The sequence below is a fragment of the Salmo salar genome, chromosome 01 (genome assembly GCF_965601325.2).
Source record: "Salmo salar chromosome 01, fSalSal1, whole genome shotgun sequence".
Classification (NCBI taxonomy): domain Eukaryota; kingdom Metazoa; phylum Chordata; class Actinopteri; order Salmoniformes; family Salmonidae; genus Salmo; species Salmo salar.
Window position 1 is genome coordinate 136,143,404 of NC_138291.1, and position 71,889 is coordinate 136,215,292.

Below are 71,889 nucleotides of genomic sequence, written 5' to 3' on the forward strand. Positions count from 1 at the left end.
TAAAAAAGACAAAGCTCACATAAGACATGAAGCCAAGCAGCTTAATCCATCATTTTATTGCGTTGTGTTCTGTTCTGTATTGAATGATATAGGTAGTCTGTCAGACGGCTAACCCAGACAGTGATCTGTGCTGTGTGTTTGTGTTGTGTGTTAGGATGTGTTAGGATGTATTCTTCCTTATGACCTCTAATCTCCTTCAGTTTGCTTTCAGGAACTCAGTTTCTCCTGTAACACAAATACACAGTCATAAGATAAAATATATTGGCATATTTTAATGTTTACCTGTATATTTATTTTAAAATCTTTTATTTAATCTTTATTTAACAAGGCAAGTCAGTTAAGAACAAATTCTTATTTACAATGACGGCCTACCAAAAGGCAAAAGGCCTCCTGCGGGGATGGGGGCTGGGATTAAAAATACAAATGTATTAAATAAAAATGTAGGACAAAACACACATCACGACAAGAGGGACAACACAACACCACATAAAGAGAGACCTAAGACAACAACACAGCATGGCAGCAACACATGACAGCACAGCATGGTAGCAACAAAACATGACAACAACATGGTAGCAGCACAACATGGTATCAGCACAAAACAGGGTACAAACATTATTGGGCACAGACAACAGCACAAAGGGCAAGAAGGTAGAGACAATAATACATCATGCAAAGCAGCCCCAACTGTTAGTACGAGCGTCCATGAATAAGTCTTTGAATGAAGAGATTGAGATAAAACTGTCCAGTTTGAGTGTTTGTTGCTGCTCGTTCCAGTCGCTAGCTGATGTATGTATGCGTGTGAGCATGTATATAGATCTCTCTTACCATCCTTCATCACCCCACAGTACTCCTCACACTCCCCCTTGGAGTAGAACTTGTTACTGTTGCCCTGGCAGTAGTCCTTTTTATATTCCAGACAGAGTCCAGAGTTGGGATCGAAGGCCCATATCTTGGGCTGCCCAGTGCAGGGTTGAGCGTCCATGGGCATTCTGCAGGCAGCTGTAGAGAGACACACCTCACCAGACAGGAGGATAACACATGAGAGACCATCTAGTCTTACATATAGCCTATGGGATACTGTCACGAGCATCATAATGTATCTCAAAGTGGGTTGAGCATTGCCACATTACCAACTAGGTTATCAAATCAAACTTTTTTTGCCACATGCGCCGAATACAACAAGTGTAGACTTTACCGTGAAATGCTTACTTACAAGCTCTGAACCAACAGTGCAGTTCAAGAAGAAGAAAATATTCACCAAGTAGGCTAAAATAAAAAAGTAATACTAAAAAGTAACAGAATAAGAATAACAATAACGAGGCTATATACAGGGGGCACCGGTACCGAGTCAGTGTGCAGGGATACAGGCTAGTTGAGGTAATCTGTACATGTAGGTGGGGGCGAAGTGACTATGCATAGGTAACAAACAAACAGCGAGTAGTAAATTGTAAATTGTCCGGTGGAAGTCAAGCCTGCGTCTCCTACGCACCACAAGACTGTTTTAGCCCACAGAGCTAAAGTCAAGGCATTAGCTCTGGGGAGCTAACGGAAGTCTTGAAGTCTTACACAAGATTACCCATCACACGAGTGTGGTTCACCTACAGAATAGCCACCTATGTTACACTCTATTCCCTCACCCTCAGTGCGACAGCTCTGCAGACACTCCCTCTCAGTTACAAAGTTGTTCTGGTTGCCCATACAGCCTCCATAGGTGAACAGCTGACAGCCCATACTGGTGGAGTTGTAGAAGTAGCGCTGCACCATCCCAAAACAGGGACCTGCGTCTGGCTCCACCTTACAGGACTCTGAGGAGAGATGTACAGTAGCAGTGTGGCACTGTTAGTCAGACAGTCTGGTAAGTGCAATGCATTGTTGGTGCTAACCATAGACACAGGAATGGACTGGGACAAGAAATCTGGAATTTCTAAAACACCGGATCATTTTCCCCCCTGAGGACCCTGTTATCAGCCAAATAATTATAATTTGCCAGAATTGCCCTATGGCCAGTCCATCCCTGCATAGACATACGTTATGTAAGTCACTGTATGCAATATACTGCATATGTAATATACATAATTGGTTCTATCAGCTTCCAGGGATTCACTGACTAGACACACACAAAGCGTAGGCTAAACCTTAAATTTAGAGGTCAATGGCATAGCTAGCAGGCCCATCATGCACTCTCACCTGCACTCCGGAAGATCATGGTGTCATCACCCATACCAGAGCCCTCCACAGGGGCAGGATCAGGGAGGACTATGTTCCTCTTAGCTCTCTGGAGACAGACAGGTGAGTAGTTAGCAGGGTTGGGGTCAATTCCCTTTCAATTCCAGTCAATTCAGGAAGTTTCCTGAAATTCCAAATCCAATTCAAATTATCGTCAATGCTTTTCAATGAAGAAAATGTGGAATTGGAATTTGATTAACTTTCTTCAATGCCTTTAACCAAATCCACTTTTTAATGAAATCTCCGTCTCTGATGCGGGGTACAACCTCAACATTGAAACTTGAATTATTGAATACAGAAAGTACCGGTGCCGTAATCTCAGACTGAGACTCTGCTGCTACAGGCTCTGCTCCTGGTATACACTCGCCTGTGGAGAGAGACATCAGGGGTTCAAAGGTCAAAGAATGTTCAGACACATCTTGGATGTCACAGGTGTGTGTGTTTGAGCCTGTGTGCACACATGCCTGTGTGTGTGTACGTGTGTGTTTTGCTCACGTTTGTGTGCCTGTACCTTTGTTCTGTTTGATGATGACTGTGTCGTCAGCCATGCCCTGCTCCCTCACCAGCCTCCTGAAGTCGTCCAAGATAGTGGTCCGCAGTTCCATGGTCCGGCCTGAAGGAGGCAGCATTTTAATTTAGTTCTGCTACAGAATATACAGTACTAACCATACAAATAAAATCTATTTCTACGATAATAACATTATAGCTATGTCATTGTAGCTGTGAATGGCCTGGTCCCAGATCTTTTTGTGGTCCTGCCAACTCCTATAGTCACTGTCATATTTCTGTTTGTGCTGCTTCGGGTTTGGACACACCTACTCATTCAAGGGTTTTTCTGTATTTTTACTATTTTCTAAATTGTAGAATAATAGCTAATACATATTATTTCTGGGGATTTGGGGGGACCCCTGGAGGTCGGGGGCCCCCGAGATAGCATATGAACACGTCATAAGCAATGGCAAAATCTGTAGAATTGCAAGAAATTTGCTTTAATGGTCGATTTTGGGCACAAAAAAAGCCATTCCTCTTTCTCAATTTTCTAATAGAAATGGGGTGTGCCTTTGGTGCTTCATTGATGTGTCTGTCTGGTCATGTGTCTTTCTGTAGCTACCCAGTAGCTCCTCCAATATTTGTTGACCTCATTTCACAGGATTTGTTTTTGTACGGAAGCTGTAGAGATCCATAAGAAATGTCACTTCTGTATCCATATATCTTATTCATCACATGTTTTTTTTAAGCACTAAGTTAGCTGGTATGATGGTGCATTAACAGTTATACCGTTTAAAGCCGTTATTTATGTGTTTTTGCCCAAAGTTGACCTGTATAGTAACTGTCCAGTGGTTCTAGATCTCTATGAAATATGACCTATAGTTAATTACAATACGAGTAAAAAAGTTTTCCATCCAAAAAATTATAATTAAGTATGTTAAAAAGCAACTTTTCCTGTTTTGGAATGGTGTGGGCATACCCTAACAACCGATTGGTGTGGGCTTATACCAGTCATTCAAAATATTTATGCAAGTAGACCACTGATTGTCCAGCTCATCCTCCTCAGCTGGATGACATCAACCTCTATGAGGAAATACAAGCATTTTTTAAACGGTCTGCTTGAGGTGTTTTTTTTTAAGTGTTTTTATTTCTCCAGTGTATGCTTTGGCCAGAAATATGAGTTTAGGATGAGTCAACAACATTATTTGGGTTTGAGTTAACAGAATATGAACTTTTAAAAGTTATATTATTACTGGACATTGACAACATTTTCTCTCATCCTCATGGCAAAATGTGAAGAATAGCATGAGATGAGCTATAAAACAGCACATTTTCTCTCTGCCCCGTGGCAAAATGTGAAGAATTGCAGGAAAGTTGCGGTTTTCTCTCAGAATCATGACAAAATGTGTAGAATAGCATTAAAAAACAGACCACTTTTCTCTCTGCCCCAAGGCAAAATGTGTTGTAATGCAGGAGTTGAAATATAAGAAGTTAGCTGCTCCCCCTCCCCCTCAAAATCTATTTTTTTGGGGTGGGGGGCCTTCCACTTATACTTCCACTTTGTTTTCAAAATACCCCCATAATAAGGCATAATAAGTCATGCCAAACTGTGTAGAATTGCAGAAAAGGCATTTTAAAATGTCAGAAAAAAACCTGGACCCACCGTCTACTGTTAGATTCATCCAATATCTACAACACAATTTCGCCCTTGCGCAAAACATGACAACGACCACCATAGCTGGAACCAGGCTAATAAAAGGGTTTGATTAATCTCACCCAGGCGCACGTGTAGGCGTGTCGGCTGAAAGTTGATTGCATTAAATTTTGAACCAGGCTACCTCCCAGGTGTGAGCCAGGTGCCCTGTTCAAAGGTCACGTTGAAGTTGGCTCAAAACAAAAGTATTGTAATTAACCATGTGTAGTAATTAGTAGGATTCTGTGATTTCACATGCAAAAGTGACTGCTTTTGATAAAAACACTATCTGCCTTCCCAATGAAAAATGCTAACATTTACATAGGGAAAAGAGATGTTACATATGTTTCTGGACGATGCCTTGTTGAAAAAAATGACATCGCAGCGCAGATGATGGTTTGATTTGAGAAGGGAGCACCTCCCTCCCCGCTGCTGGATGACGTGACAGGCCTTTGCCCGGGGCCCTGCGGCTCAGCATAATCAAATCCGCCCATTGTCTCAGTGGTGTTGTGTTATACAGGTGCATTAGTAAAATCATTTCTAAATAAAGGTTTTGTCAGAAACACCGGATAGATGCAGTTAATTGTGTCGTTTCACAGGGTCAACCATAGTAGCCCGTCACCCCTGGAGCAAGTTAGGGTTAGGTCAAGGGAACATCGACAGATTTGTACGGATATTTGTACCAGCAACCTTTCGGCTACTGGCCCAACACTAACCGCTAGGCTATCTGCTCCATATTAGTAGTGACACTCACTGTATAGCTTGGCGGACTTGGTCTTCTCGCCACCTGTCTTCTGTTTACTCATCATGACGATGGCATACTCGTCGTAGTTAGTGTGAACGACATAGGCGTCGACATCAGCCCCCCACTCTGCATGGAGGAGAACACAAACATACAGTACATACTGTCAATGACCTGCCATCTTTGACTTCATAAATATGGTAGGTGAGACAGTGGCATACATTTGTTTTAACCCTGGCCCTTACCTCCCATTCTGAGAGTATTAGAACAGTGTAAGCCATATGGCTGCAATTCTATCTGGCCTATCAGAGGGGACACATTTTTTAAAGATCTACAAGTGCCCAGGAGGTAAGGGATATGACTTGATTTGGGATTCAGGGTATGAACAGACATTAAAGACTCACTGGCAACGTGGTAGGTGAATCTTCCAGGTGTGTCTGTTAGCTCATAATCACCAGAGATCTGCTTACATGTCCCGTGCCTACACACACACACGCACGCGCACACATACACGTACGTACATAATATATTTAGTTAAGCTATGGTGAATCCAGTAGCAATATTAGAGGCAGTTCAGAGACACACGCATATGTGTGTGTGTGTGTGTGTGTAACCTCACTTTTTCATGCTGCGTTTCATGCTGACTTTGCCTTCAGTGTCCCCGGCCTGCAGCTCCAGTATGCCGATAGCTGCGTCTCCTCTGTGGCGCTGTATCCAGGGACAGGTGGACGCTACCGCAATATCATGCCACTTCCCCATGAACTGACCCATGAAGAGAGAGAGAGAGAGAGAGAGAGAGAGAGAGAGAGAGAGAGAGAGAGAGAGAGAGAGAGAGAGAGAGAGAGAGAGAGAGAGAGAGAGAGAGAGAGAGAGAGAGAGAGAGAGAGAGAGAGAGAGAGAGAGAGAGAGAGAGAGAGAGTATTAAGACAGACAGAGAATATGTATGCACTACTAGTCTCTCATGACTAGGCTCACATGACCTGGATTTGAACCTTTATTTAAAGCTTTTTCATCAAACTGTCCCCATTTCTTGTTATCCTCAGACAAATTATTGCTTTCATTTGTGGTCTAATTCTCCTTTCTGGAAAAGGCTTAAAATAAAGGTTCAAATCCAGGTCATGTGGCATGATTAACCAAAACATAATTTGGTTCTGGGTTCCAAGATGGAGTTTTTTTTACAGACCAACAATGCAGTATTTACAGATGTTAACGTGCTTCTTTCACATGCATTGCTTGCTGTTTGGGGTTTTAGGCTGGGTTTCTGTACAGCACTTTGAGATATCAGCTGATGTACGAAGGGCTATATAAATAAATTTGATTTGATTTGATTTTGATTTGAACAGGCACCCATAGAAACACTTTAGACCGTACAAGCTGATCAAAACACATTTTGACCTCTCAGCTGAATCAGACTATTACCCATCCAGTACACACCATTTTTAAACCCGCAACTGGTCATGGCTATGCAATTGAAGAATATTTGAGAGAAAGCAAGAGAGACAGAGCAAACTCCTTGGGAAGGCTACGAGAAAGGGAGAAAGAGCAACCTCGATGACTAAGAGACTAACTCTTACCTTGCTCAGGTCAAAGTTCTCCTGTGTGGGGAAGAGAGGTTCGGCAAGCACTGGCACCCCATGGAGGGGGTCCACCAGGACCAAAAGGACCACAAGTATGACACTCAGCTGCATTCTGTCTGTGTGTCTCTGATACGAACCTCCAACTGAGTTTCCTCTGAGCTCCTGGATCTGCTGGGAGAGCACACCCACCCCTCCAACCCTCCACCTCTAATCCCTCCATCCCTCCACTGGACTATTCTAGCAAACCAGAGAGCATTGACCCATATGTATTTACCCCTTTCTGTACCCCCTCAAACTCCAGCAGAAAACAAACAGCAAATAGAGCAAAGTTCTCCTTATCTGACTGTTTGTCCCTTTTTCTGAAACATTGGACATCAAAGTGGAATTTAACAGAGGGAAAAAATCATTACCTTTCAGCACCACAGAGTTGTAGCATGTATAGCGAAATCAATTATTGCTCAAGGACTGAACCCTGTGGGACCCCGTAGTTACCTTAGTGTTCTGAAAGTTCTTCATCACAAAAACATGTCACCTGTTATGTATGTGGTATGAACATGAGTTGCTCAGATAAACATATGGAACTAAACCCACATAAAACCCACCTACACACGCACTACCATACCAACACACACACACACACACACACACACACCACACACACACACACACACACACACACACACACACACACACACACACACACACACACACACACACACACACACACACACACACACACACACACACACACACACACACACACACTCTCCATGGGTAACAATATTGATGATTGGGTTCTGGATCCTGATTGGCCTACTCTGATTGATCGATGTCCCAAGCAGCAGTAGAGCATGACAGAAATTTAAGTCAGGGTCTACTCTGTGTTGAACAATGCTCTAAATATATGTCGCCCAAACTTGAAAGAGACCGACGTTTCTTCTGTATTCCGTCTCTATCTCACATTCTCTCCAATTATCTCTCTCTCTCTCAGTATCTCCTTTTCAATCAGTGTCGCTCTCCCCAATTTGATATTTGTCTGTCTCTCCAATTCTATCTCTCTCTCTCTCTCTTTAATCGCTCTAACACTCGTATGCGCTGAGGGCTGCGATCCAACAGGCAGGGAACAAGACAAAGAGGTCACAGACACCACGTAGCACCAGAGGAACACTAGCATTTATTCAGCCATAGCAGTGTTATACAAGACAATGACGTCCCTTGTTTTATCGGATTCAGAAAGGAAAAAAAGAATTCAACAGTCCGTTGTACTGAGGGGACAAGAGACAGACAGACATCAGAGAGGATGTTGGTAATAAAACAAGACGGGCTGTCTAAAAGTGCATCTGTCATTAGCAGTTATACTATTTCACCCTTGTGAGGTAAAGCGTGTTGAGGTTCTGTTGTTGCCCAGTGAAACGTGTGGTGTAAAGGTGAAACCAATCCTGATGCTGTGCTCCAATGGAGAGACAAATGTCTAATAAGTGCTGGGAAACTGGTGCGGCGAAGCAAATCAATGAGTAATCATGATGTTGCTCTGATCTGAAGGAGGAGCACAAAAACAAAACCTGCAGTTTATTCAAATATCAAGTGTTCCAGTAGTCAGTCGACAACAACATAGACTGTCTGTAGAAAGAATGTCCAGTGACTCACCTAGCGTCCAGAGGGAGGGCAGTTCTCTGCAAACAACGAAGAGCACGACAATGTTGTGTTACACACTGTCTGCTTTCAGTCGTACAGCTTAGAGACGAGAAATGTAGGGACTGTGTGTGTCTGTGTGTGTGTCCATACTTAGGCTACTACCTGCAGGTGGTGGGGTCAGAATGGCATCCTTGGGAAATCCATGAGATGTGGCAAAGTCTCTAAATTTCTGAATCACTTCGGGCTTTACCTTCTGAGAACGACCTGCAGGCATACAGATGAATGGCAACGTTTAATGCAAGCTAATATGCATTTCAACAACTACAATGTACAGTCTCACTCCAGAATTAGACATTTATCCATGTTTTTCCAAATGTCAAATTTCAAAGTTGCTACAAACGTTACATCTCCATGTGTTTTTGACACTGAATTTACTCCTCGTGCTCAGCATTGTTTCATTTCTCCAAATGTCAATTTTTTAAATTGCTCCAAATTTTGAGGTATAGGGTTAAGGTTAAGGGTTAAGGTTTTGGATAGGGTTAAAACAATATGTTTAGGCACTCATTCAGAATGATTAAGGTAAGGGTTAAGGTTTGGAATAGGAAACGTTTTGTAATAAATACGAGAGTCCACTACTGGAATTGAACACCTGACCTTCTGATCTGGAGCCATGAGATTACATCTATCTGAAGTTATGGGATTACGCTTGTCCACCACCCTGGTCCACAATGCCCTAGAAAAACCCAAGCCTACTTGATGGTAATAGCACTCACTGTTGCCAAAAGTGTCCGGTTTTAAAGGCATTTTCCTCAGGACATGACTAGACGTCCAATTTCAAATGTGCCTGATTTATGAGCATATTGCCCCATTCTAAGCCTATGTAACAGAGATGGTTAGGTGAACCTTGCCCTCCAGTCTTTGCGATAAGCTAACAATAAGCTAACTTAAATTATCTTCAAACTTCACATAGAGACATACAAAAGAGTTCTTCTGACACTGGGTAAGTAGAAATAAATTGTATTTTGGCGCATGAGAGACCCTGGTTTAAACCTGGTCAGTCACACCTCTACCTGAAGAGCAGACTTACCATAGAGGGCCACCTGTGTGTACTCTCTGTCCATCTTCTTGTGCTTCAGGACCAGTGCATACTCATTATAGTTGGTCTCCACTACTGTGATGTCCTTTACTTTGTTATGGCCTTGAAAAACACAAATATATTTTCTCATTATTTTCAACAACAAAAAAAGAAGACTTTACAATACCAACGCAAAGACCACCGACTCTGTACAGCAGGGCTCCCCAACTACATTCAGCCATGGGACGATTTTGTCTGGAGCGGATGGTCGGGGGGGGGGGGGGGGGGGACGACGACATAATTACTGGTTTGTTATTGAGATGCACAACATTAGTGCTGGCAGGCAGACGACTCACGGGTGCTGAAATAGGTGAAGGCGCCAGGTATCGCTGTCTTCTCATACGTGTAAAGCTTACTGCGGCAACCTGATGATCTTCACACAAGCAAAAAAGAACATATGATATGAATGGGCATGCCCCTTTTTAGTACATCTTCAATGCCCTGACCAGGATGTCAGTCCTGTAGTTATTTTTGCCAGAATGCCAATGTCCATTCTAGTGGTGTATTTAATGATGTGTTCCTGCCCACCTCTGGGTCCACATGGTGAGGTTGACGTTGCCGTTGGTCTGTGGATTCAGGATGCCCATGGACACTCTCAGCTTGTCTCTGTATAGGGCAGTAAACCCTGGGGAGTCATACGCCAGGCCCACACGGTACCACTTCCCTGCAAACTGAATACACAGAGAGAGAGAGAGAGAGTAGAAACCATAGAGAAACCTAGATATAGAGATAATACAGACTGACAGAGAAGGTAGAACGGTTACTATATATGTAGGAAGTGAAGTGGTACTGCCCACACAGTACCACTTCCCTGCAAACTGAACACATAGACAGAGTCAAACCCACAAGTCAGCCTATCAGAGTGGCTGTACCAGAGCCCTACCTAAGCCTGGGGAGTCATACGCCAGGCCCACACAGTACCACTTCCCTGCAAACCGAACACATAGACAGAGTCAAACCCACAAGTCAGCCTATCAGAGTGGCTGTACCAGAGCCCTACCTAAGCCTGGGGAGTCATACGCCAGGCCCACACAGTACCACTTCCCTGCAAACCGAACACATAGACAGAGTCAAACCCACAAGTCAGCCTATCAGAGTGGCTGTACCAGAGCCCTACCTAAGCCTGGGGAGTCATACGCCAGGCCCACACAGTACCACTTCCCTGCAAACCGAACACATAGACAGAGTCAAACCCACAAGTCAGCCTATCAGAGTGGCTGTACCAGAGCCCTACCTAAGCCTGGGGAGTCATACACCAGGCCAACGCGCAGACAGTACTGTTTGTATTGTTTGCTGATTTTGTGATCAAGGGCTCCCTTACAAAAGAGACATGGGTCTCAATGGGACTTCCCTGCCTAAATACAGGTTCAATAGATAAAAAACACACAGAGGGAGTCAAACCCACTGGAGTTGCTCTATCAGAGCTACTCTATAAGAGTAACCCTACCCAGTCATACGGCATTTAGTGCAAACTGAACATAACATACAGACAGTAGGCTACACATAGGGAGTCAAACCTGTCTGAAGAATACATGGATGGAATAGTATATGTACAGCAGTAGTTGAATAGGATGGCCTTGACTAGAATACAGTATATAAATACAAAATGGGTAAAACAATATGTAAACATTCTTAAAGTGACCAGTATCGCATTATTAAAGTGACCAGTGTTCCATGTCTATGTATATAGGCCAGCAGCAATTTTACCTACTCTGCGTCTCACAAGACCATCGGACAGATCTCTACCGGTCTAATGTTTTAAAGTAATGATGGACTGTTGTTTCACTTTGTTTATTTGAGCTGTTCTTGCCATAATATTGACTTGGTCTTTTACCAAATAGGGCTATCTCGGGTATACCACCCCTACCTTGTCACAACACAACTGATTGGCTGAAATGCATTAAGAAGGAAAGAAATTCCACAAATTAACTTTTAACAAGGCACACCTGTTAATTGAAATGCATTCCAGGTGACTACCTCATGAAGCTGGTTGAGGGAATGCCAAGAGTGTGCAAAGCTGTCATCGAGGAAAAGGGTGGCTACTTTGAAGAATCTCAGATATAAAATCTATTTTGAGTTGTTAAACACTTTTTTGGTTACTACATTATTCCATATGTGTTAATATTTTAGTTTTGATGTCTTCACTATTATTCTACAATGTAGAAAATAGTAAAAATAAAGAAAACCCCTTCAATGAGTAGGTGAGTCCAAACGTTTGACTAGTACTGTAGATAATTATCTAATAAGGAAGTTAGTTCTATATCTGTGTCTGTCCATGGGCCATGGGCCGAGGGAACTTAGCGTGCATTGCTAGTCATTCTATCTATTTTGCAACCCTGCTGTCTGCCTGACCTTTGACCCTGGCACTGTTTGCTTTGGGTTCAGCCTCAGCCTCTGTCCTAATGCGGTCCCGTCCCGACCACACAGATATAACGTTCCGTTCCCTATCAGACAGCCAATGAGTACTGAACATGTGGGGTCGGGGAACATATCTATGACTTATTTAAATAACACACTCATGGACTAGAGGTCGAGGTTAAAGAGAAACTGCCCCTAAAAAACAACTTCTCATTTAGAAAACAGCCTATGTGGCATTGATATGAGTCAAACATTTATTCCACTGTCAAAATTGAGTATAACGTGTAAATAGGATAATTTTGGTCATAAATTCAGTGTTGTCAAAAACAGTTTTGTGAGATTTGTGGTCGGGGTTGAATCACAACATAAATGAAGGTTGGGTTTGTTTCAATCCTGCCCACAAGCCCACAGCTGGCAGCACACAAGTAATCATCAATTCGGAGTGCAGCTGCACACAACCAGACTGTAATGCCTGTGGAACAATATGTAAATAATCCAATAGCTCCAAATTTCAATGACTTAAAACCTCAAACCAATTATAAATTGTAGAAATTAATATACACATTTTGAAAGCATTTAATGAGAAAACTCAAAGCTGTGCATCATGAAAATATTGACACATTTATATTTTGTAATTTATTGACGGCACCTAACAAGCCCCGTATATAGGCTATCCAAAGTCAAACCAATTTTGCCACGCTCGCACACCAGCCGGCTGAAGCTAATTGGCTAAATAATTTGGAAAACTCTTCCCACCTGCGAACACACACGAGACACCACATCAAACCACACCCTGAAAGCAACTCATGTTTTAATTCAGTCATGACCGCTAGCATTTCTTAATTAACCAAATCTAAAACAATGCCAAATCAGGAAGTGCAGTTGCCCTTTAAAGTTATGCGTCACCTTATGAAAAACCAATACAACAGTATACCTAGACGGTTTACTATTGCCCTCTAAAAATGTGCTTAATTATTTCCCACAAAGATTAGATTACCCAGCTAGTGTGATGTGAAATGTCTTGTGGAAGCAGAGCAGGCCCTTCACTGATGCACCCTGGGTAATTAAAGCAAGCAGTTGAAAGAAGGAAGCAGCATGGACTCTGACATTGCTCCTTCTGATATTGCTCCTTCTGATATTTCTTGTTTCTTTTTGTTGTTGTTGATTATTTGTGTATTAGTATTGTACTGTTAGTTATTTACTGCTCTGCTGGAGATAGAAACACCGGTGTTTCCCTGCACCTGCTTTAACATTGTGCTCTGTGTATGCAATAAATAAACTTTGATTTGATTTGAGTCTGGTCTCACCCTCTGCAGGTCAAAGTCTCTCTGAGGCTGCACGTCTCCATGGACACCCATCAAACACACCATCGCCGTGGCCATTGTCACAAAGGTGATCCTCATGGTTGGTTGCAGAGGAAGAGAAGGAAAGAGAGAGAGGAGGAGAGAAAGACAAGTACCCTGTTCTGGAACCAAACTGAACTGTAAATGTGTGAAAAGCTGGACTGGAGCTGGACTACAGTGGCAATGCCAATTTTTTTTCCTTAAGTCCGCCCATTATTTGCCCAGCCAATCATTGATCAGAAGCTGAAGACACTGCTCAGCTGCAGCAGGCAGAGAGGGAATGATGCCGCGTTCACGTGCTAGTCGGAACTAGAAAACTCAGACATTTCAGACTTGCTAACCGGTTGTAGTTATAAACGTGTCGCATTCAACCAGTTAGCAAGTTGGACATTTATGAGTTTCCTAGTTCCGACAAGCACGTGAACGCGGAATGACAGACAAGTTGGCTCCTGAATCCTTGGTGAGCATTCCTGAAGGCCATTGAATTCCTGAATTCCTGGCAGGACAGAGGAGTGCCTCAAATACCATCCTTCAAATACATCAGTTAAAGTATTCAGACAAGGGGCATTTGTGCTTTTTTAAACAATTATTCAATTCACTGTCTGTCCTTTTACCAACCAAGAAGCCTTTGTTTTTAACTCATACATTGAGTCATACATTGGGAAACACTCAGAAGAGCAAAATGTAATTTTATAATATTAAAGAAAAACAAAAAAGACAACAATTTAAAGGTCCAAAGCAACCATTTTGTATCTCAATATCAAATAATTTCTGGGTGACAATTAAGTACTTTACTGTGATTGTTTTCAAATAAAATGGTCACAAAGAAACAAAAGTAGCTTCTTAGCAAAGAGACATTTCTCAAGCTAGGACGGTCTGTGGGTGTTCTGAGGGGGGATGGAAAAACTGAAAACTAGCTGCTATTGGCAGAGAGGTTTGGAACTCTCTTTTTTATTTGTCTATTAACTCATTTACCACCTGGTAATATCACCAGGCAGGCCAAAACTCCATCTCACCAAAACAGGCAGAAATTTCAGGCGTTCTTTTCAAACAGCTCTTACACTATCAGGGCATTATCAGAATTTTCACAATTTCACTGTATTATTCCAACCTCATAGTGTAGATATATACAGTATATAACACACAGGACAATCACTTTTTTGACTGCACTGGGCCTTTAAATAATTTGTATTATTATTGATTCACCATTGACAATGTCTTTGTTTGCATGCTTCACAGCCAGACAGTACTACATACAGTGGCAAGAAAAGTATGTGAACCCTTTGGAATTACCTGGATTTCTGCATTAATTGGTTATCAAATTTGATCCAATCTTCATCTAAGTCACAACAATAGACAAACACAGTCTGCTTAAACTAATAACACACAAACAATTATACCTTTTCATGTCTGTATTGAACACACCGTGTAAACATTTACAGTGTAGGGTGGAAAAGTATGTGAACCCTTGGATTCAATAACTGGTTGACCCTCCTCTGGCAGCAATACACTCAACCAAACGTTTTCTGTAGTTGCGGATCAGACCTGCATAACGGTCAGGAGGAATTTTGGACCATTCATCTTTACAAAACTGTTTCAGTTAAGCAATATTCTTAGGATGTCTGGTGTGAACCGCTCCCGAGGTCATGCCACAGCATCTCAATCGGGTTGAGGTCAGGACTCTGACTGGGCCACTCTAGAAGGCATATTTTCTTTTGTTGAAGCCATTCTGTTGTTAATTTACTTCTGTGTTTTGGGTCGTTGTCTTGTTGCATCACCCAACTTCTGTTGAGCTTCAATTGGCGGACATTCTCCAGCAAAATGTCTTGATAAACTTGGGAATTTTTCATTTTTCTGTCGATGACAGCAAGCTGTCCAGGCCCTGAGGCAGCAAAGCAGCCTCAAACCATGATGCTCCCTCCACCATACTTTACAGTTGGGATGAGGTTTTGATATTGGTGTGCTGTGCTTTTTTTCTCCACACATAGTTCCTTCCAAACAACTTTTATCTGTCCACAGAATATTTTGCCAGAAGTTCTGTGGAACATCCAGGCGCTCTTTTGCGAACTTCAAACGTTTAGCAATGTTTTTTTTAAATGTTTTTTCTTCTTCCGTGGTGTCCTCCCATGAACACCATTATTGTTTAGTGCTTTACGTATCGTAGACTCGTCAACAGAGATGTTAGCATGTTCCAGAGATTTCTGTAAGTCTTTATCTGACACTTTAGGATTCCTCTTAAACTCCTTGAGCATTCTGCTCTTGCAGTCATCTTTGCAGGATGGCCATTCCTAGGTAGAGTAGCAACAGTGTTGAACTTTCTCTATTTATAGACAATTTGTCTTACTGTGGACTGATGAACATCAAGGCTTTTAGAGATATTTTGTAACCCTTTCCAGCATTGTAGAATAATAGTGAATACATCAGAACTATGAAATAACCCACAAGAAACCATGTAGTAACCAAAAAAGTGTTAAACAAATCAAAATATATTTTATATTTGAGATTCTTCAAAGTAGCCACCCTTTCCCTTGGTGACAGTTTTGCACATTCTTGGCATTCTCTCAACTAGCTTCACCTGGAATGCTTTTCCAACAGTCTTGAAGGAGTTCCCACATACAGAACCAGTCAAAAGACTGGACACACCTACTCATTCCAGGGTTTTTCTTTATTCTTACTATTTTCTACATTCTAGAATAATAGTGAAGACATCAAAACTATGAAATAGCAAATATGGAATCATGTAGTAATACAAAAAATATATTTGGGATTTGAGGTTCTTCAAAGTTGCCACCTATTGCCAGCTTTGCACACTCTTGGCAATCTCTCAACCAGCTTCATGAGGTAGTCACCTGGAATGCATTACAATTAACAGGTGTGCCTTGTTAAAAATGTAATTGTGGAATTTCTTTTCTTCTTAATGCATTTGAGACAATCAGTTGTGTTGTGACAAGGTAGGGTTAGTATACAGAAGATAGCTCTATTTGGTAAAAGACCAAGTCAATATTATGGCAAGAACAGCTCAAATACGCAAAGAGAAACGACAGTGGAAAATGGCAAGAACATTGAAAGTTCCTTCAAGTGCAGTCACAAAAACCATCAAGTACTATGATGAAACTGGCTCTCATGAGGACCGCCACAGGACCCAGGGTTACCTCTGCGGCAGAGGATAAGTTCATTAGAGTTACCAGCCTCAGAAATTGCACCCCAAATAAATGCTTCACAGAGTTCAAGTAACAGACACATTTCAACATCAACTGTTCAGAGGAGACTGTTTGAATCAGGCCTTCATGGTTAAATTACTGCAAAGAAACCACTACTAAAGGACACCAATAATAAGAAGAGACTTGCTTGGGCCAAGAAACACGAGCAATGGACATTAGACCGGTGGAAATCTGTCCTTTGGTCTGAAGAGTCCAAATTTGAGATTGTTGGTTCCAACCACAGTGTGTGTTTGTGAGACGCAGAGTAGGTGAACGGATGATCTCCGCATGTGTGGTTCCCACCGTGAAGCATGGAGGAGGAGGTGTGATGGTGTGGGGGTGCTTTGCTTGTGACACTGCTTTGCTGGTGACACTTAACCAGCATGGCTATCACAGGATTCTGCAACGATACACCATCACATATCGTTTGAGTTTAGTAAGACTATCATCTGTTTTTCAACAGGACAATGACTCAACACACATCCAGGCTGTGTAAGGGCTTTTTGACCAAGAAGGAGAGTGACGTAGTGCTGCATCAGATGACCTGGCCTCCACAATCACCCGACCTCAACCCAATTGAGATGGTTTGGGATGAGTTGGACCGCAGAGCGAAGGAAAAGCAGCCAACATTGTCCTGTTGAAAAACAAGTCTCAAACAAGTGTTTAACACTTTTTTGGTTACTACATGATTCCATATGTGTTATTTCCTAGTTTTGATGTCTTTACTATTATTCTACAATGTAGAAAATAGAAAAATAAAGAAAAACCCTTGAATTAGTAGGTTTGTCCAATCTTTTGACTGGTGCTGTATGTGTGGGTGTGTGGGTAGAGTCCAGTGTGTGTAAATAGAGTCAGTGCAAAAAAGGGTCAATGCAGGTACTCTGGGTAGCCATTTGACTAGCTATTTAACGGTCTTGTTTAGCAGTCTTGTGGCTTGTTCAGGGTCCTGTTGGTTCCAGACCTGGTGCACTGGTACCCTTGCCGTGTGGTAGCAGAGAGAACAGTCAATGGCTTGGGTGGCTGCAGTCTTTGACAATCTTTTGTGCTTTCCTCTGACCCCTGGCATAGAGAGAGGTCCTGGATAGCAGGGAGCTCGACCCCAGTGATGTACTGGGCCGTACTCACCACCCTCTGTAGCGCCTTGCAATCGAGTGGTTTCAGTTTTCGTACCAAGCGATGATGCGAACAGTCAAGATGCGCTCAATGGTGCAGCTGTATAACTTTTTGAAGATCTGAAGGCCCATGCCAAATCTTTTCAGCCCCCTGAGGGGGAAGAGGAGCTACTGTGCCCTCTTCACAACTGTGTGGGTGTGTGTGGTGGACCATGTTAATTCCTTGGTGATGTGGACACAGAGGAACTTGAAGCTCTCGACCTGCTACACTACAGCCCCATCGATGTGGATGGGGGCGTGCTCGCCCCTCCATTTCCTGTAGCCCACGACCAGCTCCTTTGTCTTGCTGACGTTGAGGAAGAGGTTGTTGTCCTGGCAACACACTGCCAGGTCTCTGAACTCCTCCCTGTAGGCTACCTCATCGTCGTTGGTAATCAGTCCTAACACCGTTGTGTCGTCAGCTAACTTGATAATGATAAATAAAAAGTGCATCATGTGGCTAGGTCGGTGAGAAGAAGGGGTTACTATTATTACTTATACAATGGCATTGTTGAATACTCGTTTCTGATTGGCTTGAAGGGAATTCTAGAGCATGCATTATTTCCCTATAACGCACAGTATATTTGCACAGTAGAATTCAGTGGCTATAGTTCTTGCATGTTCTATGTTTGAGCTGCATTTGAAAGCAAAAGTCAAATTGAAAACATTATTGGCATTGTTGAATTTGATTTTCATAATAGCATGCTAGGACTGATGGTTTGGTTAGCTTAACTAGCAAGTCTGTTTGTTTGGTTACTGTCACTATGTAGCAAGCTTGTTAGCTACTTCAGTGGATGTTTAACACATTTCTACCTGCAAATGAACACATTTCTAGCTGTAAATTAGTTAAATTATAGCCATGGTATAAAAGGGACAATCAGCTCGGGGCTCTATGTGTTCCTTGGAAAATAAAGCAACTCCGTGGAAGGGCAATTCCACTCCGAAAGTTGTGTCGTGGAACACACCTTCCACGTGGTTCATTATTTTCCAGAGAACGCATAGCCCCTCGTTGATTATCCCTTCCTAAACTGGAGTGATCCTTTCTGAGACTAGAGAGATACAGAATTATGCCCCAATCAATCATCAGATTGGAGAGAGGTGTTTTGCTCTCCACACACAATACACATTACCCCATAATAGGTTTAAATGCCTGACGCATTTCTCTTGACAGATCAATGGCTAGAGTACATTGAGAAAACAAGGAGACATAGAGAGAAACTCAATTGCATACTCCTAGCATCCGCTCTCCTCGCCTCCTTCTCAAAACCCATTGGATGAGAAAGCCAGAGGTTCCGCCCCTCTGACCTTCTCCTCCAATGGGTTTTGAGAATGAGGCAAGTAGAGAGGATGCGAGGAGTATGCAATTGAGATTCTCCCAGAAATCACACAGCATATTCATTGCAGGTTTCTAGTTCTACATTCTACTTCCTTTTCTCGGTAGCATCGGGGTTTCATGATTGGCTCATGCATACCATATAACATGGTATAGACCATTATTTACTGGCTATTTGAGACTCTTCACTTCATTGAGCATACGCTGAGGACAGTGCTCAGCTGCAGCAGGTAGAGAGGGAACGATAGACAAGTTGGTTCCTGAATCCTTGTGGAGCATTCCTGAAGGACATGGAGTTCCTGAAAATTCTTTATTACAATTCTGAGAGGAGAGCAAAGAAGACCAAACTTCAAATACATCAGTCGTAGGATTCAGACCGATAAAGGGACATTTGTGCTTTTTTAAACAATTATTCAATTCACTGTTTGTCCTTTTACCAACCAAGAAGCCTTTGTTTTTGACTGAGTCATACACTGGGCAACACTGTCAGAAGAGCAAAATGTAATTTTACAATATTAAAGAAAAACAAAAGACAATTTAAATCCTATTTATTAATATTGATTCACCATTGCCAATATGTTTGTATGCATGATTTATAGCCAGCTAGTCTTTTATAGGCAAGAGGACATCAGCATCCTCACTACCCCATGATAGGTTTAGGTGTCTGATGCAGTTTTCTTGACAGATCAAGGGCTAGTGCATTGAGAAAACAAGAAAAATCTAAATATGGTTAACTGCATACTTGGAGTGTGTCTGAAAGTGGACATTGCAAAATAAGTGGATGGATCAATAGAGATGGGTGTAACATCAGTGGATGGATCAATAGAGATGGGTGTAACATCAGTGGATGGATCAATAGCGATGGGTGTAACATCAGTGGATGGATCAATAGAGATGGGTGTAACATCAGTGGATGGATCAATAGAGATGGGTGTAACATCAGTGGATGGATCAATAGCGATGGGTGTAACATCAGCACTCCATTATTGGTTCGACCAGCCATAGCCAGGTGTACCGCGGGTCAGCTTACATTGCAGGTTAAGAGAATTAACGTAGCAGGTTAGGATAATGAGGTTAAGGTTAGGAAAAGGGTTAGGGTTAGCTAAAATGCATAGCAGGTTAGGATAATTAACGTGACAGGTTCGGAGAATTAACGTGTCAGATTAGGAGAATGAGGTTAAGGTTAAGAAACGGATTAGGCTTAGCTAAAATGCTACAGTTGTCAACAATCGAGTCGTTGTGAGGCCAAATCAGCCCCGCAAAACAGTATTGAGTGGTAACAAACCTGCCCAATTAGCTGATTCACTTTCCATATACCCACTTCTGTTGATCCTCCCACTTCTGTTGATCCTCCCACTTCTGTTGATCCTCCCACTTCTGTTGATCCTCCCACTTCTGTTGATCCTCCCACTTCTGTTGATCCTCCCACTTCTGTTGATCCTCCCACTTCTGTTGATCCTCCCACTTCTGTTTACACGCCCATTTTCAGACACACTCCGTCTATGCAGTTACCCATGACTCCAAAAATCACCTAACATATTCAATGCAGGCTTCTAGTTCTACATCCTACTTCCTGTTTGTCAGTATCATCGGGTCTCATGATTGGCTCAAGCATACCATACAACTGATATGAACCAATCATAAAAAAGCAAGGTATAGAGCATTATTTATTTACCATTTGAGACTCTTCACTTCAACACAATATACAACCATGGTAAACAAAGTAAGTTTCCATTCATCAATCTGTTTTATTCATTATCCATCATCCCAGTACTATAGAAGAGCAATGCATTGATATTTCAACAATATATTTTATAAATAAATGAGACATTCTTTGATACAGTTTGTTAGTAGGACATAATAATAATGTTTACTCCTATGGAATGAGGGTTCACTGGTATGGTAGGCGGCAGCCAGGATGATTTTTCTGGGAAACAGCGCCTCCCTCTGGTTAAAGACCTGACCAACAACCCTGTCCCTCACACATTACAATACCTCCCATTGGTTTGTGACACATTTGCCCTGTCCAGAAACAACTCCTAGCCTCTTACCCCTCAGTGTGTAAGTTCTACACAACTTCCTAGGAGCTAGGAAGTTGTTGCTGGATATCACCAAACAGAGTAAACTGATAACCTCTGAGGTTATCAGGTTATCAGTATGTCTCTCTATTCAGTGTCACAGGAATAAGACAGCAGTACTAAAGATAACACTGAAATTGGGATGTGTGGGTACTAGGTAGGCCTGTTCTCTGTGCATGCCTGCCCACAAGGCTTTAGAAACAGCGGCATCAAAGTTACAGTGCAAAGCAACAGTATTGATGTAATGGCTTATAAAGTAAGCACGTGGCCATTATTCATACTAATCTCAAGTTTCCACATATTTTATTCTGCTGGGAACAGAGTAGTCTCGCTCACCAGACTCAGGGAACTCTGCACAGTTGTGAGATGAGACTGCTTGCTGTTTGGGGTTTTAGGCTGGGTTTCTCTACATCACTTTGTGACATCTGCTGATGTAAAAAGGGCTTTATAAATACATTTGATTGATTGATTGATTGATTGATTGATTGATTGACTGGGGACAGATTGACAAGAGACATATTGGAATGGAATGTAGTTCTAGTGGAATGTAGGACTAAACCTGTATCTTAAGCGGTTGTACCGTAGCTATCCAAACAATGCACTCTGATATTTCCATACTCTCCTTCGACTTTCATCTGTGTGTGTGTGTCACATTGTGACCAATGCAGGACAGGTATGAAAACAGAGAGGGCCTCCGCACAGCAGACTGTATAGAAGGGCTGGAGTTTGGCGCCCTCTAGTGGTCAGGGGCTGTCATAGGCGTGGGTGCTGGTCAACGGTCTAACAGGCAGGCAGACAAACTCGCAGAGCCTATTCACTCACTTCCAGAATACTGATACATTAAAGCTTTGATTTCACACACAGAAAATAACAGACATACAAACGCAACGCATAGCTCTGACACAGTCAATGCACATTCAAATAAGGAATAATTCATACTTAAAAAATGTAAATTTAAATTCCCCAAAAAAGGAAGTGGGAAACACATGTGGGGCAGACAGGAGGTGCATCTCAATAGTCTAAAATGGATCCCGCTCCTTGTCTCCTCTCCTTTAACACAACAACACAACAGGTTAGGTGAAAGCAATATGGCTATGGCTGTTTTTCACTTGTCTCCACTCCTTTCATATCAGTGCAGATGAAGGAAAGAAGACAAGGGAGGAAACCACTTAAGACTATTGCCCAATGCACATCCAGATTCCTCTGGGGCTGCCCAGTCATGCGCCACCTTGTGGTCATACTATCCTATGACACCCCAGGATCAAAAACATCAAAGCAGCATTCTCATATATAACCCCCAAAATGTATATATTCCTCTTTACAATATAATTGTTGGTCTAATTGTTTTCTTCTTCAAACATGTTTCCTCTTTAAACATTGTGAGCAACAAAACGATCATCAATAATAATAAATACACAAAATGATGGATAGAGCTGGAGAGCAAGGTCATCACTTCCTCTTCCTCATCATCCAAGGTGTGCACGTGTAAGACGACAGAGACACGCCAGACAGGAGACAAAGGGGAGGAACCTGGGATAGATAGCAAACTACGCTACCCATGATCCTCAGCTTTGTAGGAGAATCATTCTCCCCCGGTCTCCACCATCGATTTCACACAGACAGGATATTTGGCTTGCCAAACTGGCTCATGATTTGTTTGCTTGTTTTGAGAGGACATAGAGACAGAGCGTACACTGACACTCGGAGTGGAGACAGTAGTAGTGCATTATGTGCGCTGAGAAAATAACAGCATGACAGAAAATGTCTAGCCATAAGAGAAGCAAGGATCAAAACAGAAGTGTCTGGGTGGGGTGAGAGTGTGAGGTACTTGGTGGGAGACATGCCTTACGGGAGTGAGGGGGTGGGAATAACATGATGGAGAGTTGAATGAATAAGTAAGGATAGAGATTGAGGGAATAGGGTGCTACGGGACAGTAGGGAGAGAGGGAAGAGACTGAGGGGAGAGACTATGGGACAGAAGGGAGTAAGGGGTGAAGGAGTAGGGTGTTATGGGACAGGGCCTGTGAATCTGAGTTGGTAAACTCACAGTGAAGGCACAGTGCTCTGTTTGTGTTGATCATTCATGCTGCTAAGAAGATGAAACAAGAAAGAAGATGAACAAGCAACGATGATGACGAGAATGATCTTGACGATGATGACGAGAATGATCTTGACGATGATGACGAGAATGATCTTGACCTTTTCCTCTCAACTCTTTTCGATCGTTTGGTTTGCTGCACCAGAGTCTGAGAGAGCACCAGAATATTACTCTGCTCACATTAAATCCTCAACAACACCTCAACAGAGACAGACAGAAGTTGGTGCTTTTCAATTCAGCTCTCTCTTTGTCCGGCTTTAAAATATCCACTATGCCATAGCATTTAGGCCCAACCTGCACAATACTGACAGAAACCCTCCCCGTCTAATCAGAACATTCAGAAACAGAATCTTCTACACCAGATTTCGAACTTTCAGAATCCTGTTTGAAACTGTGAGAGTTATGTGTTCTAGTGGCTGGTGGTTGGTTGAAGAAGGGGAGGAGAACCCCGTAAGGAAGTGGGGGGAGGTCAGGAGAAAGCCGAGCGCAGTCGTGGACATAGCATAACATGATTAGCATTTTGATCCGCATTTTATTAGGAACTTGATGTTAAACATCATCGTTTCTTTTTAAATATGTTTAGACTACTCTACAAATTAAATATATTTGGTGTAATGCAGACATATTTCAATATTATAGACAGCTTCTTCTCAGATCACCTTATGGCTGGCTGATTATTGATCTGCCAATGCCGGATCCCAGTTTCAACCACATGTGAATCTCCCTCAAATGACATACAGCCTCTAGGCTTGCTGTACCGTATGTCTAACATGGATGGGTAGACCCCGCTCCACTAAAACCAATCTGTCATTTTGTGTCACAACAGAAGCCACTGGTCACTGACTGGGCATTGTGCAGGCTGGGCCTCAGATGGAGTGACCTCATCAACATTAGACAGACAAACTGACAGACCAATAGGAGTGCTTCCTTTGTTCAATTCACGTTCCTTCATTGTGCCATGTTCATGTTCCTCTAACTAGGTCTTTTTTTAAAGATTTGGAGTAAGTTATTATGTTTTTGCATTCTGGAGACATGCCACATGCCCCTCTCAGCGAACAAGTTGTGTCCTTCCAGCGAGCGCTCCTCTTGGTCCAGGTCAGGTGAAGCTCTGGGGTGGGGGGGGTGAAGGGTCGGGGGAAGTGCCTCAGGGGTCAAAGGGAAAAGATCGCTCTAGGTGTATCATGGGATATGGTGTCAGATTGGCTTGTCATGTGTTCCAGATGAGACCCAGCTGCCTCTTTCTGGTTGCTGAGGTAACGACGGGCGTGGGCTTAGAGAGAGCAGAGAGGGGGGTTGTGGGAGTTAGAGTTTTTCTGGGGGGGAGGGAGAGTGACTTCAGGTATAGGGGTGTTTCTGTGTGTGTGTGTGTGGGGGGGGGGGGGTTAGGGATATTAGCTGGGGGGGGAGGCAAAGAGTGACCAGATCTCACATTTACAGTTTCTGCTTCCCTGAGATGATGCTGCTGTAGAGCTCCTGGTGCAGCTCCACATAGCGCCCCCTGCTGGGGTCAAGGAAGTACAGTTTGTTTGACGTCATGCTTGGGTCAAAACCCTCCCGCCGCATCTCTGTCTTCTGGAACTTATAGGTGCCTGGAGGAGAAGAGTGAGGGTGAAGAGGAGAGATGGTAGTGCGGTAGAGAGGTGAATTAGAGACCAGGGGATGCTGCAGAAAGGAGGACGGCTCATCTCCCGAAGTGTGCACTCGTTCACTACTTCCCACAAATCTAAAAGCATTGGATTGCTGGAGGCATGGGCTAGTGGGAGTTTCCACCACATTTCTTATACCAGTAATTTCATTTCAAAGTGAACAAATGCACACTTTGGGAGGAAGGAGAGATCATTGGGACACAGCTCCAGACTGAACCCACCTGTCTTGTTGACCTCGTTGAGGAAGCGTAGGAAGACGGGTCGTGCGTATGGCGGCAGGGCTTTCTCCAGATCCTTCCCAAACTTTTCCAGGTCTGTAGACCTCTCTGGATCTGCTACGGCAGCCATCCCAGCCTTCCCCTCAGCTCCTGAGACAATGTAAAAACCCCAAAAGCTTTTATTGTTTTATGGTACGGTCATTTAATTAACCTTGATTTAACCAGGAAAGACCACTGAGGTCATACAACTCTTTTGAAAGGGCGACCTGTACATACAATTAGTGAAAGATCAAGTCATTCACAGCTGTTGTAACAGCCAAGAGACAGCTGGAATTGCCTTAGAGGAAAACATGCTTTAGTGATGACATCATGGGTCAAGCATTCCAAACCCTGTCTGCTGCTGCTCAGTGCTCACCGCCACCACATTACCGCCAGTAGGCTACACGGTCGGTCGGCGAAACTCACTCAAGCAGACAGACGTGACTAACAACATCCTTGAAAGCGCAAAGCAAAGCACACACCCTTGACCCGCCATTGGCAGTCACAGCACTGTAGTTCTTCCTCTTCTCCCGTCACCAGAACTGGGGAGAGTTTCACATAAGCTTTGAAGCTAACGCGGTACTTTATTTCACATGACGACTCAGTCCGACGCCACTCGTGGAACAGCAAAGTGTTTAATTTGACACATTTTGTTTGGCCACATACAGAAGAAACATCGACTGGCTGTGTGGCTGGGTTGTCCACAGAAAGCAAAAAAGTGCCAGGGTAGCTAACCTTTCTGTGGGGTAACCTTTCTGTGGGGAAACTATAATGCTGAAGAGGTGGGGGGAGGGTATGGGTTTTATGCAGTTGTTTGATGGGTTTTGATAACATGGATTAAAAAAAGAGCTGTGTTGACCTAGGGTGGTCTAGCATCCTTAGGTCATATATAGTAGCAGGCTCAAGGGGGTGGGGTTTCCACGTCACCCAGTTCAATAGCCAAACACGTACACAAAGCACAACTAGAATACAAAATGGGGAATTTATTAGGGAGATTTGCATACTGTGGGAAAGTGGGGGAATTCAGCGACCAGTTCAGAGTCCACAATCCGTTCCATTCTCCAGGGGTAATCCTAAATCTCGGGTCCTCAGCCAAACCGGTTCAGTACACAGTGGGGGGTAATCAGACAGTCCAGGTCACAACGGTAATATAGATCGCTCGCACACACACACACACCTCTCCCTGTTTGTGCAGCCCGCTTCCTCTTTTATCCGCAAGCACTCCACGGCTTAATGATCCACAGGCTATACATTCCCCTCTCTCCCTGCCGCCTGCCACAGTATATATACGGTTTGGTTCTGAAAATATGAAATATACTTATTCATTTCACTGAGGGATTTAGATGAGATTTTAGTCATTTAGCAGACACTCTTATCCAGGGCGACTTACAGTAGTAAATACATACATTTCATTTCATTCATACATTTTTTGTACTGGCCCCCCGTGGGAATCGAACCCACAACCCTGCCGTTGCACACACCATGCTGGCGTTGCAAACACCATGCTCTACCAACTGAGCCACAGGGAAGACCGGAGGGAAAGAGGGGAATGTATAACGTTTACATTTTGTCCGGATATGTTATTGTTAGCCATAAGGGACCATATGGGAGGAAAAAAGACAGTCTGGTACGAGTCAACATGACAGCCGTGAGTTGGGAGGAGTGAGCACTTTGGGGCAGAGGTCAGGTCAAATGAAGTGAGGAAGAACAGATATCGCTAAGGTTCTGTCTAGCAACAGAGATGCATTGGCTGTTCAGATGTGTAGGAGGAGACTCAGCATAGGAGAAAGGGTTAAATATCAGCGCTTGTGTGAATATGTATTTTGTCTTATGCAGCTGTATCGACCCAATGTGTGAATAAACTTGGTTTGAGCTTTATTAAGCATCCGTGAGTTTTAATAGGTTAATTTAGAACCTAACAATACTGAACAAAAATAGAAACGCAACATGTAAAGTGCTGGTCTCATGTTTCGTGAGCTGAAATAAAAGATCCCAGAAATGTTCCATAAACACAAAAAGCTAATTTCTCTCACAAATTTGTTTACATCCCTGTTAGTGAGCATTTCTCCTTTGTCAAGATAATCCATCGACCTGACAGGTGTGGCATATCAAGAAGCTGGTTAAACAGCGTGATCATTACACAGGTGCACCTGTGTATAATAAAAGGCCACTCTAAAATGTGCCGTTTTGTAACACAACACAATGCCACAGACGTTTCAAGATTTGACGGAGAGTGCAATTGGCATGCTGACTGCAGGAATGTCCACCACAGCCGTTTCCAGATAATGTAATGTTAATTTCTCTACCATAAGCTGACTCCAACGTCATTTTACAGAATTTGGCAGTAGGTCCAACCAGCCTAACAACCGTAGAGCACGTGTAACCACGCTAGCCCAGAACCTCAACATCCGGCTTCTTCATCTGCAGGATCGTCAGAGGGGGGAGGGTGGGTGCTGAGGAGTATTTGTGTCTGTAATAAAGCCCTTTTGTGGGGAACAACTCATTCTGATTGGCTGGGCCTGGCTCTACAGTGGGTGGGTCTGACTCCCAAGTGTGTGGTCCTATGCCCTCCCAGGCCCAACCCATGGCTGTGCCGCTGCCCAGTCATGTGAAATCCATAGATTAGGGCCTAATGAATTTATTTCAATTGACTGATTTCCTTATATGACCTGTAGCTCAGCAAAATCTTACAAATTGTTGCATGTTGTGTTTATATTTTTGTTCAGTATATATATATAAGATCTGTGTTACTGTACCTGGGACCTCGACTCCATAGACCACCACGTCCTTCATGTCCAATAGACGACTCAAGGTCCCCTCCACTTCCGTGGTCGACACGTTCTCTCCCTTCCAGCGGAACGTGTCCCCAGTACGGTCCTTAAAGTACATGTAACCATACTGGTCCATGATGAGGACATCGCCTGGAGGGAGACAGGGGTAATAAGCATAAGAATGTGTGTGTGTGTGTGTGTGTGTGTGTGTGCATGCGTGCGTGCGTTTGTAAAGTACAAGTAACCATACTGGTCCATGATGCCTCAACACCAGAATGTGTGTGTATGTGAGTGTGAGTGTGAGTGTGAGAGAGAGAGAGAGAGAGAGAGGAGAGAGAGAGAGAGAGAGAGAGAGAGAGAGAGAGAGAGAGAGAGAGAGAGAGAGAAATAAAAGAGAGCGAGCGAGTGGGAGAGAGATGTAGGTAAAAAAAGGGGAAAGTGAGAAAGAGGGAGAAAAGGGGACAGAGAGAGAGAGAGAGAGCAAGAGATTGATTGATAGATAGAGACAGGGGGATCTATGATAAAGTTTAGTAGCCTTTTACCTGACAGATAGGCACTATCTCCCTTCTTGAAGACGTTGTTAGCGATCTTCTTGGTGGTGGCGCCTTCGTTCACGTAGCCATCAAACCTTCTCAGGGGATCATTCTGAATTATCCTACCCACCAACTGGCCGGGCTCACCTAGACAGAGAGAGAGAGAGACAGAGAGTCTATTACATAAAGCAACAGGCCTGGCCAACTCAACTACTGCAAACATAACAAATACAACATTTTAGTCACATCGACCTTTTGTGCAACCTTGCTGCTTTTGTTAACAAATGTTTACTTAGTTTACTTACCCAAGTAAACACAGTGTGCGGTTGTCCATTCCACCAGTTTGCTTTGGGTTTTGCTTCTCCTAATATACATTGGTGAACTAAAATGTGACTTTAGGTGGGCAAAACTAAATATTCAACCACTGTAAAACAGGTATAAATATGTATAGAATGGGTATAGGGCGGTGACATACCAGGCTTGCATGGGATGCAGACTCCATCGGGCCCTCTAATGAGCTCCATAGTCTCTTCGTCCACCTTCACCAGTCTGATGGGGTAGATGAAGGGGAGGATCTGGCTGTTGAATCCGCACGCTCCCGTCTGGTGGATAGATAACATTACTACAACATTACCAAACTGTAACATCAACCCAACTAACAACTAGTGGGTATACTACAGGGTTGTGCGGTAGACGAAGGGGAGGATCTGGCTGTTCAACCCGCTACACTACCGTCTGACAATAGAGGCAACATTACCGCAAACAACTACTGGTCAACCCAACTCAACTACTGTTACAGAAAAACAGTGCACTGAAACTCTGTTAACCTTACTGCAAATAGCTACATAGGTCAGACGAGGCAAATTAATGGGAGAATGGAGATACACAGCATGCAGTCCAAATTCAATAAAGAGTGACAACTAATACACGACTTTTACACCTGACGATTAAATATCATATAATAAACTACAAGACTGGTGAGTTCTTTGAGCCCTGTGACAACATAATTAAGACCAGGCAGCGTTACAAAGTGGATGTTGATCCCCATGGACTAGATACTACAGTAAAGACAACATGCCCTGTGAGAGCCAAAAGGTCAAGCTACACCATGTCATTTGAGATATAGGTTTTGCTACAACCAAAATGTCCGCCTAACGCCTCACCATGTTGCCGAAGTTGCCTAGGCTGCAGTTGCACTCTGTGGCTCCATAGAACTCAGCTATCTGTGGCACGTTGAAGCGAGAGGTAAACTCCTCCCAGATGGACTGGCGCAGGCCGTTACCCAGCGCCATGCGGACCCGGTGTTGCCGCTCTATGTCCTTTACTGGCTGGTTCAACAGGTACCGGCAGATCTCCCCGATGTACTGGACAATCTGGGGAACAGAGTCAATAAGTCAGTCAATCCATCAATCAATCACCAGCACAGCGAGACGAGGGGGTATGAGTGAGGAACTACAACACCTGGCCACATACCACTCTTAACACCCTTCCTTTATTATTCCACAAATCTTCTTGAGCTACTCTACCGTTCAAAAGTTTGGGGTCACTTAGAAATGTCCTGGTTTTTGAAAGAAAAGCAACTCTTTTGTCTCTTAAAAGAACATAAAATTGATCAGAAATACAGTGTAGACATTGTTCATGTTGTAAATGACTATTGTAGCTGGAAACGACAGACTTTTTATGGAATATCTACATAGGCGTACAGAGGCCCATTATCAGCAACCATCACTCCTGTGTTCCAATGGCACGTTGTGTTAGCTAACAGCGCAAACTGGCTCTAACCAGAATAGAAAGAGGAATGGGAGGCCCCGGTGCACAACTGAGCAAGGGGACAAGTACATTAGTGTACTAAGTTTGAGCCTATTCCTGGAAACATTGAACCACTGTAGTTTACATCAATTATAATTTCTAAGTGGAAGTTGGAATAGTTATATTTGAGTGTTTCAGCGAATGGTTAGTGAGGGAGGCCCTGCTCTCTCGCTTCTCCAGTTGTTTAGTTCATTTTCTTTCCAATCTCCTTTGCATTAGCGTAGCCTCTCCTGTAGCCTGTCAACTATGTGTCTGTCTATCCTTGTTCTCTCCTCTCTGCACAGGCCACACAAACGCTTCACACCGCATGGCCGCTGCCACTCTAACCTGGTGGTCCCAGCGCGCATGACCCACGTGGAGTTCCAGGTCTCCGGCAGCCTCTGGAACTGCCGGTCTGCGGCCAACAAGGCAAAGTTCATCTCAGCCTATGCTACCCTCCAGTCCCTCGACTTCTTGGCGCTGACCGAAACATGGATTACCACAGATAACACTGCTACTCCTACTGCTCTCTCCTCGTCTGCCCACGTGTTCTCGCACACCCCAAGAGCTTCTGGTCAGCAGGGTGGTGGCACTGGGATCCTCATCTCTCCCAAGTGGACATACTCTCCTTCTCCCCTGACCCATCTGTCTATCTCCTCCTTTGAATTCCATGCAGTCACAATCACTAGCCCATTCAAGCTTAACATCCTTATCATTTATCGCCCTCCAGGTTCCCTTGGAGAGTTCATCAATGAGCTTGACGCCTTGATAAGTTCCTTTCCTGAGGATGGCTCACCCCTCACAATTCTGGGTGACTTTAACCTCCCTACGTCTACCTTTGACTAATTTCTCTCTGCCTCCTTCTTTCCACTCCTCTCCTCTTTTGGCCTCACCCTCTCACCGTCCCCCCCTACTCACAAGGCAGGCAATGCGCTTGACCTCATCTTTACTAGATGCTGTTCTTCTACCAATCTCACTGCAACTCCCCTCCAAGTCTCCGACCACTACCTTGTATCCTTTTCCCTCTCGCTCTCCTCCAACACTACTCACTCTGCCCCAACTCAGATGGTATTGCGCCGTCGCAACCTTCGCTCTCTCTCTCCTGCTACTCTCTCGGCCGGCTCGGTCCTCCCCTCCTGCTCCGTGGCTCGACGACTCATTGCGAGCTCACAGAACAGGGCTCCGGGCAGCCGAGCGGAAATGGAGGAAAACTAGCCTCCCTGCGGACCTGGCATCTTTTCACTCCCTCCTCTCCACATTTTCTTCCTCTGTTTCTGCTGCTAAAGCCACTTTCTACCACTCTAAATTCCAAGCATCTGCCTCTAACCCTAGGAAGCTCTTTGCCACCTTCTCCTCCCTCCTGAATCATCCTCCCCCCTCCTCCCTCTCTGCGGACGCCTTTGTCAACCATTTTGAAAAGAAGGTTGACGACATTCGATCCTCGTTTGTTAAGTCAAACGACACCGCTGGTCCTGCTCACATTGCCCTACCCTATGCTTTGACCTCTTTCTCCCCTCTCTCTCCAGATGAAATCTTGCGACTTGTGACGGCCGGCCGCCCAACAACCTGCCCGCTTGACCCTATCCCCTCCTCTCTTCTCCAGACCATTTCCGGAGACCTTCTCCCTTACCTCACCTCGCTCATCAACTCATCCTTGACCGCTGGCTACGTCCCTTCCGTCTTCAAGAGAGCGAGAGTTGCACCCCTTCTCAAAAAACCTACACTCGATCCCTCCAATGTCAACAACTACAGACCAGTATCCCTTCTTTCTTTCCTCTCCAAAACTCTTGAGCGTGCCGTCCTTGGCCAGCTCTCTTGCTATCTTTCTCAGAATTACCTTCTTGATCTAAATCAGTCAGGTTTCAAGACTGGTCATTCAACTGAGACTGCTCTTCTCTGTGTCACGGAGGCTCTCCGCACTGCTAAAGCTAAGTCTCTCCCCTCTGCTCTCATCCTTCTAGACCTATCTGCTGCCTTTGATACTGTGAACCATCAGATCCTCCTCTCCACCCTCTCCGAGTTGGGCATCTCCGGCGCGGCTCACTCTTGGATTGCGTCCTACCTGACAGGTCGCTCCTACCAGGTGGCATGGCGAGAATCCGTCTCCGCACCACGTGCTCTCACCACTGGTGTCCCCCAGGGCTCAGTTCTAGGCCCTCTCCTATTCTCGCTATACACCAAGTCACTTGGCTCTGTCATATCCTCACATGGTCTCTCCTATCATTGCTACGCAGACGACACACAATTAATCTTCTCCTTTCCCCCTTCTGATAACCAGGTGGCGAATCGCATCTCTGCATGTCTGGCAGACATATCAGTGTGGATGACGGATCACCACCTCAAGCTGAACCTCGGCAAGATGGAGCTGCTCTTCCTCCCGGGGAAGGACTGCCCGTTCCATGATCTCGCCATCACGGTTGACAACTCCATTGTGTCCTCCTCCCAGAGTGCTAAGAGCCTTGGCGTGACACTGGACAACACCCTGTCGTTCTCCGCTAACATCAAGGCGGTGACCGATCCTGTAGGTTCATGCTCTACAACATTCGCAGAGTACGACCCTGCCTCACACAGGAAGCGGCGCAGGTCCTAATCCAGGCACTTGTCATCTCCCGTCTGGATTACTGCAACTCGCTGTTGGCGGGGCTCCCTGCCTGTGCCATCAAACCCCTACAACTCATCCAGAACGCCGCAGCCCGTCTGGTGTTCAACCTTCCCAAGTTCTCTCACGTCACCCCGCTCCTCCGCACACTCCACTGGCTTCCAGTTGAAGCTCACATCTGCTACAAGACCATGGTGCTTGCCTACGGAGCTGTGAGGGGAACGGCACCACTTCAGGCTCTGATCAGTCCCTACACCCAAAGAAGGGCACTGCGTTCATCCACCTCTGGCCTGCTCGCTTCCCTACCTCTGCGGAAGCACAGTTCCCGCTCAGCCCAGTCAAAACTGTTCGCTGCTCTGGCACCCCAATGGTGGAACAAGCTCCCTCACGACGCCAGGAACGCGGAGTCAATCACCACCTTCCGGAGACACCTGAAACCCCACCTCTTTAAGGAATACCTGGGATAGGATTAAGTAATCCTTCTAACCCCCCCCTACCCCCCCCCCCCCCCCCAAAAGATATAGATGTACTATTGTAAAGTGGTTGTTCCACTGGATATCATAAGGTGAATGCACCAATTTGTAAGTCACTCTGGATAAGAGCGTCTGCTAAATGACGTAAATGTAAATGTGTCTAGTTTGAGAAACAGACACCTCACAAGACCTCAACTGGCAGCTTCATTAAATAGTACCCGCAAAACACCAGTCTCAACGGCAACAGTGAAGAGGCAACTCCGGGATGCTGGTCTCCCAGGCAGAGTTGCAAAGAAAAAGCCTTCTGTGAAGGGAGCAGTACACAACGATGTATGTGATATTCAGTTTCTTGGCAATTTCGAGCATGGAATAGCCTTCATTTCTCAGAACAAGAATAGACTGATGAGTTTCAGAAGAAACTGGCAATTTTGAGCCTGTAATCAAACCCACAAATGCTGATGCTCCAGATACTCAACTAGTCTTTAATCAGCACACCAGTTTTCAGCTGTGCAAAAGGGTTTTCTAATGATCAATTAGCCTTTTAAAATTATAAACTTGGATTAGCTAACAACATTGGAACACAGGAGTGATGGTTGCTGATAATGGGCCTCTGTATGATGGGCCTATGTAGATATTCCATAAGAATTATGCAGTTTCCAGCTACTATAGTCATTTACAACAATAACAATGTCTACTGTATTTCTGATCAATTTGATGTTATTTTAATGGACAAAAAGATTGCTTTTCTTTCCAAAGCAAGGGCATTTCTATGTGACCCCGAACTTTTGAACGGTAGTGTATCTTTGGGTACTTCTGTAGAAAAATAGACAACAACCCGCTTTTATAATGCTGTCTACAACCCTTTGCAGAGCCCTTACCCAAAACATTACTGCAGATTTCACTACTTAGACATCCTGAACAGATTTCTCCCAGACCCCTAATCCTAAAACCAAATCTCCCAGAGCTATTGTTGAGCTTTTCTGTAGATAAACATCAGCCCAGTGGAACAATAAACTAACACTACCTTCTAACCCAAACTAACCCAAAACATGTATAGTATCTCCTCTCAGTCTCAACTGATCCCCACTTACCTTTTCTGTACAGATTTATCCTCCAGTCTCTGAGCTACTCTGTACTCATTCGGCTACTGAGTTAGATAGCTCACCATGCGGAGTGTGTGTGTGTGGCTCACCGTGCAGTTGTACTTGGCACAGTCATCCCAGAACCGGGAGGCAGAGAACTTCTTCTTGATAACCACTGTCATGCCATGGATCAGGCACTGCCCCACTCCGACTATGTTACCTGGGCAACATACGTATACGTTCAGCGTTTCAGAGGTAACACACATACACACTGACACCATAGCCACGGAAAGTAGTTTGCGGGGTGGGCGATGTTGAATTTTTTTTTATTTTGCCTGCGCTATTCATAAAAAAAAAAAGAGTTCTGAGTATTTGTTTTTAGTCTGATTTTTCAGGCGGTGCTGCAGCAACCTCAGCACCCCTACTTTCCGCGGCTGTGACTGACACGCACGCACACACACACACAAATTTAGCTTCACCCTCTCAAGCACACACTCGCACCTACGCATGTACGTACACAGACACACACAGGCATGTGCAGACACACACACCACACCACACCCGCAGCCACACACACACACTTGCAGCACTGTTACCTGCAGAGTGGTAGAGTGGAAGGCAATCGTACATCACGTCATCAGACGTCATCCCGAAGCCGTAGTATACCAACGCTGCCATACGGTAGTACCTGTCAAGCACAGGTGGGAGAGAGAGAGGTAAAGTTAGAAGAGAGGGGGAAGGAATGGTGGAGTGAAAGAGAGAGATCCTGTGCCCTCAGAAAGTATTTGCACCTTTTGACTTTTTCCTCATTTTGTTGTGTTACAGTCTGAATTGAAAATGGATTCAATTGAGATTTGTCGTCACTGGCCTACACACAATACCCCATAATGTCAAAGTGGACTTATGTTTTCCCGAAAGTTTTACAAATTAATTAAAAATGAAAAGCTGAAATGTCTTGGGTCAATAAGTATTCAACCCCTTTGTTATCGCAAAACTAAATAAGTTCAGAAGTTAAAATGTGCTTAACAATTCACATAATAAGTTGCATGGACTATGTGTGCAATAACTGTGTTTAACACGATTTTAGAATGACGTCCTCATCTCTGTACCCCACACAGATAATTGTAAGGTCCCTCAGTCGAGCAGTGAATTTCAAACACAGATTCAACCACAAAGACTAGGGAGGTTTTCCAATGACTCGCAAAGAAGAGCTCCTATTGGCAGATGAGTACACATTTAAAAAGCATACATTGAATATCCCTTTGAGCATGGTGAAGTTATTTATTACACTTTGGATGGAGTATCAATACACACAGTCACGACAAAGAAACAGGCGTCCTTCCTAACTCAGTTGCCAGAGAGGAAGGAAACCGCTCAGGGATTTCATCATGAGGCCAGTGGTGACTTTAAAACAGTTACAGAGTTTAATGGCTGTGATAAGAGGAAACTGAGGATGGATCAACAACATTGTAGTTACTCCCCAATACTAACCTAATTGACAGAGTGAAAAGAAGGAAACCTGAAAAATGTTTTAAAAAAGTCCTAAACAAAGCACTAAAGTAATACTGCATGTAATACTTTTTGTCCTGAATACAAATAGTTGTGTATCACTTTCCACATTTTCAAGCAAAGTGGTGGCTGCATCATGTTATGGGTATGCTTGTAATCATTAAGGACTGGGGAGTTTTTCAGGATAAAAAAGAAACGGAATGGAGCTAAGCACAGGCAAAATCCTAGAGGAAAACTGGTTCAGTCTGCTTTCCACCAGACACTGGCAGATTAATTCACCTTTCAGCAGGACAATAACCTAAAACACAAATCTACACTGGAGGCGCTTACCAAGAAGACAGTGAATGTTCCTGAGTGGGCGAGTTATAGTTTTGACTTAAATCTACTTGAAAATCTATAGCAAGACCTGAAAATGTCTGTCTAGCAATGATAAACAACCAATTTGACAGAGCTTGAAGAATTTTGAAAATAATAGGCAAACGTTGCACAATCCAGGTGTGGAAAGCTCTTAGACTTACCCAGAAAGACTCAGCTGTAATCACTGCCAAAGGTGCTTCTACAAAGTATTGACTCAGGGGTGTGAATACTTATGTAAATTATATATTACTGTATTTAATTTTCAATAAATGTGCTAAAATCTATAAAAACATGTTTTCACTTTGTTATTATGGGGTATTGTGTTTAGACGGGTGAGAAAAAAAATCTCTAAAACATTTTTTTAACTCGGGCTGTAACACAACAAAATGTGCAATAAGTCGTAATAGTAGTAATACTTCCTGAAGTCACGATAGATCGATAGAGCGAGAGAGCGAGAGCACCCTCTACAAACACTCCTCTTTGAAAAGGAGCTCCTGAGAGATAGTGTAGAGAAAGACAAGAAAGAGAGTGAGTGAGAGAGTGAGAGAGTGAGTAAGTAGAGGAGCTACTTAGTGCCTACCTGCTGTGAACCACGATGGCAGCTTTGGGCATCCCAGTGGTCCCAGATGTGTAGATGTAGAACAGACGATCTGTAAGACAGAGACAAGAAATCAATAAACACATACAAAAACAAATAAGGGAAAAAAAACTGTCAAAATAACAGAAATACAATAGAAAACAGTGGACAAACCAGTACAACTATGGGCTTGATTGATCTTGCTTGGCTAGCGCAATGGAAGCAATGGAATAGTCCCAAAAGTGAAAACACTGCACTTCAGACAGGTTCAATGAAATTCTCAAAATATTTGTAAGAATAAACTATTTGAGCCCAGGTCTGGCTCCTTATACAGTGTCTGAGTGTGACTGGATGGATTTTTTGAGTGACAGATTGACTGACCTGTGAAGCAGCGGTCTGGGCGGCTGGGCAGGTGGGTGGGGGCAGCGTCCAGAAGAGGCTCCAGGCACTCTGTCCCCACAGGAACATGTTTGGGGTCCCAGTCCCCTGAACATAGCATCTGCACTGTCTTCCCCATGGAACTGTGTATCTCACACATGGCTGGAGGACGGAGGGAGAGGAGGGAGGGATGGGGAGGGACGGAGAGGGACAGAGGGAGGGAGTGGGAGAGAGAAAGACAGAGAGAGAGAGAGAGAGAGAGAGAGAGAGAGAGAGAGAAATGACAAGAGAGAGTGAGTCAAAAGTTAATTTCACAGAAACAGAGACAAATAAAAAACCCTACTCAGTCTGCATTCTCTCGGCAGGAAAATGTGCTGATTGCATTTGGCATGTTTAAACGCAGAGGGATGCAGGGTTTCCAATTACTTAAAGATATAAACCAAAGGATAAAGATAGACTTGATATATACTGTATGCTTTATCATTACTCTGAACAGGACCCCACATCTCTACATAGTCAATAGCCATGTGTCCTTCCTCTTCTTACTATAGAATAAACATCTCTCTCCTTTCTCTGTCATCCCCCATCTGTTGAGGCTCCACGTCAGTGTATTCCAGTTCAAATAAATAAGGCTGGCCTGCAAATTAGAACACTTCCTCCTTGTATTCGTAGTCAGACATGTTGGATGCGTAACATGTTGGAAGCGTAGTAGTTTGAAAGAAAAAATATATTAGCTAGCTAGTGGACACGTTGTTGTGGACTGGCTAGACTGCTTCTGAACCAAATTAAATCAAATTGAATTTGTCACACGCGCCGAATACAAAAGGCTATAGACTTTACCGTGAAATACTTGAAATAATAAGTGGTGGCTGCATCATGTTATGGGTATGCTTGTAATGGTTAAGGACTGGGGAGTTTTCACAGGATAAAAAAATAAACAGAATGGAGCTAAGCACAGGCAAAATCCTAGAGGAAAACATGGTTCAGTCTGCTTTCCACCAGACACTGGGAGATTAATTTACCTTTCAGAAGGACAATAAACTAAAGTGACTAGGTATCAGGATAGATAATAATAAGAGTAAAATAAAGAACAGAGTAACAGCAGCATATAATGACTTTAAAAGTGTGTACAGTGTGTGTGTGTGTGTGTGTAGTGCAGTAGTGAGAGGAACGAGGAAGTACACTCATACAAGGCAATATGCTTGCGCCAGAAATTATAGCTTGAGTTCAACAAAATGGATTATAACGTTGCGGATATAGTAATGTGTGACACAATTTTGTGCATACAACATCTAAAGACCTGCACCACGATATTGAGAGCTTTTCTGTTTGCAAAAGGATGTGTTTGGTTGGTTTATGAGCATTTGTTCATGTTTTTGGATGCCCTGAAACTCCAGAATGAGGCTAAGGTAGTCAACTGCTGGTGAGGTAAGTTTCTCAAAAACAAGTGGAATTGCAACAACAACAACAAAAAACTGTCTGGAGCCTTCTATATTATAACATTCCATTTACATATAAAATACAGATTAGGGTCCTAAAGAATGAAGGTGGAAACTATCACTGCATAATTCAAGAACATTCTGTGCCAGTTTCCCAGACCCAGATCAAGCCTACTCTTAGACTAAAAAGCACTTTCAATGGAGAATATTTATTGAACATGCTTTTTCGTCTAGGGACTAGGCGTAATCAACAGTGCATTCGGAAAGTATTCAGACCCCTTGACTTTTTCAAAATGTTGTTACATTACAGCGTTATTCTAAAATTGATTAAATTGTTGTTTTCCCTCATCAATGTACACACAATACCCCATAATGACAAAGCAAAAACAGGTTTTTAGAAATGTTTTGCTAATTTATGGGGTGTCCCTAAACCGGGAAGGTTTTTGCTAACATGCTAACATCGCTAATGTGACTAGAATGGCGTTGTATACAACAACCAACTTTCCAGGACATAGACATGTCTTATATGGGCAGAAAGCTTAAATTATTGTTAATCTAACTGCAGTGTCCAGTTAACAGTAGCTATTACAGTGAACAAATACCATGCTATTGTTTGAGGAGATTGCACAACAACAAAAAACATGTATCATTTATAACTGGTTTGATACATTCACCTCTGAAGGTAAATACATTTAGTAATCTTGCTCTGATTTGTCATCCTGAGGGTCCCAGAGATAAAATGTAGCATAATCTTGTTTGAGCAAATCAATTTTTACGTTCAAATGTAGGAACTGGGGTCTACAGTTTGACCGCACTGCTGTCTCTGGCTCCACACCCACCCTGCCCGGCCATCTAGATGTGTAAAAGTTAGTGTATAAGCTAATGATCCATAATGCATGACATTCCTGGGTGTGTAAACTTATTTTTTATTTTATTACCATAGTATTTTTGTATGTTTTCTATAGTTTTGTACTTGAAAATGTATAAGTTGACCAATACGGCACATTTGGGCAGACTCCTGGCAGACTTGATACAAAATATTGTGCAGTAATGTAATTCTTCACTGGATCAGTCTGAAACTTTGCACACACACTGCTGCCATCTGGTAGCCAAAATCTAAATTACACCTAGACCTAGCCTTTATCTTGCATTTCAAACACGAAAAAAACATATAACGCATGTTTTTTTGTTTGTCTTATCTTATCAGATCTAATGTGTTATGTTCTCCTACATTAATTTCACATTTCCACAAACAAAAAAAACAAAAAAAAGGGTACGATTCTTAAGAGTTAAATATTTAAAACTAAAATATCACATTTACATAAGTATTCAGACCCTTTTTTACTGTCTTGGTATGAAGCTGCAAGCTTGGCACACCTGTATTTGGGGAGCTTCTCACATTCTTCTCTGCAGATCCTCTCAAGCTCTCAGGTTGGATGGGGAGTGTCACTGCACAACTATTTTCAGGTCTCTCCAGAGATGTTTGAGCGGGTTTAAGTCTGGGCTCTGGCTGGAACACTCAAGGACATTCCGAGATTTGTCCCGAAGCCACTCCTGTGTTGTCTTGGCTGTTTGCTTAGGGTCATTGTTCTGTCAGACCGTTGCCCCAGTCTGAGGTGCTCTGGAGCAGGTTTTCATCAAAGATCTCTCTGTACTTTGCTCCATTCATCTTTCCCTCGATCCTGACTCCCAGTCCCTGCCGCTGAAAAACACCCCCACAGCATAAAGCTGGCACCACCATGCTTCACAGTAGGGATGGTGACAGGTTTTCTCCAGATGTGACGCTTGGCATTCAGGCCAAAGAATTCAATCTTAGTGTTTAGTCTTTAGGTGTCTTTTGGCAAACTCCAAGCGGGCTGTCATGTGCCTTTTACTAAGGAGTGACTTCCGTCTGGCCACTCTACCATAAAGGCCTGATTGGTGGAGTGCTGCAGAGATGGTTGTCCTTGTGGAAGGTTCTCCCATCTCCACAGTGGGTTCTTGGTCCCCTCCCTGATCAAGGCCCTTCTCTCCCGATTGCTCAGTTTGGCCAGGAGGCCAGCTCTAGGAAGAGTCTTGATGGTTCCAAACTTCTTCCATTTAGGAATGATGGAGGACACTGTGTTCTCGGGGACTTTCAATGCTGCAGATTTTTTTTGGTACCCTTCCCCAGATCTGTGCCTTGACACAATCCTGTCCCGGAGCTCTACAGACAATTCCTTCAACCTCATGGCTTGGTTTTTGCTCTGACATGCACTGTCAACTGTGGGACCTTATATAAAAAGGTGTGTGCCTTCCAAATCATGTCCAATCAATTGAATTTACCTCAGGTGGACTCCAATCAAGTTGTAGAAACATCTCAAGGATGATCAATGGAAACAGGATGCCCCTAATATCAATTTTGAGCGTCTGCAGGTTTGCATCATGTAGTCCTGCCCTATGCAACTGTAGGTCTAATAAAATATGAACTCAGAGTTTTTGCTTGTGTCTGTCGGGAGCACAGGCGGCTAGTGGCACCTTAATTGGGGAGAACGGGCTCATAGAAATGTCTGCAACAACCTTAATGGAATGGTTTCCATGTGTTTGATACCATTCCATTCACTCCATTCCAACCATTATTATGAGCCGTCCTCCCTCGCCTGCCTCCTGTGGTCGTGAGTGATGGGTTATCAGGCTTGCTAAATAAATACTGGCGGAAAGTGGAGAGCGCCCCTTGAGCTTTGTGCGTTGTGCCCGGCCCGCGCTACCTGCAACTTCCGTGAATCTGATTGGTCATGGCATGCAAAGAGCCTGCAGCAACACTCCGATGTGAAGGACAGAGAAATTGTGCGTGAGTCGAAGAATCATGAGTCAAATCAGTTTAAAAAAGCCGTACTTTGCCCCTCTTTTATACGCTTTGCGGCGATATATTATATTAAATAAAATAAAAAGTGGAGTGATAAATGCCGCCTTACCACACGTTTTCTGGCGGCCCTGCTTCCAGCAACCTGTCACTCAACCAATCACTCCTTCCGTCCACTCCCACCGTCCACTCATCTATCCCATCCCACCCCCCACCCACTCCTCCATCCATCCACTCCCTCCATCCCCCCACTTCCACACCTAGTCCTCCATCCTCTCCTCCCTCCACCCCCCACCCCCCCCTCTCCTCACCCTCGGTCAGCTCGCTGCCAAACACCACAGCCTTGGCGTTGGAAATGGTGACACAGTGCACCAGGGCCTCCAGCCTCAGGTTGAAGTTGATCAGGGCCGCCTCCACACCAATCTTGGCCATGCCCAGCCAGAGGCCCACGTACTGGGACCGGCTCTCCATGAAGAGAGCCACCACATCCCCTTCCACGAAGCCCCTCTGGAGCAGCAGGTTGGCCACACGGTTGGAGTACTCGTCCAGCTGCCGGAAGGACCACTTCTCGCCGGTGCCTTCAAAGATGAGCGCTGTCTTGTCCCCATGGCGACGCACGGTCTCTGCGAAGATCTTCGGGAGGGTATTTCGTTCCCGCAGGTGACGCTTGACGTTCCATTTCACCTTGATGAGGACGCCCGCTGCACTGTGGGGGAGAAGGAGGTGAAGGATAGGGTGAGAATACGACGACAACAACAACAACAGCTCAAAGGTGCTAAGAGTCTAAAGAGAACAACAATGTTAGTCTGAATGTTGAGACATGGTAGTAAACTGGGCCGTGTTCACAAGGCACCAAACAGAAAGAAACAGTTTGAAACAGGGAGGGACTACCTGAACTTAAGTGCCCTAATGAACACGACCCAGATGTTGTTCTGCATGTTATTTCCTGACTATTTATCAGTGGACGTGATGTACATAGTGATAAAGCAATAACATCTATCTCTGTTTTGCATCTGGTATCAAAGTTCAAATTGAGAAATGTCTATTATTCTATGCTGTATTCTTAATTCACTATCACTTTCACGATCTATTTCCTCAATAATCTCTCTAACATCTCTATAATTCAATTTCGCCTTCGATTTCCCTGATTTTTCTGCCATAACTACGGTAAAAACAATACTAACAAGCGAAAATCCTGTGCGTAAATAACGTGGCTACTCCAGTTGAAATTCAATGGCGAATGGTTGTCTTGTCTTTACGCGTGAGTTTTAGACGTAGGATCATCTCCCTGGTTAGAACCATCCCACATCGCCGTTTACCTCAGCTCATTGGCTATCTACCAAGCTAGATTTCAAGACGATCAGTGGTCATTGGGCCGAAATACAGTCAATCAATGAAGCGATGGCCATATCATTGGTGCGCAATGAGGTCGGAGGTTGGTGTGTTCAAATGAGTACCTATCGGTCAATAGGTCCCGGGAAAGAACAAGCAAGTTTGGCTGTGCTACTAACAAACACAGTATTGCAATGAAGCCAACCATGACTAGATAAACACAACTTTAGACTGAGAATTTACGTCCAAAAGTTGAAGGACACCGAATTCACGACAGAAGCCGTTTACAAAATGTTTCGTGTAAGGCTATAAAAAATAGATTTTATCGAACAAAACAACCATTTATTGTTTCGTCATGACCTTCTGTATTGCCAAAGAAGAAGATTTTCAAAGGTAATTCATGAATTTCAATGGTATTTGTGACTTTTGTGACTAATATACATCGGTAGTAGCTGTACTTAATGTTTTGTATACTGAGCGATAATGCATGGTTTGCTTTCGCAGAAAAGTATTTTTTAAATATGACACTGGGGATAAATTACCAAGAGGTATAGCTTTAATTTGGTGTATTGCACTTGTGATTTTATGAAAGTTAAAATAGTTATAATAATTCATTTTGTGGCTCACGTTCTGTGTTGTTGTCGTGGTGTTCCGCTAGCGGAACGCCTAGATGTAAGAGGCAATGCAGACATTTTTATATCAATATCAAATAATTTATGGGTAACAATTGAGTATGTTACTGTGATTGTTTTCAATTAACTGCTCCCGAGTGGGACAGCCATCTATGGCACTGCATCTCAGTGCTACAGGCGTCACTACAGACCCTGGTTCGATCCCGGGCTGTATCACAACTGACCGAGTCCCATAGGGCGCCGCACAATTGGCCCAGCGTCGTCCGGGTTAGGGGAGGGTTTGGCCGAGGTAATCCGTCATTGTAAAATAAAAATGTGTTCTTAACGGACTTGCCTAGTTAAATAAAAAGTAAACATTCAAACTAAACCAAAGCATGGATTGCTGTCATACCTTGTCGATAGACTGCTTACATGCTAAGGAAAATAATTTGTAATTTTGTAATTTGGGTGAACTATCCCTTTAATGTACAGCTCGAACTCCTTATAGAAAACAACGAAGAGTGTTTTTTATTAGTGAATTTACATTCATGAATATGACATTTTGGCATTAGCAAATTTAAGAGGTACATCTTTTTTCTTTATCCTTATTATAGTTAAGGAAATCCCGAGCAGTACATTCTCCCATAAAAAAACAAAAGTCATCAAGAATATCATCAATTGAGTATCTACAAATATCTTGCCTTAATCTCTTGACATGTAGACCATGAAAAAAATAAATGCAAAACTGTTTCTGGATGCTCATCACAACAAGTACAGTTAACGTTAATATGTCTTTTGTTTGTTTCTTCAGGTAATGATTCGCAGGGTAATACTTAAATATAATTCTGAAAGAGACCTCTTTGATCTTGTTAACAAGCAGGTATTTGTGTGGTAATAACCAAACCTTTTTTCCAACAGATATTATTGACAAATGTATTCCAGTAAGTTGTGACATCATGAATAGATACAACATTCCATTGAAATAAAGCACGTATAGATCTGTTCTTGTTCTGAGGTAGAAAGTATTTTCTATACAAAATATCCTTATTGTTCCAAATGAAATACCTATGCGGGGAAAAAGTATGGTTATATATTAATGACCACGCTAAGAACACTTGTCTATGAAAAGTAGATCATTTTTTGTAGGAATCTCATCAATGTTGTAGTTACAAAGCAAAATAAAATTGAAGTCACCAAAACGGGAGAAGAAATGAGGGATGAAATTCCAAGTTGAAGTTGTATTATTTAAGGAATGTCCAATTTATCTTAAAAGTATTATTCAAGTATTATTTCAAGGATAAATCCCTCTGCAACCAATGGATCAACTTCTTTTAGTTTTTTTGCAATAATAGGCTTGAAGTTTAATGAGCATCTTTCCTGTTGATCCTAAACTTTGGTAATCCCAAGGTATGTTACTTTTCCTTGACTGGAATATCGCAGATAGAAGCTAACAATTCACACTTCAGATTTAGGCAATCTGTAGGCACAAATCTGTGCGTAAACCATGCGTGTGATCATTTCCACACATATCAACAAAGTACTGAGTAAAGGGTCTGAATACTTGTAATAAATGTAAAATTGACGTTTTTAATTTTTTTATATATTTGCCTCTTTTTTTTTTGCTTTGTCATTATGTGGTATTGGCTGTAACGTAAGAAAATGTGGACGAAGTCAAGGGTTCTGAATACTTTCCAGATGCACAGTATATGTTGGTATGTCATGGCTGAGCTGTGCTGATCTGCCGCAGTCTAATGTCAGCTCTTCTCTCTGTACGCTGTTATCTGTTCATATAACCATGTTGTCACACCCTGATCTGTTTCACCTGTCCTTGTGCTTGTCTCCACCCCCCTCCAGGTGTCGCCCATCTTCCACATTATCCACTGTGTATTTATACCTGTGTTTTCTGTCTGTCTGTGCAAGTTCGTCTTGTTTGCCAAGTCAACCAGCTCCTGTTTTTCCCCAGTCTCTCTTTTTCTCGTCATCCTGGTTTTGACCTTTGCCTGCCCTGACACTGAGCCCGCCTGCCTGACCATTCTGCCTGCCCCTGACCTCGAGCCTGCCTGCCGCCCTGTACCCTTTTGGACTCTGCCCTGGCTATGAACCCTTGCCTGTCGACGACCTGCCTTTTGTCTATCCCTTGGACTATAATACATAGAGCTCAAACCATCTGCTTCCTGTGTCTGCATCTGGTTCTCGCCTTGTGTTGTTATACATGTGTGCTTTCCTTTTAGAAATCTCATTCAGGCGAATTCCTGCCTTCCTTATCAATGGTCCGATAGCAGGGTTTCAGTTGATTTTAGGTGTCAGGACCCTTCCGCGTGTAGTCTGCTCGGGAATGAATCTGACCACCTACTCTTCATGGCCTACGAAGAAGCGACCAACGTGCATATCAAAGAGCATCTCTCCTCTCTCATTAGCACAAGTTTGACTTTGCCGTTAAAGCAATGGTGTTGGGTTTACACTGACGCTTTTCCAGAGGCGGTCTGTGTGATGGCTTTTATGGGTTCTTCATTCCGAAGGACACAAAATGTTCCATCCCTTTTAAATCTTGTATGATCTCAAGTTCTGACTGTTTATGACCACTCCCATGTTAATTGTATTCTCATACACTCCAAGAATTTACGACTAGCAATGGAACATCCAGTTGTCATCACTAGAATTAACACTGCCTTTGTCCTCTCTTTCATGTTATGCTAACTGCATGCTGACCACGGGCTGCACCTGGTGAACCTCTGTCGAACAATAATGCTAGCAAAAAATGACAAGATACTGCAACTCATCATGGCTCCGGTTCCTTCGCCAGCATTGCGGGCGAGCTCTGAGCAACAGACAACCCACTCCAGCATGGACGCTGCTACTGCTTCTCAATGGGTCCCAGCTTACCCTCAAGATCATTGGCCTCTGCTGCTTACGAACAGAGATTGTGGAAGCCTAGATGAGTTACTGCAGTAATTGCTAATCGTGTCATTACTCTAAGGGTCAAATAGCTACATCGCTTCTCTTTTGCTGCATTGCAATACTACTATATACAGTACCAGTCAAAAGTTTGGACACATCTACTCATTCCAGGGTTTTTCTTTATTTTTACTATTTTAGTGAAGACATCAAAACCAGGATATAACACATATGGAATCACGTAGCAACCAAAAAAAGTGTTAAACAGATCAAAATACATTCTAGATTGCCTTGACGACAGCTTTGCACACTCTTGGCATTCTCTCAACCAGCATTACTGCTACTGCAATGAAGCAATAAGGCCCGAGGGGGGTGTGGTATATGTCCAACAAGCCGACACGTGGTTTTCTGAGAAGCTATCTCGGTATGGTATGCCTGCTGTAGCTTACACATAGTTTATCCTTCATGTCACACATATGCAGTATCAATCATATTATATAGATTACGTAGGTGATCTTAAAGCCCTTAATGGCGTGCGTCTGCCGTACACAAAGTTCATTGTCTGTTTTGGGGATTGGTATAGCATACCTTGATATCTGCCTGTTATTATTATAACTTACATGATGATCTCACATGTATGCTCTTGCAGTGAGCTGCCCTGAAGGAGCAGAGGTGAGTGCCACTGCTAATGTCGCTGCATGTATTGTCATCTTCTAATAAATGGTTTCCTGTCTGAAATAAAGCGTAAAAGGTTCATACAGGAAACACGAGTGTTGCGTCAGCTAATATTGCACCATTGGATTCATCACCCTTCCTTAATATAGCTGTGAAGACACACACACACACACACACACACACACACACACACACACATACATATACACACAGTCTAACACACACACACACACACTCATTGCAATATTGTAATGATAATGATGGAGCATTGTAAATTTGGATAGTGCACAATGTATTGTGTGATGTTTTGTTGTATTTATGATGTAGATTATTGTTGTGGTGTGTTGTTTCTTGTTTCATTCCTGTTTGGACCCCAGGAAGAGTAGCGCCTTGGCATCAGCTAATGGGGATCCTAATAAAAACTAAATGGTGGTCTATTAGTCAACCAGGTTTACACACACATACTCTGATGGCTGCCGTGCACAAGCTATGCGCTGGTGTTCTCGGTGACATGCTAATGCTGTAACACGGTTACTCGCTATGCATGTCTGTTTTCTGCTTTCCCACCGCCCACCCCAGCCTCCACCTGTTTGGGCTCTGCTTTTGTTTCGATCAGGGGGATTGGTATAGCATACCTTGTTTTCTGCCTGAATTGTTATATCTTACATGACGCATGATCTGGCAGTGAGCTACCCCGAAGGAGCAAAGCCTAACGCCAAGACTAACGTACAGTACTGCATGTATTGTAATCTTCGAATTAATGGCTAAACTAATACGTGACGTTTCCTGTCTGAACCATGGTGGACGCACAACCAGGCTAGAGTAATACAACTCAGCTCGGCCCGTTTTGGCTCAGCAGTGTGACAAAAACGGGTAAAAACGGATTCCCCTTCCCCTTCAATGTTTGCAGATCTGTAAGGTCAACACCACTACACCATTCCAGACCGTTCAGATCTGCAAACATTGAAAGGTTACTTGGGGGCGAGGGGTAGTGGCTGTACCTGTCACCATGGTTTTGTCTGAAACGTTGTTCCCCCTGCTGCTATTGAACCAGGTCTCTCTTGGAAAAGAGATGTTATCTCAATGAGAAAAACCTGTATAAATAAAAGGTACAAAAGAAAAATAAATGGTGAACAGCTTATAACGCAGAGAAACCTCAGCACCTGTCTCTCTCGTTTGTCTGCGCTATGTCTCTGTTCTCTCTGAAATATTCCTCCATACCTGACCTGATTAACTCCTCAACTCTTCGCTCTGTCACACACTTTAGCTTGTCTTACAGGAATATGCTCATTTTCTTGTAGGAGACATTTGTACTCCTAGTCCTAGTCACATTTGTTGTTTTAAAAAAATCTGTTCTGCAAAGCTGTAAACTTGTTTAAGGAGCAATGACTTCCTGATTTCGTTTCGCTCCACTTTTTGCTTTCCCTCCTGTCTTTAAGTTTGGTTTTAATTTTGTTTGCTTGTTCTCGGGCAAATTTAGTGGGCGTTCATGGTGGGTTTCTTTTAGGTCCCAGTTGCTGTTGCTAGTCAGCTTTCAGTGGACACCCAGATGTGTGTCTTTCAGAACCCCTCTTAAATCCCCAACTGTTTAGTTTTGGTTGTTGTCAGTGACTCTTTGTTAGTTCTCCTTACTTTTTGAGCGTCCATTTTTGGTTTTCTTGCTGGGGAACGTAACACACACATACACACACCCCTAACCCCCTACGCACTCCAGGTGTCTGCCAATGGTCTTGTCGAGCTAGCTATGAAATCACAACACAGAGAAACCTCAGGAATCCTCAACACTCCCCCCTGTCACACACTTTAGCTTGTCTTACAGGAATATGCTGCTTTTTTTTGTTGGAGACAGTTACACAACTATTTAGCCATGGTCAAATTATCTGTTGTTTGAAAGGTCTTAAAACCGAGCAGGACTGACTCACATTTCCATAAAACATGCTTCTGAGTGACTTGAAAAACAAACCCATTTACTTGGAGACATGTACACACACACCACAGCCCACACTATACTCCCACTCACTGTACGTCTCTGCCGATGGTCTTGGCAAAAATGTATATGAACTTCCAACCTCCAGAGCCCAGGTAGAAGATGAGGATGGAGGGGAGGACTTGGAACCAGGGCAGGCCCACCAGGAGACGGAACACGAAGAGCAGGACAGTGCAGCAGGCCAGGCGCATCATCCTGGAGAGTAGGAAACGCAAGTCACAATGTCACCACATTCTATCAATTTTCAAGAATATTTTCTAAGGGCTTAAATCAAGGGTCCCATGTTCTGAACACAAGTTCCTGTACAGTCGGTGATCTGACGAGAGGGCAGTTGCCTATCATGTTGCAAAGGACACCTTGATTTTTTTTTTAAAGGCTGTGAGGGGAAAAAAAAAACATGTTATAAAGTATTATTATAAATGTTACAAAGCTTAAACTAGACCTTTACTTTCATTTACTTATACTTCATTTTATTCTAGCACAGAGGTTGCACTTTCAATGACCCTGTGGTGTGTGGTTGTGGTAGTCTTGCCTTCCTTAGCTGAATGCACTTTTTTGTAAGTCTCTCTGGATAGGAGCGTCTACTGAATTAGTGATTGCATACATTTCATGCATTTTGTTTTTTGTACTGGCCCCCCGTGGGAATCGAACCCACAACCCTGGCATTGCAAACACCATGCTCTACCAACTGAGCCACAGGGAAGCCTGTGGATATGTCAAATATAACCATGCATAGGCCTACACCCTGCCTACACTCTTGCCTTTGGCATTAGGTGAGTGTCGTCAGGTAGGACTATCTAGATAAGGAAGGCGACTAAAAACACGACCTTTGACATTCGCTGCCTCCGAGCCTTTCCTGAGCAACATTCACAGCTGGGTATGGTGGGGTCTGGGTGGTGATGTTGCTGATCCATTTTGATCATTCAGGCTTTTCTCGATCAGAATAGAGGGGCCTCAAACGTTCTCTGTTCTAAATCTCTATAGAGGTTCTCTGTATTCCACATCCCTTTTCCCCTTTAAATGTCTTCTTATCTATTTATAACTTCCAGATTAAGACCTACACTACATGCCATTATGGATAGGCTCTATGCTAAATTACAAGTAAATGAATGTAAAGGTCTAGGTTATGCTTTGTAGCATTTCTAAGAATGCTACAAAGCAAGGTGTCCTTTGCAATATGTATTACAGCGGGTCGAGAGCTTCAAGTTCCTCTGTGTCCACATCACTAAGGACCTATCATGGTCCAAACACACCAACACAGTCGTGATTTGGCCCAGCGTCGTCCGGGTTTGACCCGGGTGTAGGCCGTTATTGTAAATAAGAATTTGTTCTTAACTGACTTGCCTAGTTAAATAAAGTTTACATTTAAAGAAAAAAGAAAAAAAAGAGGGCACAACGACGCCTCTTCACCCTCAGGAGGCTGAAAAGATTTGACATGGGCCCTCAGATCTTCAAAAAGTTCTACAGCTGCACCATTGAGAGTATCTTGACTGTCTGCATCCCCGCTTAGTATGGCAACTGCTTGGCATCCGACCACAAGGTGCTACAGAGGTTAGTGCGTACAGCCCAGTACTTCACTGGGGCAGAACTCCCTGCCATTCAGGAATCTCTATACCAGGCGGTGTCAAGGAAGGCCCTAACAATTGTCTAAGACTCCAGCCACCCAAATCATAGACTGTTCTCTCTGCTACCGCATGGCAAGCGATACCCGGAACACCAAGTCTGGAACTAAAAGGCACCTGAACAGTTTATACCCCCAAGCCATAAGACTGCTGAACAAATGGCTATTTACATTGACCCCCTCTATTCTTTTATTATCTTCATTGTTTTGCACTGACTCTCTTGCACTCGCTCTTTGCACACTCACTAGACTCTACGCACACACTCACAAATACTACACTCCAACACACACACACTACATACTCTCTCTCACACACAAAACACACACACCCGCATGCATATTGACGCCACACACACACACACACATGCATATTGACGCCACACACACTCACACATAGACACACTTTCACACACACTGCTGCTACTCTGTTTACTATATATCCTGGTTGCCTAGTCACTTTTACCCCTACTTACATGTACATACTGTATTACCTCAATTACCTCAATTACCTCGTACCCCTGCACATTGACTCGGTACTGGTACTCCTTGTATATAGCCTTGTTATTGTTTTTATTGTGTTCCTTTTTTATTTAAATATTTGTCTTTCTTTTTAACTCTGCACTGTTGGTAATGGGCTCATAAGTAAACACTTCACCTGTTGTATTCTGGCGCATGTGACCAATAAAATTTGATTTTGATTTGTTTTTGCAAGGTCCAGTTTGGGAATGTCCTGACCACAAGGGCTCTCCAGGCCAGCGCCATATTGATGTAAAAACAAAGCCAAAGGTGTCTCTGCCTATGACATATTTTGGTATCAAAGAATTATAAAATTGGCTACGGGCCATTACTGTTATGTTAGTATGCAGTAGGCTACAGGTGAGACATGTTCTTTGTTATAATTTTATCTGTCAATTTACAGCACAAACTGGGGCTCACAGATTACATAAACATTTATTATTTACTGTTGGACATACAGATCAGAACCAACACAGAGCCATAGGGCAGAGGACGTGGGCCCGTCTCAATGCTACCTGATATGGCCGGTGCCTTTTGTTAATGAGATAGGAACCTTTATCTGACGCTAATATCTATGCATCGGTGTCAACAAGAACACATGATTCTTATTTCTAATATTTTCTGTTATGAGGCGGCAGCATGAGTATGATAAATTATCGCTTGCGTCAAAGTGCTCATCATCAGCGGATATTACACCCTCTGGCCAGCATGGCAATAGGCTACATACATTTATAATGTAGCCCAGGCTATGGCCCACAGAAGAGGATTAAACATTGCTGAGATTAAATAATATGACTATTTAGGCTCTAAATCATCATCCAACATCACAACATAGGCAGGGGCTTGGAAAATGAGAATGTTTGGCAACCTGCGCATCTATAGATAGCTGTAGCCTACATCCCGGAAATTTAACGCGGGCACAGTAGCATCACAGCAGCAGTACTGCGGTAGTAGGGAGAGAGAGAGAGAGGCAGGCTCACTGCTGATTGGAAATTTAAAAAAGACTCGACCAACACCAGCAGCTATGCCATGTGCGCGACCAAATATAATCAGAACCGTTACATCTCTAAAAGGTTTCAATCGTGTACATTCGATCGAACGTCCATGGTGTCGATCGATGTATGATAAGGTGATAGCAACATCAGCAAGGTTGCATGAGTCGCTATAGTGCGCAACGAAATACACACTAGAATGGAGTGGTGGTGGCTATTCTGTAGCCTCTCAATTTAGTGTGTCAACGCTGCCCGATTTTCGGCCACACGCCCTCTTGGCACTGACAATATATAATATTAGGGTATTCTACATAACGGAATAGAATCGTCCAACAGATTCGAACATGGTCCATTCAAACACAGGCAAGGTTGTTAAAGGACAGTTGGTGAAGCCTAAGCTATCCGGACCTCACTAGGCGACTAAATAATCATGGAGCCGGAAACCAGACCATTGAGGGAAATAGAAATGTGAGTGTTGTGAGTGTTCTTTTTTGACATACCTTGTTTCACGTCCCCCACAATCACAATAATGTGCGTATTACACCGGACGTGGAACCCGTTTTGTAGTCTACAATTCCGCCTTGATCGGCTTAGCAAAGCCTTCCACCGCTCTCTGGCTGTTACTTGTGCGTTGGCACACGCACACACATACACAGCACACACACCTGGGTTTCAGCGAACTGCCCTTCCTCCTGTAGGATTATATCAAATTCGCCTGCCTCCTTGGTTCGACTTTTCCCCCCATCTAAATCATCAGATAATTCATATCGCCAGTATCATTTTTTTCCCAGCTTCATCGTAGCCATGAGCTCTCTCGCTACAGTAATTCAAATGACTTTATCATTTTCTTAGTAGAGCCCGCCCCCTCCGTATACGCCGTTATGTGTAAACGATGAGTGACATGACCTACGCCCAATCACAGCGCCCATAGTTTATAATTGACTCCGATAGAGGTGGAGCTTGCCGCAGAAATTCTGTCAAGGAAATGCGGCCCTGCAGACGAGTGGGTGCACGGCCGTTTCCACCCGGTAGTGACATAGGCCTGATGCGGGTCTATGAGACGCGCGTAAAACCCTCACAGCTTCAAATCGTAGGGGTAGGGGAGATCACCGTATACAGTCATACTGTGGGAGCCGCTCACTGTACCAGACCTGCGCATAACGGTAGTTCTATTCTGCCCATAATAAACCCAGGCCTCCACTAGAGCGCAGCACTGGTACTGTTCGGATGCTCGGATATGGACCGAGGTAGGTGCAGGGTTCAATAAGGCATTCGTTTCACACCATAACCACATTCTTCTATGGCAGTATAGTCAGTGAGGCACCGTGCAGGCAATTGTTCTTAGGCTGCTAAAATTATCACAGGATAATACTTAATCATTTACAGAAAGCCCTTTTTTTTAAGCTATATTTAGCTATTATGATAACGTTATGATTTAATGAGGGTGCCTTGCGGTTGCTTGCTATTTTGCAGGCTATTTCTAAAGCAGGAAGTGTGAATAAAAAGTTGGCCAGGACAGTAGACTATAGAGAAACTAACCACTGGGCACACCACATCAATTCAACATGGAAATTCGGGTCATTTTTGGTTGAGATGTTGATTAATGGAATTTCAACCTTTATTCACCCTCTCAAAAAAGCACAGTAAAGTTGAAATGGGAATACAATGTAAGATATGTTGTATTTATACAACAACTTAATGTGTTATCACTGTGCTTCAACTAATAGCACAACCAAATGACCTGGATTGTAGTTGAGATTACATTAAAAATACATAGTGCAAGTGATTAATGCTGTTCGAGGTTCTGCACAAATATTTATATTGTGAAGAGCTCCACAGACCAGAAACCTTTGCACGCTATCTTGAACATGCACACTTTCTATGATTACATAATAAGACTTTTATAGTTACATTAACCTCAAAATGTGACCATGGATGTGTTACTCATTTTAAGGTTGAATAAAAACTTTTACATTCGTTTTTATGATAGCCTTAACTTTAGGCTATTTACAAAAGTCATATAGAATTGTGTCAAGTTGACAACTCAACCAACATTTAAAGGACATGCATCTAAGGCTTGGATAGTTTAATCTGAGCCACTGGCTTAATCCTATTCTTTAACTTGTATTTTTAGTTTAGTTGGAGATGTGTTCATTGGCCGTAGTTTATGCCTACCCATACCATAACCTCACCGCCACCAAACCGCTCACCCACATGAACGCCATACACGCTGTCTGTCATCTGCTCGGTACAATTGAAACCGGCATTCATCCGTACTGCCAAATTCTCCAAATGTATGGCATTGTTGTGTGCGACAAATCTGCACATTTTAGAGTGGCCTTTTATTGTCCACAGCACAAGGTGCACCTGTGTAATGATCATGCTGTTAATCAGCTTCTTGATATGCCACACCTACCAGGTGGATTGATTATCTCGGCAAAGGAGAGACCAAATGGATAGCTGTAGACTGATCAATTCTCCAGTAGGAGGTGCTGCCTAGCCTTTCGTTTCTTCCGATAGTGGATAGAACGTTGAAGATCTGATGTCGTTTCAAAGGCACAAATTGAATATATTTTATACAAGGTTTGTCCATGTTGAAAATCGGTTACCATGACAATTCTGTGGCTGAAATTTCACCCTCAAAACAAGTTTACATTGATGACTTTTTTGCAAATCCAATGTACTTTCCACGACACAATACATTGAAATATTAAGTTGAAACAACTAGCTTGCGCCCATTGGGTATGCTCATTGAGTCATGAAAAAGAGGAGATAAAACACACACACACAAAGCCTACCACACTAATCATTGGATCATCTGTGCAGTGCGGCAGCACTTCTTACAGCTACTATCAGCTCAAGACAAATCATTATCAGTGGTTTCCACATAGATTATGACAAGGCACCTCTTTTTTTATTTTTTTAATCAATCAATCAGTAACAATCATTCTCCTCAGTGATCTTCAACAGAACTTTCTCCTCCAATAAACAAGCCCAACAAAACCTCTGAAGACACTGGGGGGACAATTCACTTGATCTCTGAACATGCATTCAATACATCCTTTGCAGTCAAAAACAAAACATACTGCACAAATAGTTATTTTGTTGGAACTTGCCAGAACTTAATTTGCAAATATAATACATTTATGAAGTAAAATATTTGTTTTACTCATAAACTTGCCAGCACTACATTTGGAAATAGAGCAGACGTTAGTTTGAAAGTCAGTTTTCCCTTGCACTTCCGAAGCAGAGTATGCACCAATACTGTTAATGGAAATAAATGCATTACCTTCTTATGAGTGCAATGTAGGAGAGCAAGTAGATTCCGTTTTGAAGTTAAGATTCATCCATTTTCTTAGTTCTTTGTCAACACTTAAGACCCATAAGCGAGTTTAGTAGAAGAGAACGATGTGCAACAATTAATTCTACAGACTCTGTACTGTTCTGAATTTCCACTTTTGTTGTTGGCCCAGAGGGCAATTGTGTACGGTGTGCTGCCTACACACATGGTTATACCTATATAGATTAGGCCAAACACCCATCAAAGAAAATACTGTTGAAGAACGCAACTTGTTCTGGAGGGGGCAGAGCATAGGATGGGCACCCACTCTCTCTCCCTTAGTCATCCAGCTCAAGCCCAAATTGTCCGTACAGGTCTCGTGTGGTCACTCCTCTCAGGGCAGCTGCAACACACACACACACACACACACACACACACACACACACACACACACACACACACACACACACACACACACACACACACACACACACACACACACACACACACACACACACACACACACACACACACACACACACACACACACACACACACACACACACACACACACACAAAAACAGTTTGAAATCATTTCCAACACTACCTGTGCTTGCCTGACTTAATGTAACCAATGGAACGTTCAGAAAAGTAGAATAGAGTTGAAATGACTTGAATAACTAAAGTAGAGGAGTTTAAATTATATTATGGTCAGTCCGTGAGATGTCCTTCACTATGGCTATTCTACTGAATGGAAGACAAATATTTTACTACCACCAAAGCTGATTAGATTGTGGCAGAGTAGTTAGTGAATGTGAAAATATGTGTGTGTGTGTGTTTGTATACTGTGAAAATCTGTGTGTGTGTTTGTATACTGTGTACACCTGTGTGTAGGCCTCACCTATCCTGCCTACTAGTGACTGTCCGATGTCTTTGATGTCGTTGTACTCATGTAGCAAGTCAATGTGCTGCTCCAACTCATCAACTCTGATCCCACTGTAGAAATCCACACACATTGGTTAGTCTCTCAACACACATGGTTTCATCTATACTGCCAATGTATTGTTTGTGAATTAATAACAGCATGAATACAAAGTGTTAATGTTATTACAAATATTGGACAACACTATCAGATGACACACACAACCTAATCAACAAGTAAAATATTTGCATTCCATTCAGTAGAATAACCATAGTGAAGCACATCTTAATGAATGACATTTAAACAACTCTACTATGCAACTCTATTGTACGCACTCTTTCTCCAACAGTGCAATCTCTGAGTCTAACTTTGCCCGTCTCTTCTTCAGTTCCTCTATCTCTTCTTCAGGCTTGGCAGGGCTAGTACTGGAGGTCTGGACCTGGGGAAAGACAAGGACTATGATGATGATGCCAAAACATATTGTGGTGTGTGTGATATGCAAAAGCAATTCTACATCAGAAGACTTACAGGTGATTTGAAGCTGGAATGGACTTTTGTGTGTCCCGAGTATGGGGTCCTAAGGGGGGGGGGGGGGGGGGACAAGTATTCAATGAAATCACAGACCTATAACCTAGACGGAATAGTATCGCATGTCACATCAGTGTGTATAAGAGTCTGCCCAGGTTATCAGGGATCTAGGCCTAAAGATAAGGTAGGTAGATTACGTTCAAGATCCTGTCACGAAGTTATCAAGTTGTGTTCAAGAGGGAATGGTATGATAAATGTGAAATAAACCTAGATTATTCAAACCTAGATATTGAATGGTGCCACACTATGGAATTTGCTTTGCCACAAACTTAATTGGTTAATGAAAATGCAACAAGTACTCTCTGCCAGTTTGATGGAAGTGCAATTAGTTTGTGGCAAAGTCCATTGTGTGGCACCGTTCAATATATTGGTTTATTACTCTAGGTGTACTTGATCATAGCATCTTAAAAGTAATCTGCCTGCCTTGTCTGAGTACGTTGTATAGAGTTTTCAAACGTGTAACATTTTTGCTGAGGCAAGCACAACATTCAGTAATGGTACACTACCGCCACCTAGCGGCAAAGATGAAGTATCACAACAACCTTTCAGCTAACAACTGAATAGACGCTAACTACGATACCATGAAAGAAAAGTACCTTGAATGTGGAGCAATTACAATAGTGTCACCCCGCGCTATAAAAGGTACCTGTCCAGTTAACAAGACTTGTGACTTTGTGGAACACTATTTTCGTACCTTTTATGAGCCCCTTTAGGTGTAGAGAAGACCTTCCCCTTTGGTGTTGACAATGTTACATCCGGGACATTCCCACATATTTCACTACTCCGTTCTGTATCCATACCACTTCGAAGTATATTAGCCAGATAAAATGACAAACTGTGCGAAAACGACGTCTCAAAACTGACTTTCGTGGGGTGTGCGTCTCGCCTTTTCCCAGTAGTTTACTTATGTAGTTGTCTACACATCATTCTTTCCCGCGCTAAGAAAACGTACAGCATTTTCATTGGTCCTCAGCATTAAATGGGTCGATGTGTGATGTTACTATTTGACCGCTAGGCGGCGGCATTAACCAAACTATTTCACCAGGAGACAGCCCAACAGCAAGTCAGGTCTCAAGGACAATCAAATAAAAATACCCTTGTTGAATTATGAAAAATTCATATTGATATTGAATTCGATTTTTGACATATATATTTTTTCATTTTTGCACTGTATATATAGGCCAAGCAAGTGTTTTCCCTCACAGCACAAATTCCTTGGCACCCATGGTGATTATGTTTAATATGATGCTGTTGATTAACTATTTAACTATTTAGCAGTATTATGGCGTGGGGGGTAGAAGCTGTATCATTATTCAATATCTACCCGGACTATCTGCATTGACTCTTTTGCAGTAACCAATTTATCATTGATCTGAAAATGTGGCCGGAGGATTCGTATGGAGGGTGTGACGTGTAAATACGGAGCCTCTGGATGCACTCAGAGGTCAAATCGAGCTCTGTACCGCATCGATTGTGTGGCTCTCAAATGTGGTAACATGTGGATGGCAACGTATAGCTCGCTCCACATTGACATGATTGGTTGACGGTAGATGAGGGCGGGATGTCCTGTATAAACACAAGCTCACTTCCTTAACAACTTCCTTCACAACAGCTTTGCGCTGGTCGGCGAAGTGCAAGACGTGTGAATGCCTTGACTTCTGCGGAGGCTGTATCATCATAAATGTTGCACGGGCAATGCAGACGACGTATTGACCATTAACTATTTTTGACTCATCACATACACTGCTGTTACTGTTTATTATCTATCCTGTTGCCTAGTCACTTTTATCCCTACCCATGTACACTACATATCTACCTCAATTGTCTCGTACCCTTGCACATCGACACGGTGCTGGTAACCCATGTATATAGCCAAGTTATCGTTACTCATTGTGTATTTATTCCTCGTGTTAACGTTTTTCTGTTATTTGTCTTTTTTTCTCTTTGCATTGTTGGGAAGGGCCGATAAGTAAGCATTTCACTGTTAGTCTACACCAGTTATTTACGAAGCATAAGACAAATAACAATTTATTTGATTTTGATCATCACGTAGAGTTGGTACTCTTGTAGCTATCTCAGGAAAGAGCGGTCACACATTGTTTGGATAATCCAGATAGTCCATCTGGGAATGTTCTACTGATGGTCATACTATCTTTTGATAAGCAACTGCTTGCTAAGGTTAGGGTTATGTTTAGAATAATGGTTAAAGGTTAGGGTAAGGGTTAAGTTTAGGTTCAGGGCTAGGGTTAGGGTTAGTAAATGTTACTAATAGTCTGTATAACATCTACAGATGGACTATCCACATAAAGCGTCATGAACAAGCTGTCTTCTTACCTCACGGTTCACTAGGAAAATATCAAAGGAGAAAACGAGTTTACATTTTTCATAAAAATAAAGAAATAAAAAAGCCGCCCATTCTGCGAGCCCTCTGGAGTTATGCTTTATTTATCAGTAGTTACAGAAAGAAGAGTGCGCAGAATGAAAAATTCAGAGAGGCACATAGCCTCTTTCTCCTTTTAGAAATCAGGGGATCAAAAACATGTGGTAATGGTCCTGTGGTGGCGTCTCAGGGTCTGAAGCTGTGATAATTATGCAACAGGTACGTGTGTGTCGGAAGGTGTGTGTGTGCCTATGTCAAGTTTGTGTGTGAGCTTGCCATGCACGCGTGTGCATGTAGTACACGTGTGTGTGTGTGTGTGTTCTCACTAGCTACTCTCTCTGGTGCTGTGGAATATTCTAACAGTACTGTACACTGAGTGTACAAACCATTAAGAACATGGACTGACCAGGTGAAAGCTATGATCCCTTATTGATGTCACTTTTTTATTTTATTTTTTCTTATTTTTATTTCAACTTTATTTAACTAGGCAAGTCAGTTAAGAACAAATTCTTATTTACAATGACGGCCTACACCGTCCAAGCCCGGACGACGCTGGGCCAATTGTGCACCGCCCTGTGGGACTCCCAATCACGGCCGGTTGTGATACAGCCTGGATAAATCCACTTCAATCAGTGAAGATGAAGGGGAGGAGACAGGTTAAAGAAGGAAGTTTAGGCCTTGAAACAATTGAGACATGAATTGTGTATGTGTTCCATTCAGAGGGTGAATGGGCAAGACAAAGATTTAAGAGCCTTTGAACAGTAGGTGCCAGGCGCACCGGTTTGTGTCAAGAACTGCAACGCTGCTGGGGTTTTCAAGCTCAACAGTTTCCTGTGTTTATTAAGAATGGTCCACCACCCAAGGACATCCAGCCAGCTTGACACAACTGTGGGAAACATTGGAGTTAACATGGGTCAGCATTCACTGTGGAACACTTTTGACACCTTGCCAGACAAATTGAGGCTGTTCTGAGGGCAAAACTGGTAGGTGCTACTCAATGTTAGAAAGGTGTTCCTAATGTTTCGTATATTCACACCCCTTGAAATGTTTCACATTTTGTTGTGTTACAAAGTGAATAAAAAAAGTATAGATTTATTTTCTCACCCGTCTACACACAATACCCCATAATGACAAAATGGAAACATGTGTTTATAGATTTATTGAAAATGAAATACAGTAATATGTAATTTACATAAGTATTCACATCCTTGAGTCAATACTTTGTAGAGGCACCTTTGGCAGTGATTACAGCTGAGTCTTTCTGGGTAAGTCTCTAAGAGCTTTCCACACCTGGATTGTGCAACATTTGCCTATTATTATTTTCAAAATTCTTCAAGCTCTGTCAAATTGGTTGTTTATCATTGCTAGACAGACATTTTCAGGTCTTGCTATAGATTTTCAAGTAGATTTAAGTCAAAACTGTAACTCGCCCACTCAGGAACATTCATTGTCTTATTGGTAAGCAACTCCAGTGTAAATTTGCCTTGTGTTTCTGGTTATTGTCCTGCTGAAAGGTCAATTAATCTCCCAGTGTCTGGTGGAAAGCAGACTGAACCAGGTTTTCCTCTAGGATTTTGCCTGTGCTTAGCTCTATTCCATTTATTTTTTTACCTGAAAAACTCCCCAGTCCTTAACTATTACAAGCATACCCATAACGTAATACAGCCACCACTATACTTAAATATACGGAGAGTGGTACTCAGTAATGTGTTGTATTAGATTTGCCCCAGCATAACACTTTGTATTCAGGACAAAAAGTTAATTGCTTTGCCACATTTTTTGCAGTATTACTTTAGTGCCTTGTTGCAAACAGGATGGATGTTTTAGAATAATTTTTATTTTGTACAGGCTTCCTTCTTTCACGCTTGTTGTTGATCCATCCTTCGTTTTCTCCTATCACAGCCAATAAACTCTGTAACGGTTTTAAAGTCACCATTGGCCTCATCGTGAAATCCCTGAGCTGTTTCCTCCCTCCCTAGCAACTGAGTTAGGAAGGACGCCTGCATCTTTGTAGAGGCTGGATGTATTGATACACCATCCAAAGTGTAATTAATAACTTTACCACGCTCAAAGGAATATTCAATGTCTGCTTTTTTTTACCCCTCTACCAACAGGTGCTCTTTTTTGAGAGGCATTGGAAAACCTCCCTGGTCTTTGTGGTTGAATCTGTGTTTGAAATTCACTGCTCGTCTGAGTGACGTTATTTTGTAGATACTTGTATGTGTGGGGAACAGAGATGGGGTAGTCATTCAAAAATCATGTTAAACACTATTATTGCACACAGAGTGAGTCCAGGCAACTTGTTATGTGACTTGTTGAGCACATTTTTACTCCTGAACTTATTTAGGCTTGCCATAACAAAGGGGTTGAATACTTATTGACTCAAAACATTTCAGCTTTTCATGTTTAATTCATTTGTAAAAAATCTTGAAAAACATAATTCCACTTTGACATTATCGGGTATTGTGTGTATGCCAGTGAGGAAAAATCAATTTAATCAATTTTAAATTCAGGCTGTAACACAACAAAGTGTGGAAAAAGTCAAGGGTTGTGAATACTTCCTGAAAGGCCAGTGTGTCTATATACAGTGTCGCGGATGACTCAACACTATACACGTCAAGCTACTACAGCGAGTGAAATCACTGCAACACTTAACAAAGAGCTGCAGTTAGTTTCAGAATGGGTGGCAAGGAATAAGTTAGTCATAAATATTTTGAAAAATTAAAAACATTGTATTTGGGACAAATCATTCATTAAACCCTTAACCTCAACTAAATCTTGTAATAAATAATGTGGAAATTGAGCAAGCTTAGGTGACTAAACTGCTTGGAGTAACTCTGGATTGTAAAACTGTCACAGTCAACACATGTTGATACAACAGTAGCTAAGATGGGGAGAAGTCTGTCCATAATAAAGTGCTGCACTGCCTTCTTAACAACATTATCAACAAGCAGGTCTTACACTTACGTTTTGTTGCACCTGGACTGCTGTTCAGCCTTGTGGTCAGGTGCCACAAAGAGGAACCTCGGAAAATTACAATTAGCTCAGAACAGGGCAGCATGTCTGGCCCTTAATGTACACGAAGAGCTAACATGAATCATTTGCATGTACATCTCTTATGGCTCAAAGTGGAGGAGAGATTGACTTGATCACTACTTGTTTTTGTAAGAAGTGTTGACATGCTGAATGCACCAAGCTGTCTGTTTAAACTACTAGCACACAGCTCAGACACCCATGCATACCCCACAAGACATGCCACCAGAGGTCTCTTCACAGTCCCCAAGTCAAGAACAGACTATGGTAGGTGCACAGCACTACGTAGAGCCATGATTTCACAGAACTCTATTCCACATCAGGTGTCTGATACAAGTAGTAGAATCAGATTTTAAAAACAGATAAAAATATACCTTATGGAACAGCAGGTACTGTGAAGAGATACACACATACACAGGAACAGACACGCATATACACACACATGCTAGCACACGCACTGTACACACACGTACATTGTAATATTGTTGTATGGTGGTATTATACATTTGGTACTGTAGATATGTAGTGGTGTACTAATGTTAGATGATGTACTGTTGTATCTTTTGTTTTATGTGGGATGTAAGTGCCTTAATGTGTTTGGACCCAAGGAAAATGGGAATCCTTAATATATACGAATACAAATACACTATGAGATCCCTTCATGGTTTCCCTGCTATCTTATGCTGCTACCACTGGGTGTTTCTACCACTCTACATGTTCTGAGTGGTTCTGTATACCTGTTTAGCCTGAGGTGGAAATAGACAGAATGAAGTTGAGCAATCAATACGCCTTTATAAACCCACATACCTCCCCCAGCTCAACCACAGAAGAGGAGGATGAAGTTGGTTGGCTTTGTAAAGAAAGGTCACGTCACATCTGAACTCTGTTTGGGTGTTTTAAAGCTTCTGGCATCTGGTATCCATTTTGTAACAGATAGGCTTAAAAGGTGATAGGAGAAGTATCTTACAGTTGAATTGGAGTTTATATTCTTTCAGGTACATTGGATTTTTGACAGAAATATATTCAGTACCAGTCAAAAGTTTGGACACACCTACTCGTTCAAGGGTTTTTCTTTATTTTTACTATTTTCTACATTGTAGAATAATAGCGATGACATAAAAACTATGAAATAACACATATGGAATCATGTAGTGACCAAAAAAGTATTAAACAAATCAAAATAGATTTGAGATTTTAGATTCTTCAAAGTAGCCACCCATTCCCTTGATGACAGTTTTGCACACTTTTGGCATTCTCTCAACCAGCTTCACCTAGAATGCTTTTCCAACAGTCTTGAAGGAGTTCCCACATAGGCTGAGCACATGTTGGCTGCTTTTCCTTCACTCTGCGGTCCAACTCATTCCAAACCATCTCAATTGGGTTGAGGTCGGGTGATTGTGGAGGCCAGGTCATCTGATGCAGCACTCCATCACTCTCCTTCTTGGTCAAATAGCCCTTACACAGCCTGGAGGTGTGTTGGGTCATTGTCCTGTTGAAAAACAAATAATTTCCCCACTAAGCGCAAACCAGATGGAATGGCGTATCATTGCAGAATGCTGTGGTAGCCATGCTGATTAAGTGTGCCTTGAATTCTAAATAAATCACAGACAGTTTCATCACCAAAGCACCCCCATACCATTACACCTTCTCCCCCATGCTTCACTGTGGGAACCACACACGTGGAGATCATCCGTTCACCTTCCACAAATTAGCTTTTAATAAGGCACACCTTTTAATTGAAATGCATTCCAGGTGACTACCTCATTAAGCTGCTTGAGAGAATGCCAAGAGTGTGCAAAGCTGTCATCATGTTTAACACTTTTTTGGTTACTACATGATTCCATATGTAATATTTCGTAGTTTTGATGTCTTCACTATTATTCTGCAATGTAGAAAAAGGTAAAAATAAAGAAAAACCCTGGAATGACTAGGTGTGTCCAAACTTTTGACTGGTACTGTATATACAGTATCTACCATTTTATTGAAATAACAAAGAAATACCAGAGCCAGAACTAAGATCAATGGACCAAACACTGACTAGCACACACACACACACACACACACACACACACACACACACACACACACACACACACACACACAAACTTAGCAACTAAGGGTCAGATCGCAATGTACTGAGGTGGAGAGGTGGTCCAAAAAAGGGGAGGGTTGTCAAACATTTTGTTTTTGCTTTGGGGAGGGTTGTGTGGTTTTTGGGGGGGCACAGGGGAGGGTAGTGTGTTTTGTCCCTAGTTTACATTTGCTCTTCTGCTCTTATTTTCCCTATAAACAATGGCTTGACTTAATTTTGATATTACCCTAATAAAGTTTAGAAACGTTTGTGAAGGTTTGTGATGGTGTGATGATTATTACGCTTTAGCTACTGCAGGCAGTTGAACTTGAGGTGAGGAAGACTGTTTCAGGCCTACCAGAGTTACTCCTATAATAAAAAAATATATTATGATTATCTTCATACAAAATATTCTTATCATCTTTTGCTGTTGAATTAACCTCCTTCTGTACGTCTATATATGCATAGCAGACGCAGTATCCATCTGACATAAATAAATGCATGTGAGTGTCGTAGCATGCCACCAGCATATCTCTCTCTATCTCTGGGGTTAGGCCTAAGCTTCTCCTCCTTTATATAGGCTATACATATATAGTATGTGGACACCTGCTCGTCGAACATCTCATTTCAAAATCATGGGCATTCATATGGAGTTGGTCCCCCTTTGCTGCTATAACAGCCTCCACTCTTCTGGGAAGGCTTTCCATTAGATGTTGGAACATTGCTGCGGGGACTTGCTTCCATTCAGCCACAACAGTATTAGTGAGGTCGGGCACTGATGTTGGGCGATTAGACCTGACTTTGCAGTCGGCGTTCCAATTCATCCCAAAGGTGATAGATGGGGTTGAGGTCAGGGCTCTGTGCAGGCCAGCCAAGTTCTTCCACACTGATCTCGACAAACCATTTCTGTATGGACCTCGCTTTATGCACGGGGCATTGTCATGCTGAAACAGGAAAGGGCCTTCCCCAAACTGTTGCCACAAAGTTGGAAGCACAGAATCGTCTAGAATGTCATTGTATGCTGTAGCGTTAAGATTTCCCTTCACTGGAACTAAAGGGCCTGAACCATGAAAAACAGCCCCAGACCATTATTCCTCCGCCACCAATTTTTACAGTTGGTACTACGCATTGGGGCAGGTAGTGTTCTCCTGGCATCCGCCAAACCCAGATTCGTCTGTCGGACTGCCAGATGGTGAAGCGTGATTCATCACTCCAGAGTCCAAAGGCGGCGAGCTTTGCACCACTCCAGCCGACACATGGCATTGCACATGGGGGGCTTAGGCTTGTGTGCGGCTGCTCAGCCACAGAAATGAATTTCATGATGCTCTCAAAGAACAGTTTTTTTATGCTGATGTGGCTTCCAGAGGGAGTTTGAAACTTCCAGAGGGAGTTTGGAACTTGGTAGTGAGTGTTGCAACCAAGGACACGACGCACTATGCACTTCAGCACTCGGTGGTCCCATTCTGTGAGCTTGTGTGGCCTACCTCTTCGCGGCTGAGGCTTTGTTGCTCCTAGACGTTTCCACTTCACAATAACAGCACTTGCAGTTGACCGGGGCAGCTCTAGCAGGACAGACATTTTACGAACTGACTTGTTGGAAAGGAGGCATTTTATGATGCTGACACTTTGAAAGTTACTGAGCTCTTCAGTACGGGCCATTCTACTGACAATGTTTGTCTATGGGGTTGCATGGCTGTGTTCTCGATTTTATACACCTGTCAGAAACAGGTGTAGCTGAAATAGCCAAATTCATTCATTTGAAGGGGTGTCCACATACCTTTGGCCATATAGTGTATTTCTGTTTGTCGAGATGGACATAGTGAAACCTTGATACTGAAGTGCCCGAATTCGGTATTCTTTGTTTATTGTTTGTGTGTGTTGCATTGGCACAGAAACCTGTTGATGCAAAATTTGTTGCATATATTGTATATAATTATAAATATGGCATCAAAATGTGGAAAATGTGATTTCCCCCTAGCTGATCATTGTCTGCAGCTGTCTCTGATCGTAGTGTAATGAAACAGGCAGAGAGAGTGAGCTTGTCTGTGGTTTCGGTGAATCCTCAACCTTCTGGCCAGTAGCCCTGTGTGGCATCCACTGTGCCACAAGAGCATGTTGAAGTGGAAAAGTCGATATCCACGTTTATAAACACAGGGTCGCTACAGTTATCGTTATTTGTGGTTTTGGAAACATTATTTTGAGTTAACTCTATGAGGGTGTTTAATTTATTTTAGAGTACAAGGGGAGGGTCATGTGAAAATATGTTTTACTTTGGGGAGGGGGGTTCAAGATAGAGGACAGACGGAGGAGTGGATAGAAGGTTAAGAGGAGAGAGACACAGAGGCTGGAAGAGAGGAGAGGGGAGGAAAGAATAGAGGAGTGGAGGCATTGGCTTTCATCATGTTTATAATTCATGATGGCCTCCCCCCCTGCACTGCATCTAAACAACACTTCACTGGTATTACTGCTAAAGATTATAAATCACATTGCAGACAGCTCCCTGCTCTCCACTGGGATGGAGAGAGAGAGGGGGCGTAGGAGTGACTCTGACATTGAGGGGGGACACATTCCGCTACGGGGGTATGCCGGTTTCAATTCTAGTGACTTTTGAGGAAAGGATATAGACAAATCTTAACTTACAAATGTGCAATTTTACAAGGCTAATGGGGGCCTTGCAGAGGGGCACTTACTCTGGTACATTCCAATCAGTCTTAGGGCCATGGCCATTCATACTGTACTGAATACCACTGTGACTGTTAATGTGGATATATTCAATTAAACCACCATTTTGTCCACTATCTTACCTGTTGGTTTGTAGCCTCTCTCTCTCTCTCTCTCTCTCTCTCTCTCTCTCTCTCTGTTTGTTGGTATCCTCATAGCTGCCTCACCCCTGAATGATGTTATAAATGCAATAAACCCTCTAGACTTAAGATGCTATCATTTCATCAGAGATCATATATGATCATTCAGATTGATTCACAATATGACATATCACCAGTCTATGAACTCTATGGGCTTGGAGAGGCACTTATGACTTACCTGCTGGTTTGTGGCCTCTCTCTCTCTCTCTCTCTCCCTCTCTGCTTGTCTGTCTGTTCATGGCTGTCCCTCTCCTGCTATGATCCTGATAGCACCAAACAAAGTGTTAAAACATGGAACATACATTCATGACCCATGATCACTGTGATTAAGTTAAAGACATCTAAGCTGAAAGTTCTCAAATTTGCCAGCTAGTTTGCCAGGGGTGGTGTGCAGGCATTTGAGAACCTTACTTACAGTCCTTTGCCCTTCCTTTGAAAAAATATATTGTTTTTCTCTTCTTGACTGGTGGTACATCCAAAGCCAACTTGCTGACCCTATGATGAAAACTAAGACAGTGATTGTGGAAGCAATTCTGTAGCTTGCAAGTATTATTGGCTTCAAAACATTCACCATCAGTTTTTCACACAGCCAGAACTACCCAGCATTAGCTAGTTAGATAAATAGCCAGGTCCTTCAAGATTGACGTTGAAATTGGACGTCTATCCATATCCTGAGGACGTCAGGAAATACCTTCAATACCAGCCACTAGGGGCAATAGTGAGCACTTAAAATAAATTACGTTTGGATTTTCATAGGGTGCTGTGGAAACGGGTGGTGGGTAGGGGTAATCTCATGACTCTGGATCAGAAGGTTGTGTGTTTGATCACAGTCGTGGACTCTAGTTTTTTTATTTGAAGCCTATCCCAAACCTTAACCCTTACCTTAACCCTTAACTTAAAAATTTGACATTTGGAGAAATGGAATGATACAGAGCATCAATTACTTCGGTGAGTAATGATGGTGGTGCTGCACAGTGCTTTTTCTCACACTCACTGCCACACTGCTTGTAACAACCAAGAGTGAGAATGAAGCAGTCAGTGGGGTCAGGGGGAAGTAACTTATGTTTCAGCAGCGGAGGCCTTTTCATAATAAAAGTTCCTCATCAAATCTGGTGACTCGTGTTTCAGGGCAGCCTTAAAGTTTAGGTAGCAAAAATGTAACCACATGTTTTGGAAATACATAACGAATGTTATATGAAGTTATTTTAGCCAGCAAGCTAGCCAGCCAGCTAATGTTAGCTATTTTAGCCTGCTAGCTAGCATAGCCAGCTAACTAACCTAGCTAACCAACCACCACAGTCCGCATAGAGCTCAACATTGTTAACAACTAAAGACCAAATAGCACAGGCAGGAACCCACAGAACACAACTTAAACAACACCAGCAGATCAAAAGCAAAGAGAGAGCAGAGAATAACAGATTGACGGCGGGGGCCCATCCGATTGTGGCTGAGTTACTAAGCGAGAGGCAGGGAAAGAGGCTCTTCAGAGGGCGAGGCCATTTCACCGGGCCTAAGGAGTCAGTGAGGCGGGTAATCCAATATCTATATATCGAGGGAAATCCAAAGTAGATCGATTCCAGGGGCAATACTCCAGAGGTGGCAGAGGGCACAGGAGACAAGTCAACAAGCCGGCAATCGGAGGAAGGCTCCAGGCAGGTGTAAATAATCACACAACAGCACAGTCCCAAAAGGTTAACAGGAACGTTCCTCTGTGGAGATGGGATAACCTTCCAGAAGGACAACCATCTCTGCAGCACTCCACCAATCAGGCCTTTATGACTCTCTCCGGAATATACTGTCACCGTCCATACAGCCAGCTGGGTTCTGTCATTGATTTATTCTAACCAAAGGAGAGACTTTTAGATTTTCTCAAAACCATCAAACTTTATTAATAATTATTGCAATAATAGAGCATTAACAGTCACCTAAGGGTGATTGTCAATAGCCCAAATAAGCAGGGTTATAGTCCTCCTGAGTCGCCGTGACAAATAACAGATATGTACAATTCTACAAGGGTGCATTGTACTCTCACGCAACAGACAGCAAGATTTACATGGTGCCAAATGTCTGTCTCTAGGTCATTTACTACTTGTTTATACATAAAAACTAATGTCGCAAGCCAGCAGCATACCCATTGCTGGCTTTCTTCTGAGGCTAAGCAGGGTTGGTCCTGGTCTGTCCCTGGATGGGAGACCAGATGCTGCTGGAAGTGGTATTTGAGGGCCAGTCGGAGGCACCCTTTCCACTGGTCTAAAAAAATCAAATGTCCCAATGCCCCAGGGCAGTGATTGGGGGCATTGCCCTGTGTAGGGTGCTGTCTTTCAGATGGGATGTTAAATAGGTGTCCTGACTCTCTGTGGTCACCGAAGGTCCCATGGCATTTACTGAAAGAGTAGGGCTGTTAACCCTCGCGTCCTGGCAAAATTCCCAATCTGGCCCTCATAGCGTCCTGGTCACCTAATCATCCCTAGCTTACAATTGGCTCATTCATCTCCTCTCCCCTGTAACTATTCCCCAGGTTGTTGCTGTAAATGAGAATGTGTTCTCAGTCAACTTACCTGGTAAAATAAGAGTTAAATAAAAAACATAGGACACTAGGTCCTTCCCACAAATGATGAAGTGCAGTATTCATCTGCGATGTGGGAGAAATAAACTGGAGGGAGGGTTTGCCTGGCCAACATTTCACACAGACACTAATAATGGAATGCAGTTTTCAGGTTTTATCACCAAGGCATCGTAAATCAAGTGTCAGCGTTAAGCCTCAGAGGCTCCTCTCAGAAGAACAGACAGAGTGTGAAAGTACTAATAGAAAAATAATGTGAATAACATAATGTTGTTGTTTCCACCACAGTTCTCAGTACATCGCACAGACAGGAATGAAGAAGAAGCGTGGTGGTTGATGTGTCATGATTAACCTCCCATGGTGTGATTGTGAAAACGTACAGAAACTCAAGTCCTTTTGTTCACCCGACCTAGAATACCTCACAATCCAATGCGGACCTTATTACTTCCCAACATAATTCTCTTTGGTTATAGTCAGAGTCGTCTATATTCCCCTTCAAGCAGATACCACGACTGCCTTCAAGGAACTACTCTGGACTTTATGCAAACTGGAAACCATATATCCTGACGCCGCATTTATAGTAGCTGGGGATTTTAACAAAGCAAATTTGACGAAAACACTACCGAAGTTCTATCAACACATTGCCTGTAGTACTCGCGCTGGGAAAACACTCGACCACTGCTATTCTCTCTTCCGGGATGCCTACAAGGCTCTCCTCCACCTCACTTCGGCAAATCAGATCACGACTCTATTTTGCGCCTCCCTTCCTATAGGCAGAAACTGAAACATGAAGTACCCATGCTAAGGTTTATTCAACGCTGGTCTGACCAATCGGAATCCATGCTTCGAGATTGTTTTAATCAGCTGGACTGGGATATGTTCCGGGTAGCCTCGGAGAATAACATTGATGTATACACGGACACAGTGACTGAGTACACCAGGAAGTGTATAGGGGATGTTGTTCCCACTGTGACTATTAAAACCTACCCAAACCAGAAACTGTGGATAGATGGCAGCATTCGCGCTAAATTGAAAGCGCGAGCCACCACATTTAACCATAGTAAGGTCACTGGGAGTATGGCCGAATACAAACAGTGTAATTATTCCCTCCGTAAGGCAATCAAACAAGCAAAACATCAGTACAGAGACAAAGTGGAGTCACAATTCAATGGCTCAGACACGAGACGTATGTGGCAGGGTCTACAGACAATCATGGATTACAAAGGGAAAACCAGCCACGTCGCGGACACCAATGTCTTGCTCCCGGAAAAGCTAAACACCTTCTTCACCCGCTATGAGGATAACACAGTGCCATCGACGCAGCTGGCTCCCAAGGACTGTGGGCTCTTGTTCTCCTTGGCCGACGTGAGTAAGTCATTTATGCGTGTTAACACTTGCTAGGCTGCCGGCCCAGACAGCCCTAGCCATGTCCTGAGAGCATGTGCAGACAAACTGGAGTGTTAACGGACATATTCAATCTCTCCCTATCCCAGTCTGCTGTCCCCACTTGCTTCAAGATGTCCACCATTGTTCCTGTACCCAAGAAAGCAAAGGTACCTGAACTAAATGACTATCGCCCCGTAGCACTCACTTCTGTCATCATGAAGTGCTTTGAGAGGCTAGTTAAGGGTCATTTCACCTTTACCTTACCTGACACCCTAGACCGCAATTTGCTTACCGCCCCAATAGATCCACAGACGATGCAATCGCCATTGCACTGCACCCTGCCCTATCCCATCTGGACAAGAGGAATACTTATTTAAGAATGCTGTTCATTGACTATAGCTCAGCCTTCAACAACATAGTACCCTTCAAATCAAATTGTATTAGGCACACGCTTACTAACGAGCCCCTAACCAACAATGCAGTTAAAAAAAATATGGATAAGAATAACAGATAATAGTAGCAAGTAATTAAAGAGCAGCAGTAAAAAATAACAATATATACAGGGTGCCGGTACAGAGTCAATGTGCGGGGGCACCGGTTAGTTGAGGTAGTATGTACATGTAGGTAGAGTTAATTAATTTAAGTGACTATGCATAGATGACAACAGAGAGTGGCAGTGGTGTGGAGGGGGGGGGGGGGGCGGGGGGCAATGCAAATAGTCTGGGTAGCCATTTGACTAGATGTTCAGGAGTCTTATAGCTTGGGGGTAGAAGCTGTTTAGAACCCTCTTGGACCTAGACTTGGTGCTCTGGTACCGCTTGTCTTGTGGTAGCAGAGAGAACAGTCTATAACTAGGTTGGCTGGAGTCTTTGACAATTTTTAGGG

The 71,889-nt window shown here is 43.1% G+C and overlaps 4 protein-coding genes and 1 long non-coding RNA gene across 6 annotated transcripts; 1 reads left to right on the forward strand and 4 right to left on the reverse strand.

The window, feature by feature from the left end:
• Positions 1-37: 37 nt before the first annotated feature.
• On the reverse strand, positions 38-6,949 carry ambp (alpha-1-microglobulin/bikunin precursor). The gene is made up of 10 exons (XM_014125574.3): positions 6,728-6,949; positions 5,773-5,915; positions 5,558-5,634; positions 5,166-5,282; positions 2,741-2,842; positions 2,535-2,596; positions 2,191-2,278; positions 1,641-1,808; positions 829-1,002; positions 38-225 (listed from the first exon to the last, which is right to left on the reverse strand). The coding sequence occupies exons 1-10, from the start codon at positions 6,839-6,841 to the stop codon at positions 197-199; spliced, it is 1,074 nt and encodes a 357-aa protein (XP_013981049.1). The 5' UTR covers positions 6,842-6,949; the 3' UTR covers positions 38-196.
• A 932-nt stretch (positions 6,950-7,881) lies between these two features.
• ptgdsa (prostaglandin D2 synthase a) lies at positions 7,882-13,402 on the reverse strand. Of its 2 annotated transcripts, none has more exons than XM_014125596.3 (7): positions 13,166-13,402; positions 10,029-10,171; positions 9,797-9,873; positions 9,453-9,563; positions 8,528-8,629; positions 8,378-8,403; positions 7,882-8,266 (listed from the first exon to the last, which is right to left on the reverse strand). In XM_014125596.3, exons 1-6 carry the CDS (start codon positions 13,259-13,261, stop codon positions 8,378-8,380), a joined length of 555 nt encoding a protein of 184 aa, XP_013981071.1. In that variant the 5' UTR covers positions 13,262-13,402; the 3' UTR covers positions 7,882-8,266. The 2 variants fall into 2 exon arrangements, with proteins under 2 accessions (XP_013981071.1, XP_013981062.1); XM_014125587.3 differs by having other exon boundaries at positions 8,516-8,629.
• Positions 13,403-20,539: 7,137 nt separating this feature from the next.
• On the reverse strand, positions 20,540-52,777 carry slc27a4 (solute carrier family 27 member 4). The gene is made up of 13 exons (XM_014125609.3): positions 52,421-52,777; positions 48,825-48,986; positions 41,603-41,997; positions 37,035-37,193; positions 36,657-36,726; positions 34,807-34,898; positions 34,321-34,430; positions 29,432-29,641; positions 28,744-28,870; positions 28,278-28,415; positions 27,721-27,885; positions 24,929-25,075; positions 20,540-24,650 (listed from the first exon to the last, which is right to left on the reverse strand). Exons 2-13 carry the CDS (start codon positions 48,983-48,985, stop codon positions 24,493-24,495), a joined length of 1,932 nt encoding a protein of 643 aa, XP_013981084.1. The 5' UTR covers position 48,986; positions 52,421-52,777; the 3' UTR covers positions 20,540-24,492.
• On the forward strand, positions 38,227-46,883 carry LOC123724504 (uncharacterized). Its single transcript, XR_006757058.1, has 2 exons — positions 38,227-38,459; positions 45,987-46,883. It is a non-coding gene; the product is annotated as an uncharacterized LOC123724504 (long non-coding RNA).
• A 2,067-nt stretch (positions 52,778-54,844) lies between the features above and the next one.
• swi5 (SWI5 homologous recombination repair protein) lies at positions 54,845-57,650 on the reverse strand. The gene is given in 5 exon segments (NM_001140641.1): positions 54,845-55,603; positions 56,102-56,196; positions 56,458-56,561; positions 56,651-56,699; positions 57,405-57,650. Coding segments are annotated over 5 exon segments (417 nt in total). The 5' UTR covers positions 57,509-57,650; the 3' UTR covers positions 54,845-55,538.
• Between the last annotated feature and the right edge of the window lie 14,239 nt (positions 57,651-71,889).

Coding starts and splice junctions, on each gene's coding strand:
- ambp (XM_014125574.3), bottom strand. CDS start 6,841: ATGCAGCTGAGTGTCATACTTGTGGTCCTTTTGGTCCTGGTGGACCCC. Junction 5,283..5,557: donor ATTCACCTACCACGTTGCCA/GTGAGTCTTTAA, acceptor TCCTCCATGCAG/AGTGGGGGGCTGATGTCGAC. Junction 2,597..2,740: donor CATCATCAAACAGAACAAAG/GTACAGGCACAC, acceptor CTCTCTCCACAG/GCGAGTGTATACCAGGAGCA.
- ptgdsa (XM_014125587.3), bottom strand. CDS start 13,261: ATGAGGATCACCTTTGTGACAATGGCCACGGCGATGGTGTGTTTGATG. Junction 10,172..13,165: donor GAGACTTTGACCTGCAGAGG/GTGAGACCAGAC, acceptor CTGTGTATTCAG/TTTGCAGGGAAGTGGTACCG. Junction 9,874..10,028: donor CTCACCATGTGGACCCAGAG/GTGGGCAGGAAC, acceptor GCTTGTGTGAAG/ATCATCAGGTTGCCGCAGTA.
- slc27a4 (XM_014125609.3), bottom strand. CDS start 48,985: ATGATGCGCCTGGCCTGCTGCACTGTCCTGCTCTTCGTGTTCCGTCTC. Junction 34,899..36,656: donor GCCATCGTGGTTCACAGCAG/GTAGGCACTAAG, acceptor TGTGCTTGACAG/GTACTACCGTATGGCAGCGT. Junction 25,076..27,720: donor CTATGGAGTCGAGGTCCCAG/GTACAGTAACAC, acceptor ACATTGTCTCAG/GAGCTGAGGGGAAGGCTGGG.